This window comes from Talpa europaea (assembly GCF_964194135.1).
Source record: "Talpa europaea genome assembly, chromosome: 7".
NCBI lineage: Eukaryota > Metazoa > Chordata > Mammalia > Eulipotyphla > Talpidae > Talpa > Talpa europaea.
In genome coordinates this window covers 110,097,866-110,169,954 of record NC_140074.1, presented here as the reverse complement: position 1 = coordinate 110,169,954, position 72,089 = coordinate 110,097,866, and the positions used below count along the sequence as shown (strand labels likewise).

Below are 72,089 nucleotides of genomic sequence, written 5' to 3'. Positions count from 1 at the left end.
AGGCCAGAGATGTGGGGGAGGGGAGTGAGAGGATCCACCAGAGACAGAGTGGGAAACAGAACAGGCAGATTGACTGAAGTACACTGCTGAGGGGAGCAGCGGGCGAGACAGGAGAGGTCTGCTGTGCCATGTGGGTTGCTCCCTGGCCAGCCGGGGGTTAAAACTCATGCTGCAGAGGCTGCAGATTACTTCATAGTGAGGTGCTTAACCCCTTGCGCCACCAGGGAGGCCCGGGCCCATTTATTTTTTATTTCTGTATAAGCATTGGGAAAAAATATGCCAACATGTTAACAATTGTTGGGCAGGATTTTATAGATAACTTTTATTTTGTTGTCAATACTCTTTCAAACTTTCCAAATGTCCTACATTGAACATACATTGCTTTATAAACATTCATTCATAGAGGGATAGATAAATAGATTCCTGTATGTAGCCTTCAAAATCATGACTGGAAGAAGCAAAGTTAAGCTTAATTAACGTTCTGCCTTGATTGTTTAACTTAGGCTATTTTAACCCACTTCCATGACCATTTTGTTCACCTCCCTTGTATGCATCCTGAGACCCCAAAGATGAAAATATGTAGCCCTTTTTTTTCTTCCCCCACCCCAAGTCTATGGGAAAGTAGATATGGAACAAATAATAGAAGACAGAGTGTGACAATTATAAAATTAAGATGTAGGCAGATGGCTCAGGAGCTACAGAGGAGGAAGTGGTCCATTCTGTCAGGGACAGGACAGAGAAGTTCCTTTACATGCGTCAGCTTTTGAGCTGTGCCTTGAGACATGAAAATGATTTGAACGGGGGTCTGGACATGCACTTCTTGGGGCACAGCCTAAGCAGAGACATGGTGGTAGGAACGCCAAGGTAGACTTGAATGCAGGCAAATGCCTACTATGGTCAGAGCACAGGGGGATGACAACGGCTTAGTGAGGGGTAGGAAATACAGAAAGAGGAGGCTGAAAAGGTGAGGAGGGTGTAACAGTCAATGGCCTGGAACACCAAAGTAAGGTATTTGCAGTGGATGGCAAGGGGGCTTTTGGAGAAGGAATGTGTTACAGGCTCAGGCCTGTATTTCAAAACGGAATATTAACAATGTTCATTTTTATTTTCCCAACAACACCAAGAGTTGTGCTCGCTTCGGCAGCACATATACCAACAACACCAAGAGTTGAGGGAGTGAGGTCCCCTAGGCTTGTGCAGACCAGTTCCCTAAAAAAGTCAGCCTGGAGTTAAGCATTTTTCAATCCCAGCTTGGAAAAGCATATTCCTTCTTCCTACTAAAGTCCCTCTTAGCCCCCTAAATCTAATGATGTGACAAGGCTCCCAGACCTTTGTGTCAGTCAGTCCAGGGTAACAACTAAATTTCTGCTGTACTAGCTGGGTAACCTTGGGCTAGTTACTCTCTGAGAATTAGTTTCCTTATCTTTAAAATGAGGATAAGAATATTACCTTCCTCCTCCTTGGATTGAAAATAATAATAATAAATGATAAAGTTCTTTGAATATTTACAATATCTGGTTATGTTAAGTACTTTTGCACATCTCGTCTCATTTAATCTTCAAGAAAAAACTTAAGTGGGAGTTATTATCACTTCTATTTTATAGATGTGAAAACTGTGACATAGGAAGCCCCCAAAAATTGCCCAAAGTCCAACAAGCAGCAGAACCAAGATACAAACCCAGACCATGACTCCAGAGTCCACACACTTCACTATCCCACTAGAAGTGACAGCTACAATAATCATAAATGCAAATACATTATCTGACTATGTATGGGTTAACATTTACAATTAATTTAATATTAGCCCAGTAACTCCTCAATGACCCTGTGGTAGGTACTACCATTAGGCCCATTTTATAGATGATGAAACCAAACCTCAAAAAGATAAAGTAGGGGGCCTCCCTGGTGGTGCAAGGGGTTAAGCACCTCACTATGAAGCAATCCGCAGCCTCTGCAGCATGAGTTTGATCCTGGCAGGCCAGGGAGCAACCCACATGGAGAAGGAGACCTCTCCTGTCTTGCCCACTGCTTCCCTCAGCAGTGTACTTCGTTCATTCTGCCTGTTCTGTTCCCCACTCTGTTTCTGGTGAATTCTCTCACCCCCCACACCTCTGGCCTGTACCCCAGTTCTTATATGCATAAATAAATAAATCTTAAAAAAAAGATAAAGCAGGGCCTCCCTGGTGTCCCAAGGGGTTAAGCACAGCACTGTGAAGCTATTCACAGACTCTACAGCAGGGAGCTAGCCACATGGTGCAGCAGACCTCTCCTATCTCGCCCACTGTTCCCCTCAGCAGTGTATTTCAGTCAGTCTGCCTGTTCTGTTCCCCACTCTGTCTCTCTGGTAAATTCTCTTACCCCACTCCCATACCTCTGGCCTGTACCCCAGTTCTTATATACATACATATAAAAACAAATAAATAAATAAATAAATAAACAAATCTTTAAAAAATAAAAAAAATAATGTAACTTGGTCAACTTACTTCAAAGATCCAAGATAGGAACTCAGGTGGTCTGGCTGTGAGTCTGCTTCTCATCACTCGAATATACTCAATGGATGAAGCCTGTTTTACTTATTATTGTTCTTATAATACCAAGGAGGCCTATCTCAGATCAACTTAGTTCGGTTGTGCAAAACCGGTTCTTCCCAGTGATGAAGATTCATGGAGGAGGTTGGGGGTGGGGCAGGATGAATATTCCTGAGTGGGACTTGGTGAGCAGACACCACAAGTGGAGGAGCCTATGGGCCATGGTGTCCTGGGGAGGGTTCCTTCCTGCTTGGAGGAAGGGACCCTCTGTTGGGCCAGGAAATGGCCAGGGAGGAAAGGAAGTTGGCACACTACCTCACTGACCTCTGAGAGGGGTACAAGCGGGACTAGAAGAAAATACCTTATTCTTTGGCAGAAGAGCCTCCTGGGCTTATGTCATAGTCAGGACCAAGTTGGTGAGTGGAAGATCCTATGTTGGATTGAGTCATGTCTTTGAGGAAGATTTCACTTATCTGGATCTCCTTGAAAGGGAAATTGGAAATCATTACCCAAGGGGGACTGAGCCCCTCAGGCAAAAGGACCTGAGTTAAGACAGGACTGGGGGGGGCCTTCCTGGTGGCGCAAGGTGTTAAGACGCAGCCTATGAAGCTGCCCGCAGCCACTGCAGCATGAGTTCGATCCCCAGCCAGGCCAGGGAGATTCCCACATGGAGCAGCAGACCTCTCCTGACTCACCCACTGCTTCTCTCAGCAGTGTATTTCAGTCAATCTGCCTGTTCTGTTCCCCACTCTGTCTCTGGTGAATCTGAATCCTCATCCCCCCACACCTCTGGTCTGTACCCCAGTTCTTGTATACATGAATAAATAAATCTTTAAAAAAAAAAAAAAAAAAGACAGGACTGGGTTCCCAAAGTCCAGAGTTCAGCCCCAGTCCAACACTTGAACCTGATGGGCCCGCTCCCATTGGGGCAGGGGAGGCAGCCTTCCGACTTGATTCAGCTCCATTCACTAGTCAAGGAAGTGTCACATGACGGTGGCTGGTTGGAGGAGAAACACAGCTGCTATAATAGCAGAGAGGAACACCCCTTACTGCAGGGCTGGCTTACAGTACGGTTGAACTGAAATTTAAAGGAGCAGGAGGATATAGTAATTCATTTGTTTTGGACTTGTGAATTAGTCCTTCAGTAGCTTATACTTTATTATTTATCATTACTTATTTTTTATGCTTAGATTGCTCCTGATTTGGCCATTTGCAGGCACCTGTGTTATTTCAATATATTCCCATCTTCTTTGTTAGGTTCTATTCTCACTTTCTTATACAAAGAACTGTCTCCACTATCATAATAAAGATTGAATCAGACCATTGATGGATACTAAATCTATGAGAAATTTTGATGAGGAGGAGAATATTTGAAGGGTCTTAAAGTGTTTCCCCACAGACTGCACACTAGTTACAAGAAGAAGGGTAAGAGTGGTTACGCAATGGAGAAACTGGGCCTCGATCACCCTTGACTGGGTGATCTAAATGAACATCATCTATGAGATGGAGGACACTGTGTGTCTCTAGATATGACATCCTGAGGACACACTGCGTCAGCAGTATTTCAGCTGAGAATGCACAATCTCAGTTTAATCATGGGGAAACACCAGGCAAACATGATGTGAGGAAAGTTCTATGTTTTAAAATAAGGCAAGGGTCTGTAATTAAAAAAAAAAAAAGAAAACCCTCAGCTATGTAAATGTTCCAGATTTAAGGAGATTAAAGCACAAATGCAATACCTTACTCCAGTGTAGGTCTGGTGCTGGCGAAAATGTTACCCAGGACATAATTCGCTCCACTGACAAAACTGGAATATGGATGATAGGCTAGATAAAATTATTATATAAATGTAAATGTATACAAGTAACAACTGGACTGGAGTGTAAGAGCGTATCTCTATTTTTAGGAAACACATGGAGAAGTATTTAGGGGTAAGGGCCATAAGGTTGGAAAACTGAAATGACTCAGAAAAAAATAAGGGTGCCTATATGTGATTCAGCAACGGGTAAAATGTCAATGGGTGAGTCTGGGTAAAAGGTATACAGGTGTTTCTTATACCATTTTCACTTTTGCAAGGTTGACATTATTTTCATATAAAAAGTCTTTAACAAGTACTCTAGACTTACATTGTGTTTTCCCTGCCCTCGTCCTGCAATCAGCTCTTTCTTCAGTGGATCCTAGTAAGCAGGACTATCTCAACATATTAAAAGAATAGGTGGCTAAGAATGAAAAGAATTTTTAATGTATGGAACAGCATGACCCAAGGCCAAGAAGTGTGAAATATAAATGTAGACAGCCCTGCAAAACTGGATCTTCTGAAGAGTCAACTCAGCAGTGGTATCCAGGTGGAAAGACGTGCCCTCACATGGGGTCAAGACGCAGTCCCTCACAACTTCCCACAAGCCTCTCCCCACTTACCAGTGCACGTGTGATTTGGAGGCAGGATTCAAGAATTTGGCAGATTCACCGCATCCTTAGAAGGCCCCACCGCATTTGGAGGCACGTGATCTGGGAAACCATTGAACCGACGCTTACCTATTAACATAGAACGTGCAGAACTATTGGGCGTGTAGAAGTGGAGCAGCATTGGAGATGGAAACTTCAGCAGGAGTAGCAATGGTCTGGACGAACGAGCACCCTCACCAGACCAATCAGAATACTGGAGATATCAACCAATCCCGGCTCGGCAGTGCTCCAGCCGGGGCGGGGCCAGCACACCCAGAGGCGTTTGTTTGCCTGGCTTCCCAGCACCCCAGCTTTAAGTCCTGTCTACCCGGCGGGAAATTCGCGGAGAGGTGGCTGGCAAAGTAGACTAGGGCAAATGGTGGACGGAAACAAATACAGGTTAGGTTCCATAGTAGGCTGACTGACCCACGTTTGGCCCGCCCTCCGCTGGCTTCCTCTCTGAGTCCAGGACACCTTGGGGAGCAGGGGGAGTTGATGAGGGCTGACTCAGGTTCAGGAGCCAGCAGGTCTGAGAAGGAAGACAGGTTTCTCCCACATCCTGCTTGGGTAGGTGGTGGTGCTTCCTTTTCTCTGGGGAAGGAAGGAAGAGGTCAGGCCCGTGCTAGCCTTACAGCAAACTAGGAGAACTGGCAGGAGGTGAGATTCCAGAAGGAAGTTGTACAGGCGCCTTCTCTGGATATGGTACTGGTGGAGGAATGAAGCCAGATGGAAGGACTTCTCTGGAGCGGCATGCACCAAGCCCAAATAGACACATTTCAGATCCCTTTGCCAGATCTCCCAGCCTGGTGATTCTTCCCCATCAGGTCTAACCTGACCCTCCCCGCTGCAACTCTAGCCAGCTTCCATTAATTTAGCTGCTTTTCAGATGTGTCTTCTAATTTTCTCATTCCAGAATGAGGACCTGGTTCCCATGCTGTCATTCCTCAAAATCTGTTTGAGGTGAGGAAGCCAGGCATTTGGCTCTTTTGCAGGCTTTCAGAGAATGCAGTCAGGGCCTGAGTAAATATGATATTGCCATCACTGAGACAGGAATTAGTACGATGTAGTACATTTGAATTTGAGATTCCTTTCTTGGGCTCTGTGTCTAAGCACTTTACATGAGTTAGATCTTCAAAAACTTGACTAGGTTGGAAGTATTATCATCCTTAATTTACAGCTTAGGAAACTAAGGCCAGAGAGGTTACATACCTTGCCAAAGCCACACAATTCCAAGTGGCAGTCTGGATTGACACCCGGGCTTGTCAGCTACCAACCTTCTGCTTTTGATTGTTACCCTGTGTCATAGCACCTCCTCACCATCCCTTACACTGGGTCTCCCCTCCTCTGGATCCTCCGATGGTGTCCCTTATTGCTGCTGTTTTTGGCTTTTGGTTCCTTGTTGTATTTTAGGCTTCCTGAACATTGAGGCTCTCAGGGAAAGTCAGCAAAAACCACAAGCTGCCATGTCCCCCCTAATTTGGAACCAGAGATTTAGGAAAAATGGTGAAATATTTGGCAACTACAGTCAGACTGAGGCACCGGTCTCCATTCTGGCGGGGTGCTGGCTGCCTCTATGTGGGTATCTCCCAATTCCTTCTGTTATGCCAACTCCCTAAAGTTACAGGGAAAGGAGTTTCAGAGGGAGTAACATTTAAATTGGGCTTTGTGGGCTATCTAGGGGCACACAATGGAGAAAATATGTTGGCGAGCCTAGGGACCAGCATACAGAAAGGTCTATCTCCTTTCTCTTTCCCCAACTCCACCCTCACCCCCCATTCTTCCCTCTCAGAGACCCATGAGCGCCACAGAGCTTCTGGTATCGACAAAGTGACTGTGTTCCCCTTGTGCTGGACAGGGCTGTGTGCAGTCAGGGACTTGGGGTGAAACTCTGGAATTGCAGAAAGGGAACCTCAACTGGAAGTGGTCCATGGGTCGCCATCACAGAGCAGATTCCCCATCAAGCACTTGAATCGTGCCTGCTTCTTCAGCTACTAATTTTGTCCTCTTTCTGCCTAAGAAGATGATGTCTTCTTTTCTGCCCATTGACTGACACTGAAATTAGCACAGCTGGCTCAGGCTAGTCCTCTGAGTAATCATGTCCAGCCAAAGGGCAGATGCATGGTGAGAAGGAGTCAGGGTAGAAGTTATACCACAGGAACACCTTCTCCAAAATCTCTCTTCCCTACCTTGGCCTTTTCCTAACCTCAAAGACTCCATTCACTCCACACCCCCAAAGGCAAGGCTGGCTGATTTCTTTATCTCTGGCTAGTTTCCTATTAACAAAGCTAGTCTTTTTTTTTTTTTTTTTTTTTTGGACTCAATGGCAAAGGCCTTGGGGATCCAGGCTGACGCTGTAGGGACTTTAATGGCTCCCAATTGCCCCCAAGATTGACAAGGACAGCTTTCTGTCTGTCTCCAAAGCTGGCTCCCCTTTCTATGACAGCCTCTAGCATTGGAATATCTGCTCTCAGCCTTGGACCTGGGCACTGCCAGACAGAGCTGCTAGACCAGGCACTGGAAGGACATGTCCTTTCCGTTCCCTTTGGTCTCCTCGTCCTCTCCAGCTGCCTTGCCAAAGGAATAACTCACTGGCAGAACAGAATGTTGTCCTCAAATGTCCATCTTTAGCCTAGTAGTTCTTGCTCCAGGCTTTTTATAGATGTGTTGAGGGGAAAAGTGGCATTCAGGTAACAGGGCTGATGCAGCCAAATGCAGGTGGACCTCACTTTCAGAAAACTCCATGATCAATGTGAATTCTTCCTGCATAGCTGTTAGCACACATCAGAAAGGATTCACACCAATAAGAGTAGTGATTTTAAGTTCTCATTTAGGGATTAGGAGTTATATGTTAAAGAAATCAAGGATTTAGAAAATTTTTTTTAAATTCAGTCATTAGCAATAGGACAATTCATTCAAAGTAGGAAAATTCATTCCCTTCCATGACAGGAGTTTTTTAAAGGTGGAGATCTGGGTTAAATGCCTATCTTGGGAAGGGGAAAGGCAGACCTGATGGAGAGATCCCATGGAGAGGGCTAGATCACACATAGATCTGTGGAAACTCAATCAGCCTTAAATTGCCCAAAGGTGGGCAGCCAAGAGAAGCTGCAGTCCAGATCAATGCTCAAATTCTGTATTCGCCCTGAATGCTTATACGCTGACCTGCCTGCTCTCCTATTTTTATAAGACAAGGAGGGATTATCCAGTAATCTGCCAGGGTCAGACCAGCTGTGGGGATCTGTAGGCCCAAATAGGGACAACTGACTCTTTAAGGAGGAAATGGGAAGAATGCAGGACAGAGAGCCAGATTCATCAGGTGAGGAAGGGGGGGAAGTGATTAGATCCCATGAGCACACTGGACTGTCTTTTAGTACAAAGATACTTGAGAATACTGTAGGGAAAGACTCTATCATACCCTCCACATTTCAAAGCCAAATCTCTGCAGAGAGGTACAAATTGCAGGACCCCTTGAGAATAGAGACCTGGACAAGAGGATTGGAAAGATTATGTAGCAATTTAATGAATTAACACTTCCTGCTCCCAGACAAAAGCAACACAAGAACATTTTTCCTCCCTTTGCACTGAATCAATGAGAATCAGAGTACGTTTGGAAATCCTCAGTTCTATAGAACACAGGTCTCCAAAAGTCTTTTCATTATAGGAAGTGTCAGATTCATCTTGATTTGCTACCTGGTGACACTGTCACTTGGTTACTTGTCAAATCTCTCTTAACCACCTCCCTAGAGACAACCATGTCTAAATTGGCTTTACATGTTCTGTAGTGCCCAACAGTGCCTGGCATGTTGTTGGCTCTGCAGGTATCTGGTGAAACTAATTGAACACAAATGGGAAGGGGATCCGGCTTAAAACCATTTTTAAGAAACTGAATCCCAGAGCATGAGAAGAAATGTTTTAAACCTATCTTCTTTTTGGGGTAGGACAGGGGCCCCAAGGTTTGGCTTCCTGGGTTTACTCAGCTGCCAGGGGTGCTTTACCTTCTACAGCCCGGTGCATTTCCACTTTTACTCCTCCCTCAATACCATCCTGACGTGGGTCCCTCCCTCTTTCTAGCCCAATACTAAGATGTGAAATCTATCATCATAGTGAACTGGTGAAGCTACTGAGGTAGTAAGCAATCCATCATAACATTTGTGACTGGTTAACTTTAATTTGTCAAAATAAATCTGCAGTATTTTGCATGTTAGTAATACAGTGCTGGTATTGACAGGAAAAATCATCATCTGCTTACATAGAAACCTTCATTTAGGAGCACACCTTAGGAGGGAAATGGATACACAATAAAAGGCAAGTGCAGGCCAAGCAATGAGCCCTAGAGCATAACAGGCTGGATGTCAGATTTGAGGATTATCTAATACAACTGTTTAGCTGCCAATCTGATAAAGGGGAATCTCTCAAACAGGTTACAACCAGAAGGGAAAAACATACTCTGCTTTTTCGTAGAGCTGTGGCCGTTGTGCCTTCAACACTTGGTTGAATCAGTTCATTGGCATCAAAACTCAATTCCAGTTCCACAACACAGGAGAATTTCACCAGATCCTATCTGCCCACTCCTTGCCCCTTTCAGCGGCCTGCTGCCACCCCCATCCTGCCATCGACTCTCTCCCTCCCGAAAGAAGACACGACGTGGCTTTATTATTGCAGACAAGCTTCTTATGTGAATAAAGAATGCATACAAAATAGCATTTTAACTGAAGTCATACAATGAAGTCTCACTCCTGTTTATTATACAATGAATTGATAAAAGAATCATTTCTAGTATATATCTGTTTCCTTTTAAAGAACTAATACTCTTGGGGTTCTGACGCTCATACTCTAGCCTGGGGGTAGGATCTACACCTGCCCCCACTGAAGATTGCTCCTTGGGCCACTGTGGAGGAATTCAGGCTGGCTGAATCATGGAGGATCATGACTGCCAGCCCAGCCAAGAGATGACAGGTCCCAGCAGGCAGCACCCGGACCAGGTCCTGGTGCTGCCTGCCAGGAAATGTGGACTTCCTCTAAATGTGGCCACTACCCACTCAATCCATGCCTCAGCAGGGCCACGCATAGATGGGTCTTCCCTACACAAGTCTTTCTAGTAGTCCACACATAATGCTCTACATATTAAAAACAAATTATCTTTGTACTGTGGATAAGAACAGTTGTAACAAAGTCATAGCTACATATTTTTCTCTACATTTTGTTTATTGAGACAAACTAATTAAAAGGCACAAACATAGGGCATGTTTACATGGACATTATAACAAACATATACATTAAAAGTGTAGGAATGTGTTGCCTTCCTGCTAAACAGAAAGATCCTAAGCTTTTATATATACAAAAGTTGTACAATTTAATGTCCTAAAGTACAAAAGATCATTTATAAAATTATTTTACACTAAGTACTATTTATTTCATTTTTTACTATGTAGTTTAACCCCCTAGAACTGTTTGTATAATGACACACAGATACCTGTCCCTGATGTAGGAAGTCTGCTCAGATGCAAGGTATTTCGATGTTTGAACTGACACAGTGGGGTATAAACGGAAGTCATCCAGTTTGATAGTCAGTCCTGCAAACATTCTGCAAGATCAACACAACTTATTTCTATTTCACTTAACTGCAAGATTAAAAAAGGAAAAATAAATCCAAAACATATTGCAACTTAAAAAAAAAAAATCACAGCGTCTTGGTTTTAGTAAGTTTTTTTTTTAAAACACAATGCTTAAAAACATTAATGTGTGGCATGATGTAGAGTATCTGTTTCCCTAGGTTTTGGTTTCTACTTTATGTACAGAGATAAAACATCCCACTAAGAAATAAAAAGCACATGTCTTAACGTGCACAATCATTGCTGGGTTTCTACAGGGAATGCAGACAGCTGTCTCCCTGAAAACACCACAAAGCTGATATAAGTGTTTCCTCAAAGAAAAAGAAAAGTGATGTCCGTATTTACAAAGTTGAACAAATCTGCACAATACTTGATTAAGAAACGGAAGGAGAAATTAAAAAAAGTACTCTGCTTGTTCTGAAGGGGTATACTACCTAGTTAGTGGTTAGAATAAAAACTGTATACAATTTAATATAAGACATAAACTCTAGTGAGCAACTAACACATCTGTCCCTGTTGTAATATCAACAGGCTTTGATTGGGAGAGAGAGGGGCATAGTACATCCCAGTGCCTCCAGCGTCTTCCAATTTAAAGTAATGTATTTTAACTCTTCCAAAGGATTCCTTGGATCCTGAATAGGAGTCCTAGCAGCCTCCATTTGTTAGGAGTCTGCTTGTCCGCACTCTTGACTTCTCCTCTGTCAATTGCGGCCTTTTCTTATCAAAACACAATTTATATTTTGGTTGTTTTTTTTTTTTAATTTTTTAAAAAAGTCAACTACAATGCTATATTCCATCAGGATTAATATGCTGAGCAATATTTACATCTCCAAATATCAGGTCACAATCCCTCTTATATGTTGAAGTTAGAATGATAAATTATCATATGCTTTGCATATCAGAGCTGGTATCACCTTTCCCATAGGGAATGCTGCCTGAAATTAACATATTCCCAAAGGTAAAATGCATATTCTCTGAAATGCATTTTATTATGACAATGCATGTATTTACTCATAAAAACAATAAACACAGACAATTCTACACTAGCTCTCAATCCATGGATTTAGAACTTCAGGTAAAATCAGTCATCCACCTTGTATAGGGAGAAGAGTTCTGCTAGTGTTTAGAATAAAATGATTTAATGGAATTAGAAATAGTAATGCTGTTTTTTAATTTTAAATAAATGGGTTTTGCTTTTTGTATGATTGGTTTTAATTCTGGCATTTCATATCTTGCCAACAACTATCCTGTTTAAGCAATGCTGTCAGCTAAAAGGAATTTCTGATTAAACTAAAGTGGTCCAGTGATAAGTTACTTACACCCCCTACTTTGAACAATCCCAGCCAAATTGGAGAAAATGCTACTACACTATTATTAACTAATGTAATAAAATCTCCCAATGTCATGGTTTACTTTTTGCTTTAATAAACTAAAAGTAAGTTGCTGGTAAATATTTACTTTAACCCATATTTTGATTTTATAACACTGTTTACCAAGGTGGTGATGTAGGCAGAGCTTGGGGTAAGAAAGGCATGCTCTCTACAGGCCTCATTGCTATATTGAGAGGGGCAGCTAACGTCATAGGTGTGGGCAAGTTCATTGGAGACGTGATGGTGACAGGGTGAGCTATATTCACTGGAGCGGTGACCGGAGTGGGGAGGTTGACCGGGGTCGTGAGTGTTAAAGGGGAGGTCATGGATAACGGACTGGTTATAGTTACTGGATGCCCTATGTTCATTGGGCTGGTTATGTTAACTGCACTTGAAACATTTACTGGGCTTCTCATGCTCATTGCAGCTGCCACTGTGACTGGGTTTGACATAGTCCCAGATGACACAGAGGATGTTATATTGAATGGAGTAGTGAGAGTCACAGGTGTCGTAGCAGCCGTGGAAGTTTGGCACAGGTTAGCAGCTTCTAAAATAAGAAGACAAAAGGACCTTTAGACTCTCAAAACAGTGAACAAAATTCATAATTTCTGAACCGATTTCTTTTAATTAAAAAAGACAAACATTTAAGAATTAAACTAGTTTCCTACTAAGTGATCAAAAGGAAAGGAGGATCCTTCTGAATATAAGGCTGGGGATACACATCTCTTTTCTGATGCTAAACCTCCTTGCAAGGACTTAGACAACTCGGTTAGCCTTGGTATTTTTGGTTTCAGGTTTAGATTTACTTACCTGCCTCACAGTGATGCTGGGAAGATCAATTAATTTCTGCAAGGCACTCTGGGGGGCAGAGATATCAAGCAGGGCTAAGTATTCTATCATTTCATGCAGTTCCTTCTGGGTTCTAAAGACTTTCCTGGGAAGAGCCAACCATGGGTAGGCCAGGTGAAAAGAACTTGTTTACAAAGAGCTAGACTGATGGTTATACAATAACAGATATCAGAAAAATCTTCTCTTAAGTCACAGTGTAACTAGCAGAGAGGGAGGGAGAAGGAGAAGTGGGGAGTGAGAAAGGGAAAGAAAGAGGGAGGAAGGGGGAAGCCAGGAGAGAGGGAAGGAGAGGGAGGAAGATCTTGAATCCTATATACTCTAAAGTCTCGGAAGTGAAGCCACATTCTGTTAAGGTTTTAAAAATTCGTAAGTAAGGATAGCTAAACAAGAACTTTTAACTTTTACTTCAGTGTTAGAACAACTGTTCTAGCTAAATAATCCTGTAGGTTCTGGTTATGTTTCTTTTTGCTACGTTAAGAAAGAAAAACTAGGCCTCAGTAGGTTTTTATTTTCCTTCCCATTCCCATTCCCCTTCTATTTCTAATGCTAACAGTCACATACTTCATGACTAGTACTATACTTTATGACAGACCACATCAAGGATGACATACCCAGGCAAGGAGACCTGGCAACAACCTGCGACCTGGGGAAGTGTGGTCCCTAGGCCTGCCCCTCAACAAAATTCAGCACTACTTATGGGTGTGTCAGAAAATAGCAATAAGATGGATGTGTGGACTGACTGTGACTTGGCTGTCAAAATGGAGAAATGAATTTGAGACTAAAGACAGAGGGCTGCAGGCCTTCCATACATGGGTCATATCAGCTTAGGTGGACCCCTGAGTCAATAAGCAGTTCTTCCTTAATCAATATAATGTAAGTTGGGCTTACTCCATACTCCCTATCAGGGATTCCCAAACCTGGCTGAGGATCAAAATCATCTGTCTAGGGAGCATTTAGGAAAAAAATGGTTTCCTAGGAAATTCAATAGTGAGATTTAGATGGAACCTGGGAAACCTGAGCTCATAAAAAGTTCCCTCAATAATGATCTCCCTGTCATCCAGGTGTGGGAACTTATACAACCTTACTTAGGCCCAATATTTAAATGAGACAATGCTAATTCAAGTTTAGTTTTCCAGGTCAGCAGGGTCCTCTCCCCCAAAATGTGACATTTACTAAGATGAACACAGAAGTTTCAAACATCAGTGTTCATATCCAGAGAGATTCATGATACAAATGGTAATACAATAGCATTTTGTTTTATGGAGATCAGAAGATGAGTTAAACAATTGAGTCTTACTGTGCAAGCAAACTGAAATACAATACCAAATAGAACAGTGCAGAAAGAAAGAGAATGGAAGAGAAAACCAATTCACTTTTGAGGTTAGCAACTTCACTTAACATTGCTCAGGATATGCTCATCCTGTTTTCACTTTCCATGCACCATCTCCCTACCTCCCCCTCCTACATTTTCTTTTTAAATCTAACAGTCCTTTTATTGTAATTTAAAAACTTCTCCTTTAAAGTAAAACTCTCTTCATAATCTATATGCTTACAACCCACTATGCAGTTATCACAGCAAACAGACATAAACAGACATATGTACAATTTTCCACCCCTATCCCCTTTCTCCACCCTTTCTCATACCAAAAAACATTTTATCAAGATAACGGCAAACCTTCATTTGAAGTTAGGAACAAGCATAAGCACCTGAGGAAGAGTGGAAAGTCTATCTGGACTGCCGACTTCTTTTCCTCCACTGATAGATGATGTATGAAAAAGGATGCTATTTCTTTTATCTTTATAAAGTTTACAGGAGGTTGAGAAGGGAATAGGTATCTACACTGTATAACAGGTCTCTTCCAAAGGATGGAAGAAACTACAGAGAAAAGGAATTACAGAGGTGCCTATTCACAGAAAATTCCTAATGAATTAAAAAAAAAAAAAAAAAAAAAGGAGTGGCACGGGCAGGAGAGAAAAGAAGAAATTTAGGAATCTACCCTATGGCTGATTGTATACTGACAAAATGATTTATTTTAAATGGCTGTACAATAAACAGTTCAGAAGTCAAAGCTATAACTAGTAAGCTGAAAAGTTGTGTTGAAAACTGATGCTCTAATTGGTTCTTTGTAAAATTTACAGGAGAGAAAACAAAAGCATTCTTAATTTTACTGAAAATTATAGTAATGTCTCTAGCAACTGAAGTACATACTTGTTAAGCTAATTCCATCTCCAGTGACAGACTATATGAGATTTGGGGTGAGATCAAGAGAAATGACATCAGTACAATTCAGCAGATCCTCAGAAACTTTTTCATAATTTTGATGAAGGAAAAAAAAACAATCCAGTTCAACACTGAATAAGACATTCCAGGACCTGCTTTCAGTAAATGCTTATTTCTAAGAAGCTACTGACAATGTTAAATGAGGAATTATGCAGTCTGAAGCATGTAATAAATAATACAATGCAGAAAGAACACTACAGGGCAGAAAACAGCACAGTTGTAAGAAAATGAACTAACGTACACATAAGGATATTTCATCCATTTTTAGAAATGGGAGTATTTTTGGGGGAAAAAAGAAAGGACTCTTAATGCATGGAGGACAAAATAAAAATGGAAATCTGAGCAAAAATAGTAGAGGACCAAACCTGGCTACAAATTTGTTTAAGGAGGGGAAAAAAAAAAAAAAAAAAAAGGAAAGAAACCCAAAGAACATGATAAGCAGTACTGAGAATTTCATTTCCTCATTTAAAAAACTTACCTGAAAGCTTGGAAGGTTTGAGTCGCCAATAACTTTACTAGCCATTTCCCAGCACACAGTGTTTCCATAAAGCAAGACACCCTTCTTGATTTGGTCACTTGGTACATGAAACGAAAACATTTCTCTAACTGTACTTTGAGTACTGGAAGCCTCATCTTACCTTTCTTTCTTGCTTTGACAGCTTCTTCCCACAGTCTCAATGTCTCTACCTGCTTCCCTGGCCAGCTTGTCACATGCTGCTGCTGTTGCGGCTGCTGCTGTTGCTGCTGCTGCTGCTGCTTCTGGTTGCTGGTCTCTTCACTCATGCATGCTACTCCAAAGGCAAACCATAAAAACTGTATTTACCTTGGAAAAATGTGGCCATTTTTTCAAAATCCAAACCTCAGATACTCTGACTCCTCTTGCCTCAATGATCTTTTATCATCAACCTGATTGCTTTTACTATAGTATACCGTTTTTACTGCTTGTGTCTATGTTGGTTAAAATAGAGAAATTAATTTAAAAACTCTAGAAAGGGCCTCCCCAGTGGCGCAGCGGTTGAACGCTGGGTTGCGAAGCTGCCCGCGGCCTCTGCGGCGCCGGTTCGATCCCCGGCTGCTCCCCGGCCACCGGAGGAGGGTCCCACATGGTGCGCAGACCTCTCCTGCCGCCCACTGCTCCCCTCAGCAGTGTACTTCGGTCCTTCTGCCTGCTCTGCTCCCTGCTCTGGCTCTGGTGAGTTCTCTCACCCTCCTGCGTTTCTGACTGTACCCAGTGCATGTATAAACAAAAACAAAACAAACAAACAAATAAAAATAAAACATGCCTCTATAAAAAATAAATAAATAAAACTCTAGAAAGTAGAGAAAGCCAATAAAAAAGAAAATAATTCTCCATTAATAACATTATAGAAACAAGAACAGATTAAAACCACATTAAGCGTTCTTTCTCAGTCTCTTCTGGCCACCTATTTTTTGAGAATTTTATATTCCCTGTGCATAAAACACATATTTAATTAAATACAGAACTAGGAAAACACTTTCTTCTAGTGGATAGGGCAACCTTAAAGAAAAAAGTCTGAGTAAATGCAAGTATTTAATTTTATTCACAAGTCCCTAGAAAATACTAATTGAACTCTAAATTTAAGGATTTGTGTTTGAAAAGTAAACATTAACACTGCTTTCGCCTTTAAGGCTATTAAGGACATGTTATTCATACTATCAGGAATTAGAAAACACTGATACTTGAGAATCTTCCTAACATTAAGTTAAAAAATTAAATTTGCTTGGCATAAAATAGGAATTCCTAGTGTGGTTTCTGTTACTAGAAATTTTTTATCAAAACTAACAAAGAAGGGACATATTTAAAAATAGCTGCAGGGAAATTCTGCTCTTCTTACAGAATTTAAAGCAAAATCAGTAAAGAGCTTATCAATGTTGCGTACGTGTATCTCAAGTTTATTTTAAACGCTAATATATGCTCTCCATAGATGCATGTCTGCACACTTCAGTAACAGGAGACATGTAAGATGAACATTAACATAGTCCTGAGAGCAGAGAAAAATACCTTCAATGCATGACAACAACATCTAGGTTTCATCAACCTGAAATGCAAAAGAAATAGTTTGAAGCATCACCTACTTTTACTGATGCCTTGTTTACATGTATTACAGTTGATACTTTGGCTCTGCCCATGTGTCTTTAAGTGGCTGGTGATGTATGCTGCACTCAGGAGCTTCCCACAGATGTTACATGATACCTTGCCTTCGTGGCGCACCATGTGTGTCCGCAGTCTGTCTTTGGTGGCAAAGGCAGCAGTGCACGTCTGCATGAGGGAGGAAAACTTTTTTTAAATATAGACTATCCTGTTCTACTCATTTTAAAGTACGTTATATTCTAGCCATTACCCTACCCGTGTCATCAAGAAGACAGAGTACACAGAATTTTAATTGCATGTGTTATTTAGAATCATAATATAAAAAAACACTAGGTGAACTGTAGACCCTTGCATTTTGGGGGAAGAAAAAAAAATCAAAATAGAGTTCTGAAAAGATAGTTTAGAGACAGTTAAACCTGGATTTAAATTCAGCCCCCAACTCATTAAATCATTTAACCATAAGCAAGTTAATCTCTGAATGTTTCTTCATCTGTAAAATGAGAATAATACCTACCTCACAAAATTACTGATGGATACAAGTCTGGCTCAAGGCCTTGCACTCAAATAACACTAGTTTCCTCCCTTCAACTTGATTTTTCTTAGAATTCAAATCATTTACTTAATAAAATTAGTCATTAACAAATTTAACTGAAAGGAGAACAAAAAGAGTTCCAGCAACAAACTAGAATTACTGATGCCTAAAGTAGCTGTTTAAGTTAGCAAGATTTTTAACCTTTTCATTATCACAACTTATGTCCAAAAAAATCAGTAACATGAATAGATTTCCAATTAGTAAATACTCTAATTTGGCAATATAGCAGATAAAAATCCAGTAAGTGACAACACTTGGAAGAAAATTCTTATTTTGTTCTAGAATAATTTAAACCACCTCAACTATGAACCCCCAAATTAACTTAGAGCACTTTATTTATTCATTTCAAATACACTACAACTTTGTAAGACTGTAATTTTTTTTCTTATAACAATGCTACTGTCCAAGGAAAAGGAAAAGCAGCTTCACAAAAGTAAGACATTTACACTTTTAAATAATCTTGCCTCACAGAAAGATGCAATTTATATTTTATAAAACTAGAATTCAATGGACCACATTTATTCAAGTTAGTGATTTTAAAACTATTCAAAAATGGTGCGATATGACTGGCTAAGACCTGAATAATGTGCATTAAGTCATTTTAACTCTTACTTGGCATTTGAAGGGTCTTTCTGTTGAATGGACATGTTTTACGTGACAGCTTAAGTGGTCAGGCCTGTGAAAAGAGTTTTAACAGAAGATGTAATGGAACAGACATAGAGAAATGCTATTTACTGTGATGTTTACATGCATGGCAGACTTGGGGGTGCATTTTAAAGTTAGCAAAATCACATACTCCCATCCTCCCAGTGCAAGCCTCCTTACCTTTCTTACCATAAATAAAAGTATTAGTCCTTGACCTGTTAATTTTCTCTCCTAGTCAACATCAAATCACATTAGGTCTTGATTCTTTACAATTACAAAATACCCAGACTTTTAGTCCTAACACTTGCCAGAAACAGCTACTACTGTATGAACTTTAAAAGCCTTTAAAAATGAAAATTAGTAAAATGTTAGTAACCACAGAAATATGGAAAAATACTCTTAAAGGTTAAGAATATACAAAATCATTTCAACTTCCTGAAAATAAATTTCTTTGATTTGCACAGACAGTGAACCTCAGAGCAGGTCACCTAACTGAACTGGAAGCCCGTGGTTTTGCAGCGTTAAGTATGGATGTGCCAAATGAAGGCCTGAGATCACCAAGGTACTTCTTAAGTGAAATAAGTTAATCGCTATGTCACCATTTGTCAACACCACCAAACTGGAATTAGATTTGGATGTGTGCTACTTTATCTAGCACTAATCTCCTCTAATAACAGGCCTGTCCACATCTATTTCACAAACCTTCTAGATCACACAGAGACAAAACTGTAAGTTCACTGATACCATAATGAAAATAAAAAAGCCAAAGCAAAATGCAGTACCTCGAGAAGCCTTTCCCACAAACACTGCAAGTATAAGGTTTGGTGATGCCTCCTTCATGAGACCTCACATGGTAAGTCATCCGGTCCTTCCTCTTGAAGCGCTGATTACAAATAGGACACTCAAAGGGCTTTTCGTCCGAATGGGAGAGCTTGTGCCGGTTGAGATGATACACATCTCGGAAGGCCTTCCCACACATCTCACAAGCATGGTTCTTCTTGACAGGCTTACTGGGTTTCTTGACAGACTGGGTCACGGGCATAGCTGTGGTACTGGCACTGCTGCTGGGGTTGGTGCCCGAGGAAGATGTAGTGACTGTTGACAAGATGCCTGCAATGGTTGAGACCAACGAAGTTCGGCTGCTGTCCCCAGCGATGGTGGAGATAAGGGGAACCACCGTGGTGGGGGTTTTCTTTGGCCGGGACACCAACTTGATCCCTGTGTGGCAGGACTCGTGGCGCCTCAGGTGATAGCTGTCCCTGAAAGCTTTACTGCAGTAAGTGCACACAAATGAAGTTTTGGGTTTTTCTTTTTTAATCCCAATGGCATCCTTTAATGTTTCTGGCGCAGCCTGAGGTTTCTGAGTTATTGGTATTGGAAGCAATGGTTTCTGATCAGGGGGCTCCACAGCAGAGCTCAGGAGGGGCAGCAAGCTGTTCTGTGCTGCCTGCTGTTGGTGATGGGAGGCTTCATGGGCCTAAAACCAAACATTTACACTTCAGAAACTCAGCCTCTCACAATGACCTTCAAAATTCAACATGCTCCAGACAACGAAGACCAGAAAAATAAGTCGAAGAGCCTGTAAACTACTCTCAACAGCAGAGATCCAGAAACTACCTAGTTAATCTGAGTTCCCAATATAAAGCATTTAAAATCACTGTGCAGACAGAAAACTTCTGCAACTAAGTTGCTCATGATGTTCTTGCTTTCAAACAGCTGACTAAACTACACCTAGTTCATAAAGATTAGTGTAAGGACATACCAAGTGAAGAAATCACTTTGCATTAGTCTGTCAGTGCTGAAACCAAGTTTAAATAACTTGTCAAAAAAAATTACACTCCAGACTTAAGTATTTAACAGCACCTTACTGTAGTAATGTACAAGCCACACGTTTACACACCTATATACATGGAACTATCTACTTGACTACTATCTAGGAAAAGGCATTATGTCTTCCTTTCCATCAGAAAACTCTTAGTGACTGAGGAAGGAGAGGGTTGCTAAGTGATAAAAGGAATCGAGTTCTCTAGAATACATATGCTAATTGTTAAGTTTACTTTTAAAGTTTTCATTTAGCTTCACTGAAAGATTTGGTTGAAATGAAACCTGCTATTAATCAACCTGGAAGGCATCTGTGAAGGTAGCCCAAGGCAAAACACCTGTCAGTTGTTTCTCAGTTCATTAAATCTTACACTAGACATCTGCATTCTTTAGCAACACTAGTAGTTCAAACTCCAAGCGCTAAGAGACAGACTACTAAGAAAAAACAAACTATAAATAATTAAAATTCCTTTCATTTTCATCTTCTTCCAGCAGTCGTAGGTTTCGTTAAAATATTAGACATGCTGTTATAATGTGCTTCTCCAGTCCAAAATGGGGGCTGGACCCTGGAATTTTCTTTAGCTGCACTGTAACTAAAACTTCATCCCAGATCAGTTTCTTGGTATTTATGTGTAGTTACTCTCTTCGTTTTGAATCTTTCAAAATTCTCCATACCTCCATAGTGATAAATATTTAGGAAATGATGGGAAAAATTCCTGAAATAGTTCTTCCTAATATGTTTTATTATGGAAACTCTTGATAGCACCCAAGCCCCTAGGCTTGAGTTTCGTAATCCTAAAAGGATACACATGCATCCAAAGGTAAGAGCTCCAAATATGTTAAGCATACAATGTCTTAGAAGGTGTCCATTCCATTACCTAAGACACTATAATCACAAGTCCTATAGTTAATTGAGGAAAACAAAAAAACTAAGGAAACACACAGTCACACAGAGCTCCTCCCCTGACAAATAAAAATATTTATAATACATTGTTCTGTGTTTACTTGATAGCAGCACAAGAGCTGAGCCTGGATCCAGTCTCCCCCAATCATTAAAAGGTGAGATGTCCAGAATTCAATTTAATTATTTTCACTGACTCTCCCTTTTGAGTCCTCCAAGTACTCAGAAGTTATGCGCTTACTTATGAGCATCCTGTGGACTTAGAGTTCATACTGAATTACAGCCCACCTCTGAATCAATTTATGGAGCTCCCGTCCATGTGCCTACCCATGTAATATTAATAGAAACTTCACAGATTCAAATTAATCTCCTCCCTTTTTCAACATGGCTGTAGGTAAGTTTCCATACAGTATACAAATGGTTAATAGCTGAAGATAGCTCAAGATAATACAATTTCAAAGGCTAACAGATCAGGTAATAGGGAATGCAAATCTTCTGGACAAAGTTCAGACTTATATCATTTAGAGGCATTTTTCAATTCTAAACAACCATTAGTTCGATGGAGTACTAAAAGCACTTACTGCCATTTTACCAATTGAGATGTCTGTGGCAACATAAAGTATTTTTACAGCACTGCTGAAGCTCACTCTCACACGAGGGTCACACCAGGTCCCTGCTTCTTGGGTGCAAATGCTGTAGAATGCCTGGACCACTACAGGAATCTCTAAGAATTCTTAGGATCCCCACACTTCTACATGAAGCCTTCTAAGAGGGGAACTGGGTTTCCTCAACTTGTTCTCTGGGGGAGAGACAGAATAAAATAACAACCACAGCCAGCCTGTGATTAAGTGATTAAAAAACAACAACTTCTGGGAAGACTTTCATTTGACTAGCGTCATCAAACCAAAGTTTTATCTCCCACCTCTTTCAACTACAAGGCTTTATAATCCCTACCGAGCTGTTCCTTTTTCTGGGCCGGCAAAAAACAAAACAGAATTGTAATTTCATCACCCAGGGTGGCAGGAATGGCACCATGAAATCTCCAGTGCCAGAGGGTAGAAGATTTTGTACTGAAACAAATTAGCATCAGTGAGTCATATCTTGAACGTCCTGTTAGGAGAATCATTCATCAAACATTTTAATAGCTATGGCTTTCACTTTCCACCAGGTTATCTGAAAGCAAGCAAGTATTAAGTTGTTTTAAAATACAAATTCAATATAAATTCAGTGGGTTGGTCCAGAAAAGAAACAGAGAGATTTGACTCTCCATTTCCCTAGTGAAAAATTACTTAGAATTGGAACTCAATGAGTCTATTCATACCTTTCCATAGAAAAGACTGAAATATTCTCTTTACCCATTCAACTGTCCTCGGCTCTACATTATAAGTTTTCCAACAATTTTCACAGCACACATTGCCAAGCCCAGGATCAAATATTAGCTTTCACACTTCTCCATCAGGTGGAAAAAAAGATTTTAATAGCTGAAAAAAATTAAATAATATAAATCTAATTAAAAAGTTGACCAATAAAAGCTTGGTATTTGCTTTATCCAGGGAAGGAATAAAAGTACCCCCAAAAGGCTTTTCAACTTCCAAGAACAAGTTATGGGTTCTTCCTTCACATAAAGCATTCTCATTTTTTTTTTTCGATCTCTATTACATTCATAGAGAGCAGATTTAGTATGGTAAATGTAAATCACTCATCATGTGAAAAGCCCATTAATCCCACATTCTAAAATGACTATTTGAAAGCTTTTTCGAGAGAAGACATTTGCCACCTTTGGCATCAACCTGGATGCCAGTTAGTTATCTTTCATTCCTTTTCCAAAGCACTTTTAAATTGGCTTATCACATTATTATCAAAACAGATAAAACGATACTCAAGTAGAATGCGTAAAAGGGGGGTAAGTCTAACTTATCTTCAATTTTAAGATGCTGGAAATGTACTTCAACAATTACTTAAAATCAAATTACTCACATTTGAAAAGATATAGCCTTAAAAACAATAAACCAGCTCTACACAATAGGGAATGTTTGAATTATCCAATTCCCTGTATTAATTCCACTGGGATGGGTCCTGTGGTAGGAAGGATTTTTTGAAAATTCTGCATCCGTTCCTTGTTAGTTCCAAAAGGTCTCAAGCGCCCAAGCTACGCGTTTGGGATTTCACTAAGTTATTCAAAGAAGGAAAAATAACTCACAGAGGCGGGAAGAAAGCACTTTAAGTGACGAGCTTCCTAACCTCCTCCAGTTCCGAAGTTTCCCGGTGAGCTCATCACTACTGCCCACTAAGTGCTTCGTTTGCAAATAGAAACGAAGCCGGAAAAAAAGTTCCAGCAGACGACTTTCAATTAGGGGTCACCCACCTAAAGTGGGTGGTCAAAAGGGTTGCCAACGTCCTGGCTAGAGTCCCTTCCAAGTTTCTTGCAGAAAGTGAAGATCAACACCCCAACGAATGACTCATCTGGGGGCTTTGTAAGCAGACTTTGTTTGCTCTCCACGCGCCCTCTCCCCCCTCGGAGGAAGCGCTCGCGGCGGGACGAGGGAAAAGCGCCCGGGGAGAAGGCTGGGCCTCGGAGTCCCGGCCCCCGCCGCTCCCCCGCCCGGCGGGCCGGGGGATTCCCCGCCTGGAAGGGAGCGCGGAGAGCTGGACAGAGGGCGAGGGTGTCAGCTGCCAGGGCTCGGCAGAAGCTTGGGAGAGAAAAAATGTAAACGCAGTGAAAAAGTTTGGGGAGGGGACCCACGCTCGCGGCAACCGCCCCCCCCCAGCGTGTAAACACGGGGGGCCGGCGGGAAGGGGGAGTGGCGGGGAACCCAGGAACACCCGCTATTCGCGGGGCCGGGGGTGCCAGAAAGTCAACACACACACACACAAAAAGAGGGATGAAAAGGCAGGAGCGCGAGCGCGAGGTGGATTGCGGGGGGATGACTCCAAGTGGGGCCAGGGAACCCCCTCACCCCCGATGCGGGTCCGGGCCCGGAGCGCCGCGGCCAGGCGGCCCGCGCACCCCGCGGCCGGCGCCCTCCTTTCTCCGGGCGCGGGTGGTGACAGCGACCGGCCTCCTCCCTTCCCCTTCGGGGCGGGCGCGAAGGGTGTGTGCGTGTGCGTGTGTGTGCCAGGGGGGGCCCGGGGTTCACCCCGAGGCCTGCTCTCTCCCCCGCACCCCGTGAGGCCGCCTCCTTTCACCTCAGCAGCCCTGCTCCGCCGGGGCGGGCGGGCGGAAAAACAAAGGGGGATTAAGGCCGGGCCGGAGAGCGGAGCCGGGAGGGAGGGAGGAGGAGCGCCCGCCCGCCCGCCCGCCAGCCCGGGGCCCGGCCCCCCTGTCCCCCCCGTGCCCCCCCGGGGGGGCCCCCAGTACCTGGAACAGGAACGCGGTCCAGTTGGCCTCCATGGCTGCGGCGGCCGACCCCCCTCCTCCCCACTCCCCCCGCTCGGGGAGCCTCCTCAGCCGGAGGAGGCGACAACAAAGCGGCGGCGGCGGCGGCGGCAGCGGCAGCGGCGGCTCCTCAACATGGCAGCGCCGAGCGCGGCCACTTCCGGTAACCTCCGGGACGCACCACCGCGGCGGCGAGCGCGGGCGGGGGGGGAGCCCCGACCCGGCCGCCGCCGCCCCCAGTAGCCCGGACCCCTTCTGGGCGTCCCCGCGGCCGGCTCGCCGCCTCCGAGCTCAGCCAGTGCCCGCCGGCGGTGGGGTCAGGGCCCCCGCGGGGGGGCTGGGGTGGGGCCGGGGGCGGGGATGGGGCGCGGCGTCCCCCCCCGCGGGGGTGTGTGGTGCTGCGGTCCGTGGCTCAGGCAGCTGGAGCAGGGGGAGCTCAGGAGAGAAGATGGAGGACGCCAGGGTCTAGCGCTGGCTCGCAGGGCACGGCTGGCCCGTCTCCCGTGACTCAGACGCGGTGCCCTGCGGCGTCGCGTCCCTGTCAGACCCTCAGTGCAAGGCACAGGCCACTGTGGTCACCTGGCTCTCCAGTCCTTTATGTGCGGCATAGTCCCACCTCAAAATTGGGGAAAGCCCCTTTGACTTCGAGTATCTCTTCCCTCTGGTATTGCATCCCCAGCAAGCTAAACCCTTTTCACTCTCAGTGATATGCATTTGACTGGCCTTCCAACTCAGGCAGGGAATCCCACTGGGGTGCTGCTTCAGATCCTTCCAGTGCCTAGGGAAACACACTTCCCACGCGTAGAGATGTCATTACTGGGTTATTCTTGGGTGAAGGGCTGAGCTTCCCCATCCTTTCCTTAACTGCAGCTATGATGTGACATTCTACCCCCTCTCGTGTCAAAAAAATAAAAACTGAGAAAATATAGACAAGAAATTATTTTAGTCCTTTAGTACAGTCACCCCCCAAAACAAAAATTAAACTTCTGGTTGGACAGCGTCAGATGTCAAAGAGGTGACCCCAGTCTCTGTTTGCAGTTCCAAGTCTTCCATGTAGGCGTCACTGCTGCTGGAACTGTATGATGATGTCCTGAACGTTTTCTATCCTTTCCTCACATAGAGGTAGCTACTGGGAATACCAGAGACAAGCTATTATTAAACAAGTGTCTCCAGTCCAAGAAGTCTCCTGTGGCGGGAAGTGAGGGGGCAGGCTGTATCAGTGATATTTTTATAAACTCTGGTTAAAAAAAAAAATTGCTCAGATGGTCACATTATTTCAAGACTTCAACATCTTTTATAACCAACTGTCTCTTATCTTATGTCCTCCATTTATTCCTCTCCAGATACATTCTAAACACGGTAACCACCTCCAACATCCCCAATACATACACAATAAAAACAATATGGTTGTAGAGTTCTATTGATGAAAGAAACTGAAGAGGTATAGTAGCTTGACAGTCTGTGTTTCCTTTCCCTCCACTACATATGTACAACCCCTCCCACTCTTTCCTTCCCCTAGTCACCAAAATGAAGGGGCTAGAAAAAGATGGTCGGGTTCCTTTTAGAGGTGATTCCCCATTGGATACTGCCCGGAGGAATTAGGGATGAGAAGTTATGCAGTTTGGATCAGTAGCAGAAGCTGGTAACACATCAGGGAACTGGTCAGCCTAAGACAGGAGGGGATAGAAAATGATGAGCAATTTCCGATACATTCCTCAGCTAAGTAGCTACAATGGCCCATGTCTCCTATAGATGGCCATTAGTCTTTTTTGGAAAGAAATACAATGGTTCAGGAAGCCTAAGTTTATATATACATACAAGATAAAGAGGGAACTAAGATGTGAAACTAAGGAATTAAGTAAACTAAAAAGCCTTTTTGCTCTGACCTTGGACACTGCATGATCTTTTATCTTCATTCAGTGAATTCAAGTCTCTGCCTCTTTCCTGCCTTAAATACATTCACTTTAAGGTCTCTAATTAGTTTCCTCTGTTTTCCTCCTCTGATTATCCTCTTCTACTTTGATGCCTTTCAAAGGAAACTTCCCGGATTGTGAAAACTATTACTTAACAAAGACCCTATTCTAATGATAATATTGTCAGATTTTCTTGAACTTATCCCCAAGACCTAGAAACCCTTCTCCAACAATCTTTGTCACAGCACTTCTGGAAAGGAGTTTCCCCATTAATAGGAAATAGATGTCAAGGGAAAACAGTCCAATTATCATAGCTGAAGAGCTGGGATTCAGAAGTATCACTCTTATTGAAGAAAATGACTAATTTTCTCTCTAGCAATAAGACAAAGCCAGAATTCCTGATTGACCCCAAACCCTCTCTTAAGAAGAAAAATTAACAACTTTTTAAAATTCAGATGAAAATTTAAACCTTAGGATATTTGTTGGGTGGAATATATCCACAAGTTAGGAACAAGTATTCAAAAATAGCTCCAACTGTTTTGAATAATATAATTAAACCAATAAAGTCAGACTCCATTCTGAGACCTGGAATTTCTACCCTTAGGACAGACAATACCCTTCACCACAAACAAGTCTTTCTCCCACCCCTCAATCCAGCTGAACAGACCATACTGGGGTGGGGTGGGGGAAGCAAAAGATTGTGAATGTTTTTAAAGACAATAAATTTGTCTTTTTTGAACAACTTTCAGTGAGCATATCAATGATTTTACCTTCAGAGATAATGACTTTAAAGTGTTTGATATCTTTAGCAAAAACAAATACCCACCCAAATAAAATTCAGATCCCCTTCCCACCCTGTTCAGGGTCCTCTTTCTCACCTCCAGTCTGTCACTTAATCTTTCAGGGCCTCAGTTTCCTCACCTGGGAAATGAGGACAAAAAAACCTATATCTCACAGGGGTGACTTGTGGATTAAATGAGAAATGTTTCTAAATGCCCAGAACATTTCCTGGGATAACCAGGATGCTAAGTAAATATTTTTATTGGTGTTACTGAGTGGGTTGTTGGTTAACTATGGCAAACTCTAACTATTCTGACCAGTTCATTAGTCCTTTCACTTTCTCTACAAGGTTTTCCTCCCGTGTCCCTTCCTTTTTTTCGAAGAGTTCAAGTTAAAGGGCTAAAAGGCTAATGACATATGAGAAAGGAAGATACCTATTAAGATCAGCTTTAAGATCAGCTTTTCTAAAGACAACTTTTGGCAAACATTAGAAAGCAACAGAATATTTCTTTTATATATTGGAGAGGACTTAAAAATCCTGTGAGTACATTAAGGATTAGGATAGACTTAAGATTCCTAGGAATAGAAAAATCTCTGATGTCAATTACCTGCTCCCAAGTAGACTGTTCAACGAACCAAAATGAGATCAAATCCAAAAGCTTCATTAAAGTTAAGAGATTTCAAATTGGCAAGTTAATGGATTAACTCTTCCTATAAAACAGCTAGAATTGACAATAAACCTAGTAAAAACCAAAGTATTTAGATATACCAAAAAACAAGTATTTAGATATACCAAAAAACACTGGCAGAGAGAAATGTTACCCTTCATTACCAGCCTTAATGCAACTGAGAAAAGGAAACACACTTTTTACCAGACCAAAGGGAAGAACATCTTACACCTGCCCCGACAAAAACAAAACAAAACCAACAACCAAGCAAACCCAGCCAAACTTCTCTGGAAGGAAAGCAGAAGTTATCTCCCTGCTCCCCCTCCACCCAACTTCATAACCACACTGAGAGTTTAAGCCAATTGCCTGTGGCCCATGTGGTCAGAAGCTGGGTTTGTGTTTCAATTCTACCACGTAAAGTGTCATCACTAGTTATTTCTGTTGTAACTGGCAAGGTGAAGAAGGGGAAACAATGAAAGAAATTTTTTTTCTGAATACTTATTTAAGTTCCTTGACAGCTGGAACAAAGTCACAGGAAACAAAGGACAGGAAACATAACTACCATTTTCCTAGTAGGCATTTAATTCAACTGGTAGTTGAAGGTTGTTAGACATGCTATTGTTTCTAAGGGTTACACACCTAAGATGCCAAACACAAATCCAAACCCACAGAAACACAGTCATCATCTTAACTTTTCTTAAAATCAGTGCTGCCAGAAATCAATGCTAAACCTAGCTCTATCCACAAACCATTTGATTAGAAGTACTAACTTCTACTTTATAACTCCTGAATAGATGACAGAGGATAGCCAACAAATAAATGGCAGGCAAAATAGCATAGATCACGAAAAGGAAAGAAACCAAGACAGGTCAAAAATACACCAAGTAAGAAATTCAATACAACTGGAAAACATACTCTCATGCACCAACATTTCTCCTTTAGACACCTGTTCCTCCCTGTCCTTAGATGCCCCAAGTCCAGGGTAATGGCTGTACTTGAAAAAAGTTGATACTTAACAAGTCATGGAAACTTGGTGGGCTTAACACAAACTACAAAGCTAAGTCACATCATACTAGTAGTCAAACATAAACATAAATTAAACCCTTACATAAATAGTTTTTCTGGTACAAAGGTAAAGCTCATTTCAGTGGCTAAAGCCTCACCCCAAATACAGAGGGATATAGTGATACTAAGCAGCAATGTGCTATCCATCTGCATTATCAGAGAAATTACTGGTATTTATTTGCATAAAAACCTACTGATTAATGCCTGTCCAAATATTCTTGTGAAGAGCAGGGGCAGAGCTAAAACAGATAAAGGCAGTGAATACTCTTTACCCAAACTTCAATAGAAACATCTCTTCAATCCTTCTTCATACCATATTTAGGGATATTCCAGGGTTCAGGAAGAATTCTGTTTCTCAGAAGTCTCCAAAGAGTTAGCATATTAATACAAGCAGATTTTATGGCTCCCTCTTTCTGAGTTAGTACTCCTTCTTCCTTTCATTGGCCTAGATAGAAAAAAAAAAAAAAAAAAAGGCCTCTTTGGGTCAGTCTGATCTTCAACTGGGGGTCCCTTCATCCCTAGTAGTGAAAGGAATAATAAAGCAGGTGTTGAGGAGCCTGTACAGTATGTTCTATGGGCGAGGGGAGTGAGCAGTGGTGACCTAAGACACTGGTCCAACATCACAAGGCCAGACTAAGCCCTAGAAAGGCCACTCCATTTTAGACAACACCAAAGATGGCAATACAGGCCAGAACATAAGATCTGGTTAAAGTTCTGGAAGATGGAATTAGTTCCCTTAAGGATGTTTCTTGCCCCTGCAAAGTCTCTGAATTAGAAGTTGCCTAAAGTTCTAGTCAGTCAGCAGGTCCAGGCATAAAGGCAGGTGCAGAGATCTGGAAAGCTAGTTGTTGAAAGCTCTACATAGGGACAGCAGTTGTACTCAACATTTACTCCTTAAGCGATGAATAATAATGCATCGAGCTTACCAGCTAGCCACAAATACCACTTGAAGCATTTCACCCTTGGTTCCCTGAGCAGTGGCAGCAAACTCTTTGCTAAACCTGAAGGAAGAGGAACAGAATCCCTAGAGGACAGGATAGATTTTGACTTGATGAATAATTTATTACTATACAAAGTCAGAGTCAAGAGAATCTAGATTTACCTTTGATGTAATTTTAGTCTTTTTAACAGAGCAAGCAAGATTCTACTCAACTAGTTCACAGAAGTTAATTAGTCCTCTGCCCCCAGGTCTGACCCTGTCCTTTGCTTTGTTTCGCTGACCTATGTAAGTCCCTCTCACTCCTCAGTTCCCAGCTGTTTCCTCTTATTTTTCTAACTTCCCAGCCAGCCCCCCTTTCACTTTCTCTCCCCTTTCATTCAGTAGTGAATGCTCAGAGAGCAGATGGCAAGTAGTCAATCCAAGTCAGTGAAATGTTTCCTGAGCATCAGGTACAAGGCAACACCAGAAAACAGGCATTCTGGAGGTTGATACACATTATTTATGCCTTTTAGTAGCTTGCATTTTATATGGGAGAGGAATACACATACTCCTCATATATGGCAGAGTATCTTCAGACCAATTTATTCAAACAATTTATATGATGGGACCAAAATAACCTCTTTGATGTTTCTCAAAGAGGGCTTTTTTGTTTGCATCAGAACAATTATTCCTACAGTAATTCATCCAGTCTCTTAGTGAACTCATGTGAAGTCTGAGGAAATCCCCATGTTTTATACACATTTACTTGGCTGAGACAGTTACTCTGATCACTTAAGAGGGGGTCAAAGTTTGTACTTCAATCTCTATTAACTCTTACTAAAGAATTGAGATTATTCAAAGAGAAAGCTTGCTATTAGAGGTACATTTGTAATTTATTCCAGTGATCTCCTTAACACCATGGGAATTGGAGATGGAAACTCACTTGGGAAGAGAAGGAAGAAAGGGGCCTCACAAGTCCAACATCATCAACCAGGAATGCTTATTCTAGTTAAGTCTCTCCTGGCAACACTAAGAGTCCTGGAAACACCTAAAACTACAAATATCACATGGATGGTATCTAAGAGAATCAACTCAGATACAATCCCAAATTCATGCTGTTAATTCCACTGTATAAAGTACTTAAAGAGCACTGGAAAGGAAGCAAGAGCTTAGAATAGGCCACTTGCTCTCTTTAATACTAAATATGAGACTTCCCCTATCATTTAAATGATTGTTTGATATGGTAGATTGTCATCTAGGGTTATCAAAATCAAAGCCTAAGAAGTTGTATTCAGGGCTCAGTGTATTGCAGATTTTTACTGCAAACTAGAAAGTAGGAAGCCAACACCTTTTAAAACACATCTACCAGGAGTAGCAAAACAATTACTGTGTATTTTGTGTTGTGAATACAAAAATAAATGTATACTCAGCTACTGAAACAAATGCATATGTTTGCAAACTTACCCATTCACAGGGTCTTTTCTATGACTGTTATTTGTAGGGCTGTTGCTTGGTTACTGAGAGGCTTAGTCAAGTCCTGACTACACTGTATGACTGGCTATACCTCTGTGGGGCCAACCTGACAGGTATGAGTCAGAGGGCTAGAACTTCTCTGACACTGGCTGTGGATTGCACCCTGCTTGCTTGCTGCTGGGACATGGCCACAGTAACTAGATAATGAGATTTAACTCCAGCTTTCTAACCGACCTCAGCAACCAGGGCAAGAACATGGATCAAACATAGCACGATGAGACACCCTGGTGGCATCAGGCGAATATTACAGGTAATTTCACTTGGGCCTCCCTTTTAAAAACCTCTACTGGGAATCAGCAGGAGTAAAACACAGAGGAACTTATCAAAGGCCTAGATTCAAGTTGTAGGGCTGTCTCTTTAATATCTGAGCTTATTTCCTCAAATTAATGACACTAGTACCACTTTAGGGTTAAAGTGAGTCAAAGCACTTCATGAAAGTTAGCTAATTTTTTAAATAATAGTATTTTACAGACTTGCATTTTTAAAAATGCAAAAATTTCCATTAACCAAAAAGGGGGGGGGGCATGGAAAATTAAGGGCATGAGCCCTTGTCACCATTTTGGGAATAAACCTAATCTGATTGAAGGAACACAGTGTGTATCAGATTAAATTGATGCAGTATTCCTGCTGAGAATTTTATGAACCTATTTATTCTTAAACGTTTGTTAAGGTGTGTTCATTAGCACAGTGGGCACCTTGGAATAAGTGTCAATTACTAACAGGCCTTGCCCTCAGTGTTTCTCATGTAGCTGGGAGAAAGAAAATGTACATGAAACAACTAGACAAGAACTTAAAGGCATGTAAATGCATGCATTATATGTGACACATAAACATGCTAAAGAGTGAAACAAATAGAGTACAATTAGTTCAAGAATCTTTTAGCTGATCATGAAGGGGTGGAAAAATGAGGACGCTTGTAGGATTTGGGTACTTGTATTAAATATTTGTTTGCTAAGTTTCTTGGTCTTGAGAGGTGCTTAAGCTAGTAGATCATTTGTCAGCTTAAAAACCAGGGTCAGAGTACTAATGTGATGTTAACACTCTTCCCAAGTCAAGGAAATACACTCTCCGGTTTCTTCATTCTATGTACGTCCTTACACATGAATTCCTTTATGGATAAGTACTAAGAACCAAAATGATTCCGTCCTAATGAGAAATTTGCAGTAATAGTCACCAAGAAAGGACCAGTACATTCAGAAGTGATTGAATGTTTCTTTAGAAAGAACCAAGCTTTCATTAAGAATAGAAAAATAAGGACCTCCCTCATGGCACAAGTGGTTAAGACACAACTTATGAGGCTATCCACAGCCACGCCTGGCCAGGTTGCTGCCCACATGGCACAGCAGACCTCTCCTGACTTACCCGCTGTGCCCCATAGCAGTGTATTTCAGTCAATCTGCCTGTTCTGTTCCCCACTCTGTCTCTGGTGGATCCTCTCACCCCCCACACCAGTTCTTGTATGTATAAATAAAAATAAATAAATAAAAACAAGACACAGGAGTTAAATAGGAAGAAGGAATTGCTTTGTCTTTTCAGAAACAAAGCTATCAATTTTTGATGACCTATACTCAAAGTTTACAATAAAACTTGGGGCTTTGCAAGGCTGATTTTGGGGACATTTACTTTCCCAATTTAAACGCTGGCTTAAGCTAGCACTTAAATTTCCTAGCTTCAATTTGAGGAATATGATGCGATGTTAGGATTAAAACTGCTTTCTCCATTAAGCTACCCACAGAATATTGAGTTCTTTCCTTATCTTGCCAATCAACATTTACTGTGTCAGCACTGCATTTGGCTAATTAGAAAGTGCAAATACTACAAAAATTCCTTGAGGTAGAATAAACACAAAACACTAAGCAGCACTAAGATAAATTGAGACTAAGTGCATCACAGAGAAGAGAGCTATTACATAGATTTAGCAGCTTGCTTTTTATAGTTCCAGGAATGAAGTTCAACCTGAGGATGACCAGGATTTGGAGCAAAAAGGTAACTGTTAAAACTGGGGTAAGGGTGGGAGAAAAATGAAAATACACAGAAACAAAAAACAAAGTTCAAGAAACCATGGTACTTACAGATCAATCAGAGCAGGGGAAGATGTGCTTGAGAATAGTGGTTAAGTTGGAAAGGTAAACTATAACCTACTCTTGATTCCTATTAGGGGACTTATATGTTAGGAAGATCAGACTTGATGTTAAGGATGGAAACTGGAGTCAGTGAAAGCAGCAAAAAATTCAGTAATGAGTTTGGGAGCACAAAGATGTAGACACAGCAAATGGAGATAGAAGACAAAACAGTATCTTGAATTTTATCTAGCAAGTAAACAATTCTAACTCAAGCCATAGATCCATAGATGCAATGGCACTGTGGTTAAGAGCTGCTTATATTGCCAGGTAAACCTGACACTTTGCAAAGGAGCCATTTTAGCTGTTTTAGTTTCTGCTGTCCTGCTAGTCATTTTACATTTCTCGTCTTAGAATGTGGATGTGACTACTGATTTCATCACTCAAAAATTTTTAAATGTCTCCGAATAATAACATTTAAGTCACAGAACAGAAAATGTTTTAATAGCCTCTTCTAGATAACTATCAATTCACAACCAACTAATAGAAAAATTTGAGACCTATACTTACTGGTTATTTATTCAAAATTCATAAAGGAATACATAATTCAAATGTTTGGGTTTCTTTAACAAAGCAACTCATGAATAATTACCTGTGTCCACTCAGTGCACAGCATTGTTGTTAATACCTATTAGACGAGACATAAGGACAACCCAATGTTTTCAGGTACAGTAGAAATAACCTGTAGGAACACTGAGGAAGAACCAAGAATGTTTTAGTGACTGTGTCAGACAAGTTTTGGTTCCTTAGGAAGTAAAATTTCATGAACCAAGTTGAGGGAGATAGATGTTGAATGAGCTTGGTGATGAACCAGAAGTACACACAACACAGTCCGTACACACAAGAGTGATTATGTCTGTATGGCAGTAATACATGTATTTGAGGTACTATCAAAGTAAATTACACTTCTCTAAATGAAGTTGAAGGACAATATATGAGGAAGAACTGTAGGACCCAAACCAAGAAATGATGGGGAATGCAACTTTGTTGAATATGGAGGAGAGCTAGATTAGACTAGAAAAGGAAGCTGAGGGCTAAGTCACCAAGTACCTCACCTTAAGGAAACAATATTTCAAATTTTAGTGGAAAATTACAATATAATTTTACTTCAGAAAAGTCACTTCAGCAACAGTAGCTAGTAGAGAATTGGACTTGGGGTGAACATACCAATGAATTCCTATCAGCTTCATAGTGACCATATTTACCTGTTGTAACTCAAATTTCTAGGAATTTTCAAAAGAAATTAAAGTCCTAGTTAAAGGCTGTAGACTCTTTTGATCGATGGGGCAAGTTCATTCCTATGTATTAAACTTAACTAATGCAACTTGAAAGCTTATCCCAAACGTATACACAAAGGCTCCTACAATTTTCAGCAACTGGGGGTAGTATTCGCCATGCCTTCCGGCACGTTAACATTTATCTCCAAATTTAGCCTTTCTCTTCTGCAAAAGGAATTCTTGATCTTCATTTCTGTAATTCTGGTTTCACAGTGCCTCTTCAAGAGACACCAGAGCTTAGGTTTTTAAGATCAAGTATAGACATAATCTACAATAGCACATTTTTAATACTCAACCCAATTTGCAGCAAGGCCACTATTAACAATTACCACCTGTAGCGTAGCTTTCTACCTGTCTGGCAGGCCGGGTAATGTGTCAACTTTCTCTCCTGCAAAATTATCTTTATTTGTCCACACTAATATATTAATCCTTCAAAACACAGGTTCCTAATGTTTTAAAACAAGTGAAACTGTACCCATTTTCTTGACTAAGAAAGCCATTACACCAAGTTGGCCTAAAACTTTTCTATTCTTAGTGACAATTTAAATGAGACAAGTTTGCATTCTTTGAGTTTTCATGAAGTTGGGGGGAAAGGTGTGAGGGAATGGCAAAAGCTTAGCTGAGCATTAAATCCCACAAATTTCAGCTTATAATGACATTAAACATGTCAAGTGAACGTGTACTAACTTTGACTACAAGACACTGTGCCTACTTAAGGACTAGAAAACAAAAAAATATAGTCCACCTGATAAATATGATTGTAAGACAAACTATCATTAAAAGTCCTAGTAAAGCTGAAAAGTGTCACCCCAGAAACTGCTTCACACTATAAAAACTACAAAAAGGACTCTGGAAGCATAATCAGCTATTCTAGAACATGACCAATTCCATGCCAAGGTTTATTTATTTTTTTTTTTGGCGGCACACCTACTCTTGTACATAGTTCTTACACTCCTTGCCTTACTATCCCATACCTGGAAATTGACAATGTATGCAAAAAGAAAAAGCAGATTCATATCTACAGCATTTTCTACCAAGCTTCAGAACCAATACATTTATCTGATTTAAGAAAGTGTAGGGCCCATGTTCTATTCAAAATCAAGAATGGATCCACAAGATGAAAATGTATTTTGCTCAACATGAGAAAAGGGTAAACATACAGGAATACTTAGCAAAATTATGTTGGCATAGATTAAGATAATTTCCACCTTGCTATTAAGGATACTATTTACAGTAGGGGTAATTTCCTGATTGCTTATCTTCTTAGCTCCCTCTAGTGACTAAATGATTTCCTGTAGCATTTACTCAAATAGGGGAGTGTAATAGAATGCTGCAAAACAAAACACCTAACTTTAGATGTGAGGTATTCCTACAAATTATTTTGTTCAAAGTCTATTGGTGAGGATGATCATAGCTTTCTAGAGAAGCTCTCAATTTCTATGTTCACACTGACAGTTCTATTAAAAACTAGTTAAGTATCAGGTCTCCCTGGTGGCACAAGGGGTTAAGACACAACCTAGGAAGCTATCCACAGCCACTGCAGCCATGAGTTCGATCCCCGGCCAGGGAGTTACCCACATGGTGGGGCAGACCTCTCCTGACTTACCCACTGCTCCCGTCAGCAGTGTATTTCAGTCATTCTGCTTGTTCCGTTCCCCACTGTCTCTGTGATGAATCCTCTCACTCCCCACACCTCTGGCCTGTACCCCAGTTCTTGCAATGTATAAATAACTTAAAAAAAGAACAAACTAGTATCATTCATGTTGTATGGTAACATGAGTGAAGATACTTCTGAACCTGGTGGTTGTGGAACTCCTATGTACTTATGTGACAAAACACCCACCCTTAAATAAAAACCTTCCAATGCAAAGGCATGCATGACTCTTCTATCCCCAGTAACCCAGCAAGGCACCTATTAAAATGTTTATGACGTTACTTCTGCCTAAATTAACTTCTCTATGACAAAGAGTAATTTATGTGCTGTGTAGTACCAAAAAACCAAGTAATTTTTCTAACAGAAAAGGCCTTCCCATGACCCCTACACACAACCACCTTCAGGAATATCAGGTATAGCTTTGAGAGTTAGCAAGCACCTCCAAAATTTTCAATCACAGGAGTAAGAGCTGTTGCAGTACTCTAATTTCTTGAGCCTATATTTAAAGCAAAAGATTTTGCCAGTATTACTGTTTATTCAAGACAATCGCAACAAACACAACAAACAAGTTATTTCCTTATCATCTCTTTACTTGATGCCAATCTCAGCTCATCCTAAATTAGATTGGTCAATGATCCTATAAAGTACTGAAAAGAAAATTAGCCCAAAAGTATAGAGTATTTGGCTATATACATTACAGATGTCTGAATATTTCCATCAGGGAGTACAATTATTGTGAATCCACTACAGCAATAGAATTAGAAAGAAATGTGGGTCATACCTTTTTTTCCTTGTGGCTATTTCAGCCTAAAAAAAAACGAGTAACTTACATACATCTCTATAAAGGATCCACAGTTAACACAGGTCCAAAATTATACAAAAGCTTTAGCCCTGTGTATTCTAGTTCTACAATCCCTTATCCAAACTCTTGGGGTGAGATTTATTTAGGATTCAGAAATGTTTGCACTTTAAAGGTATGGCACATAGAACCTATATCATGTAACACTTGCAGCCAAACCTGACTGTATAAGACCTACCAATATTTCTGCATGACAGCTTTTGTTACATTAAGTGCAAAATGGAGACATCAAATCTGGTCAGGTTTTACACTTAATTAGTTCAACAAAAAATCTGGTTTTGGAGTTTTTTGGATAAGAGATTGTAAACCTTTTTCTACCTTTGTATTTTCTTCATACTGAATATAAATCAAAGGATGGTTGTTACAACTTGTCTATAAAAGGTTCTTTCCTTTTAATACTAGTTATGGTACATACATACATGTAACTTATTACAACTTCACATACAAAGCAAAAGGTACATAAGTTCATATCCACAGTAACTTGAAAAAATACACCAGGCCTAATGAGCAAGATATGTTTCAAAAACAAAGCTGAGGAACTTGATTCTAGAAATCATATTGAACTTTAAGCACTGCAATGGGGGGAATGAGTATTCAAAATTAATCCAAGTTTAACTTAAGTAACATCTCAAGGAAATCTGTTCATATTCTAACAGTATACAAAAAAAAAAAAATCACTTTAAGATAAAACCCAGATCCCAAGCAATTAGGAATCAGAAAATGGGTTTCTTACCTTTTGTTTCCAGAAGGATGTGGGTTGAACAGCAAGGTGGATTATTCAATCTGATGTTATAAAAAATAATTGCTTCTCAGAGACTTAAGTTTTTCCTTGGTTAGAAAATAACAAACTAATTATAGGCTCCCTACAATACTCTAAGGGGACATAAGGAAGGAGAAAAGGGGTAAAAATTGAAGTCATCTTAGTTCAAGGGTGTCACCTTCTTATAATAGCTGCCAATCTGGGTATGCTTATAGTCCATCTCCTAAGACTAGAATCTGCATCTTATATCACAGATTTAAGCTATATGGTCTTTAACTGCAAAAACCTGTGCCCTTTTATCATGAGTGGAACTTCAGTTTTTCAAAAACAGCTGTATATATGAGGGTATTATTTCCTAACTCAATTCCGTCTGAGGTTTGTACTAACTTTTTGCACAGAGCCCATCTTTCACCTTAGCTTTAAACACTCAACCTTACAGCCAACTTTAATTTGGGCCCGTTTCCACAAGGCACAAAAATGAATTCTGCAAAATTAGTCAAATTACTAGTGCATTAAAAAAAAAAAAAATTTACACACAAAGTAGAACTTAGTTTTAAATGTCATTCTGCTTCTACATTTTAAATTCTTACATAAAAACTAGACTTGTTTTCTTAGTGAATATATGCCAAGTACTTAGTGGAACCCTAGATTCTCAACCTAATACACCTATTTCTCATTGACAAACTATAGTTCATCTAAATATAGTAGGCGACCTTAGGCAAATCTCTCTAGAGTCCACCCCCAAATCATTATTGCATTTTACTAAAGTTTGAAATGTTGTCACCTGAAAGGCTGTCTTAACCTTCCAGCCATGATAAGCACCCAACGGAATTATTTATTTACCGCTTTTGGGTGCTAGAAGTGGTTTTGTTTGCTCCACAGTTAACACAGGAAGTCAGAAGAAAAAGATAAAGGATTTTAAGTAAAAAAAAAAAAAACCCAAACCAAAAAAACCCCTCCCCTCCCCAACAGCAAATTTAGCACCAAGGATCAAGGTAAAAAGATACAAAAATGAGTAGACAAGATATCACCACTTTGGTATATTTTGGCTACCAAATAACTTTATGGTTGAGGAGGAGTTTCAAGGGTAAATTCCAAAAAGACTATTCGACTTTTTAGTAGCAATGATTTATTCAAATGAGCAGTTTATCTTCTAATGTTCTGTCAGAACAGAAAATGTAATTTGTATCCAGAGTGCTAATCTGAGAATTTTAACACATACAATTTCTGAAATGAGTTACACTGGGACTCTCAGAGGCTCTCTCTCTCCAAGCTACCATTTACTAGTTATCACTTTTGGCACAAAAGTGTGTTGTCTAGATGATCACAAGAAATAAGCAGCATTCATAAATTTTTTTATCACTTTTAATCAGAGTAGAAGTTTATCAGAAACTAAATCAATTTTCCTGATAACAATATAACTAATAGCAACTAAGATCACCTTTCATGAACCTTTACCTTTAATTTACCAAAACATAAACAAGTCAGAATCTTAAACTGATAAACTAGTCACCCAGTTAAAATATTACATGAAAAGGAAAAAGGACAACCATGCATAGTTTTTTAAAAAACGTTTATTTTTTTCAAAGAAAAAACGGCAATAGCCAATTGGAAACCTACTTATTCTTCAACTCCAATTTTGTTTTCTTTAAATTTAGAAGTGACTTACTGATTTACTATTTTAAACAAACCCCCCCTTTCCCCTTTAAATGTTTACCATCTACTCGTGCTGAATCCTTCCAAGGAGATTGCTCCAGCGTATATCTCCAGGTCCTCGTTTTGCTCCTTTTACCAAAAAATGCAAAACACAATTCCATCGTGCATCTTAAGGGCTCCAATCGTCAAAAATAGGAAAAAAAAAATCTTTGGAATAGCCAATTAAGTTGAATAAAAAAAAAAAAAATCCACACGAATGCGGTTTGGTTGGGGCAGGAATCCACTCCTACGTTCCTGGTAATCTGATCCCGCTCCATGAATCCTTGTAATTCATCCTCCCTATCCTATCCACATTATGATTTGAATCCAATGATCCAGCTCCAAGGATTGGGATCCAGTGAGCCCTCTCCAATCCAAACCTTTATAACCAGCAAAACCAAAAAAGAGGAGGCAAAATGTTAGATACTGTAATCAAAAAAGGTTTCTGGGGAATGATGAGTTATGTCTGTCATCAATTTAACAGATGTACATCAATAACTATCAAATTCCCCAAAACAAGTTTCTGAATGGTGTTCAGATAAATTTTAGAAACTTAATCATCATAGAGACTAATTGGAAGAAGCATTTTATATTTACAGTTCAACTGATAATGCCAACACTTGTTACTGTACAGCGTATTACAGGTTTTGTGGTTGCAAAAAGTTATGTAATTGAAAAGTTTACTGGTATTGCTACCCACCTAAGTCTAAACTAGGTCTAATGCTCCCATCTGCAATTTATTTGTAAATTAAAGTGTTTTAAACATAAGTCAATTATATTAGTTTAAAGGGGAAAGCGAGACTTAAAATATCCCCACTAGATTATCTACACCAATATGTTGGAATTCTCTATTTTGCTTTCATTTTGTCTTAAAAAAATGAAATAGCAACGCTCTATCAGTCACACAGAGGACATGCAGATTTAGCAGTATTGATATTATACTCTATCTGGTTGGAATTAAAGACACCCTGTACCCACATGTACACCAACAGCAGGTCACACATTAACAGTTGTAACTAAGCACTGTGACAAATTAGCCAGTTCTTCCCACATTAGTCCCTATTAAAACAAAAAAAGGGGGAAGGGAGCAAGATAAATTGTTACAAATGGACAATGTAATTTTGCCACAATTGCCAAGGGTTAAAGAGTGAAGCAATTGTAGCTAACAATAACTGCTTAAGATGTTTGCAAGTGTTTTAAGGTAGATGTATATAATCATTTTTAACCCTGGCCTTTTAGTATAAGGTCAATACTGCCAATTTCATCTGTGACAATAGCACTTGGAGTCATACCATTGCCTCCATTATTGATCTGATCCTCCTCAATCCTCCTTTTGACAATCCTAAAATGATTGAAATGTGCTCCACAATCCTTAATCCAAAGCATTCTTAATCCATCTCTTCAGATATGTCTACAGAAAGACACATGAAAAGCAAGATAAACATAAGAACTTCCCCAAGATAACCACAAACACCCCCAACATCCCAGTTCACACAAACCATAGCAGAATAGACATTTACACAGTATCACAGTCTGAAGAGCATGGAGAGTTAACTAAATTTAAACAATCCTGTCTATGACATCACTTAAAATACAATTTATCAGACATGAGGGGAATGTAGATGTTAGGAGCAAGGGGGATATTACACAAGAATGCAATTCAACACTTTAGCCCATTCTGAACAAAACAGTTTGAATTAAAAAATGAAAAGATTGTACTGAGTAAAGGAAAACTGTATACAACATGGGTTCTACAAAAAAGTGTCACCAATCATCTTATGTACGAGAGCGAGATCTGCTATGACGGGGAGAATAGCGTGGTGATCCTCTGCTTCTCCTTGGGGAGTAACTGCGACTCCTGCTGTTGCTTCTGCTACGGCTTCTGCTACGACTACGGCTTCGAGATCGAGATCTTCCATAACTTGGACTTCTGGGCCCATCAACTTTAACCCGGATGTAGGCAGTTTCTCCCTATTGAATAGACAGAACTTTCGATTGAAAGATCTAAGCTTTCACCTGTCTTCAGGCATGCTGAATGAATACAATTAACTAAAACCAGAATCTGGCATTTTACTTGCTTTACTTGGACAACCCTTGCCTGAATCTTACCTTCAAATTCCACTGTTAAGACCACTGTATCCAATTCTGGTCAAAGAAAAAAATAAGTGTATAACCTACCTCATGAGATCTAAACTTAGTGTTATCCAGTTTTCGAACTGCATAGGTCATATCTTCTTTCCGTACAAACTCCACGACACCAGTGCCATCTCGGTAAACATCAGCATAACATACATCACCTGCTTCACGCATGTGATCCTTCAAATCCTGCCAGCTTCCACTTGGAGGCAGTCCTGAAAAAATAATTTTCCAACACCATTTAACCTCAATTTCACGAAAACAAAGTTTGATTGGGTTTAAGGTCCTAAGTCAACGGCAGGTTAAGATTCTGGCATCCAGAGTCCAAAACTAATTGTAAAGGAAGGATCTCCGTATTCTAGGCACCACGAGCTAATCTGCTCAATCTCCTGCACGGTAATCCCTCTTCACTAAATTCATTCACGAGCCTAAAGTAATTTAAGACCTGCAGTGAAAATCTGCATTTGTCAAACTGGTCACGCAAGGACAATTTTAAAGTAGTTTCTGTCCCTTCTTCTCAACCAACATGAGCGGTACACTCACCAGAGACAACCACTCTGTTTTCAGATCGCCTGGATGGGGGGCCGTAGCGGCCTCGGGGAGCTCCACCACCTCCACCCCCGCCGCCTCCTCGGCCTGTACCACGGCCGCTTCGAGGAAACTCCACCCGCAGACGGTATCCATCGTAATCATAGCCATCGCGACCATACACCGCGTCTTCCGCGTCTCTGCGTGATCACAGAAAGCAAACGGGTTAAGGAGAACGATCCCGAGCAGCAGCCAACTCAGTAGGGAACTAGCGGCCCCCTGCACATGCGCGCCCAGGGCGCCGGAGCCCACATGCGCCGCATAATAGGAACGGCCCCTCCCCCACCTAGCAGCGCGCCAGGCTCCCGGCCACCACACCAGCCCTCCGCGCCTCAGTTTCCCGCCCCGAGCCTGCGAGCCGGCTCTGGGGACCCCCCGCCCCCCCGTGTCCAAGCCAGAGAAGCCACGCCGACTCGGCCCCTTACTCGCCTCCAGTCTGGGCGCTATCGTCTTGCCCCCAACCTGAGCCCGCCCTCCCCGCTCTCGTGTTAAGGCCTTGGCGCCTGCCCCTGCTGCTCCAACCTATTTCCTTAAGGCCGCAAGCCCCCCAGGCCGCCTCACCGCGGGTCCTCGAACTCAACGAAGGCGAAGGGCGGTCCTCCGCGGCGATTCTTGAGGTCGATGTCGCGGATAGCACCGTATTTGTAAAACACGTCCTCAATGTCCTTGGTTCGGATGTCTGGAGGTAAGTTACCCACGTAGATGCGGCAATCGTTGTTCCCCGCCGGGCCACGAATAACACCACCTCCCGACATGGCGGACACGAAAAGCGCGGACTCGAGAACAAGCCTTCCCACCAAGCCTAGCGCACGGCAGAGCGAGCCCGCAGCGACACCACGTCTCCCGCGGCCCCTCCAAAATGGCGCCTTTATCAGCTCGGCGCACGGATACAGGGGGGAGGGAGGAAGAAAAGCGGATGAAAGCAGCTATTCGATCCCAGGGCGCACGCGCAACAGCGTAACGGGTGCTGCGCCAGGGTACGCTCGCGCACGCACGACGTCACCCTCCGCGCGAAGGGGAAAAAAGTCCCTTGTGTTTCCAATTTGCGGAGTGGTTTGCTAAAGGAGTGACCAGTTGTTTGGGGGAAATTAAATACAGAGCCTTTGCTGAAGAAGTTTTTCATCCCCGTCGTATCTTAAAGGATGGGCAGTGTCCCCAGGACTGAGCTGCTTTTAAAGCAGTTCGGCGCCTTTGAAAGGATTCGGTGAAACCTAGCCTACAGCTTTGTCCCACCATGCTCCGCGGCGCTAACGGCCTTTGGCGGGAAAGACTCTTAGGGGCGGGGTCACGGGGGGCGGGACCGGGCGGTTGCTGCGGAAACGAGGACATCCTTTAAGAATGAGCCTAGTTCTGAGGTTCTTCGCGGGTGATTCAATCCCGAGTCGCGGCGTGGTTTTTGTCTTTCCGCCCCTTCGGCGAACAGTCCGTGGGCTGCTTAGACAAGTATCTAATTGAGGGGAAGCCCCAGGTTGGATTCCTTAGTAAATATTCTACCCTGAGTCCCGTTCCACCTTCCGTTCAGAACTTAACTTTTTATAGTTCGGTTCAAGACCTTCGCCACTGGCGGTGATTCGTGCCCTGATCAGCCCTAGTGAAACCTGCAACCAGGAACCAGGCCTCTGCTTCTCTCGCTAATGAGCCCCTATTCCTGGGAGAGGGCAGAGGGAGAAGTCCACTAAAGGGTTTGAAGAATGAGGAGTGCCTCTTATTCACTCCCTTTCAAAGAATGAGAAAGTGTGTGTTCGCGGAATTCTGAAACTCATTTACGTGGCCTCTCAGGTAATATAAATGAGCAGAATGCGTGTCACTGTGACCTGGAGACCACAGTTGCTGCCCAGGATTGACGCTGCTTGCATTCCTGACCAGAGAGAGAAGAGCTTTTTGTATTTTGCCCCGGACATCCTGAAATACGGATTTTTATATGTGACAGTTGGATTTAAATATTAGTAATTTTTCAAAAATCATAAATCATATGCTAAAACGTATCTATTAATATTTATGTTCAACAACTCCCCCCTCCCAGGATGTGAGGCAACCTAAAGAGATGCCTTAAAAAATTCTTTAAAATGGACGAAGAAAAAAACAACTAGATGAAGAAATTAGGGAAATGGGAAAATAAGAGGAGGATTAAGATGAAGTCATGAATAAGGTGAGTACTCAAAATACTTGCAGTAATAGCCTGTTGAATGCCTAGAGTCAGATGCAAATTTGGTGCTGGTCTTCCCTGCAGGTCACAGTAAAGAAGGGGACACAAGTATACTGAAATTTAAAATGTCTTTGAGGCTGAAAATAATTGTTTAGGGGAAGTGCATTTATCTTAGTTCTAAAAGTTGGTTGAATGTATTTTACAAATGTCTTTCCATGATTCCAAAATACAAACTCTGATGCTCAACCATTCTTCAATGATACATTGTTAAACTGAACTTTGAATAAAAAATAGAGTAATCTGGACCTCCCTGGTGGCACTGAGATTAAAGTCTCAGTACTATCAAGCTATCTCCAGCCACTGTGGCCTGAATTCGATCCCGGTCAGGGAGCTAACGCACATGGTGCAGGAGATCACTCCTGTCTTACCCACTGCTCCCCAAGCAGTGTATCTCAGTAGATCCACCTGTTCTCTTCCCCACCCTGTCTCTGCTGAATGCTCTTACCTCCTGCACCTCTGGCCTACAACTCAGTCCTTGATGCATAAATAAATAAAATCTTTTTTTAAAATGGAATAAGCTGATAATTTTTTAAATAAGCTGATCAAAAAGGATATTATTTCAACAAATTTATTCAGTTTTTAGTACTGTCTTATTCAATTTGTAGAAGAGATGAGTTTTTAAAAAATTGCATACATATCATGTACTGATTTCACTCAAATCAATTAACTGAGCATGTATTTTTCCATCCTAAGTTTATTCATCGGCTTAGAATTATTCAGGCTCACTTAGTGTTAAGTCTATGATAATTGAAGTATTTTAAGCATAGATGCTTTTAATTTCAAGACATTTTCATTCCAGAAAAATAAGAAAACTGAATTTGCTTTGATTTATTCCTTTCTCTCCAATGTAATGCAATTGTTTCTAATTTTTTTCAGTTCAGAGGAATTCAATGTTGAATTTAATGTGGAATAAAGAGAACATTCTTATTTCTCTGTTGGCCTGTTTTATTGTATTTGAATGTAACTAAATTATATGTTCTGGGGTTCACGATATAGTCAGGCTATAGCAGGAAAAGTCTGGACGACTGTTTATCAGGGTCTCCGAAGGTGACTTTAGCTTGGTGATTATTACAGTTAAGGGTATGATCTTAATCATATCTGTATCCCTGAGTTGATTAATGTATTTTAGTCCACAAGAGTGAAAAATAAGGAAGCAAATAAACCAAACCATTTATTCATGGTGGGGGGATTGGTTAGATTCATTTTTGATAACAATGATACTCTATACATACCAAGATACCCATTTTGGGAGGTCTGGAAAGCAAATCAGACAGTTGCTTAGTAAATGAGGCGTCAGAATAGAATGAGTTGAATCATTTTGAGATATTTTATTCAGATAAATATTTTATTCTGATAAAACCTGATAAATGATCCTTGTCCTACAACAAAGTATACTTTTTCAAATACAGAAAAATTCATACAGAAATTCATTGAATTTTCTCTTTCCATTCCCTGAACACTACTAAGGATTATACTTCTCTTTCTGTAGGCTAATCTTCACTCAAACTTTCCCTAAACAGTATACTAGACAATTGATTAGGTTTCTAGGATCTGATTTACAACCACTTCCAGTTTTGCCTCCCGAGATTACAGCCTCATTTTAATTAGGGGTTTAGAGTGTTTCTAAACTCCTTATTTACAGTCACAGGCAGTTTTATGGATTACTCCCACAACCAACCAATTTAAGTATGGATTTTACTAGCCTAATTCTCAGAACCTGATTTGTTTTTAACACTTGCTATTTATGAAACATTACTTCCTCAAAAAGAAAGTTTTAAATTCTTTTGATTCAATCCAGTAAGTATATACTAGTATCAGCACTATATGTTACCCTGAAAATACTTACTTTGGGGGAAAAAAGAAAAGAAATAAATTCAATCTTAATTACTGTAAAGGTTGAAAGGACAAAAGTCAGTTTTCCAATGATTTGCTTCCACTTAAAACTCTATACCTGTGGTCATAGTTACACCAGTGCATTCTGTAATGTATCAATACTTTAAAAATCATTGAATTCTGCACTTAAATTGTATAGTGTGTAAGTAATAACTTAACAAAAAAATTTTTTAAATGATTGGGCATAAATACCTGTATAATCAGCAAAATTGCTCTCTAGTATTGGGGGGGAGGGTGTCCTAGAGTAATTGCCCTAAAATATGCAATATCTGGAAATCCTGTTTTCAGTACTCTTCTGTCAATCCTACTGTTTTCCCTGGAGGTATCTGTTATTTTTCATGTGGTAAAGGGACACTTAGAAAGGTTATGAAGTGACCTCTAGGATTAATTTGCATTCATAATTCTCTATTCCCTGCTCCATTTGTTTTAGTGATAATTATTCTTTGAAAAAGAAGGAAATAGTGTAGATCTTCTAGTTTCATTTATGCTTGTCTCCTCATTCTTTGTAAAGTGTATTGAAGTCAGATTTCTGCTGTAGCTACTTTTATTGCCAGTAAATTCTCTGTTAAAGTGAATATTACTGATCGCTCTTTGAAAAAGGTGGGACATTGGATGACCAGAATATGTTTCTGTAGAAATGTCATCATGTTGCTGTCAGTGAATGGACATGAGTATTGTTTCTCATTTCACAGTATAATAATGATGATGGATACTTTTTAAGCCCAAACAAGTCAGCTACTAATATAATCTTGATCTCATTTTAGGATTGACCTCATTCTTTGATTCTTTTTGTTTTGTTTTTGGCTAATTCTTCCCATCTCTGTTGTCCCATTGTTGATAACAATAGGATATGATTTTGCAGAAGACAGCACTTTAAATTATCTATCACAATGAGATATTTTCACCGTGTCTTCCTCTTCCTATTAATATTTTAATTTCCTTTCTCCCTCTTCTGCTTAGTTCTTCCTCTTCAGAATTAAAGCTCCTATATTACAAATAGAGTAAGTGGCTCTTTAAGGAATTATACAAAAATATGTCATATGCTTTGTATGCTAGAAATGCTACTTTTTTTGGCAATTTAATCTTATAGTGGAGTCATATATAAGTCATATGTTACTACTACTACTAGGAGTAGTAGTAGGAGGGTTAGAAGTTAGTATTGCTGCCAAATATGTTAGAAATAGTATCAACAAAATTTTTGTATTTGAAGTTTTGGGAGTGTGATTATTATTTTCTTCTTTATTGTTTTAAAATGTATCCCAGATTAGCTAGAAAGACTTAGAATTACTTTTCTAAATTTACTTGCAGAGTGGGATTATTTGCAACATAGATTGTCCGTCCCATAAGCCTAAACTATTTATTATCTGGCTCTTTACAGAAAAAGTTTGCCCATCTCTGACTAAGAGGAAAAGAATAACCTACTTTTGTAATTTTTATTTAAACCTAATTTAAAAATTCCACTGTGTCATTTCTCTCCTTCTTGTAAATGTTTTTGGCATGGTTAACATATTGTTAATAATGGTAAACATAAGCAGTCCACACTTTCAAGGGTTTGTTGCTTACAGAGGCGTTAGCAGCCACTGCTACACCAGTTTGGTGATGGTGTTCTCAAGGTGGAAACAGCTTCCCTGTCCAACCTGGAAAACGACATGTTGCTCTATTAAAACTGGTTGTATTTTGCATTTTTTTTTGGTAGTCCAGATGGCTCAAGATTGCTCAGTGATTGCAAGAGTGTAGGTTTCTGTAGCTGTTCTTATATTGAAGTAATATATTGAATGCCAGTAGTCTGTACTGTACAGTACTGTATCCTAATTAAACAGTTGTTAACATCCACTCACTGAAATTTGAAGATAAAATTTCCAAAATTTGCAGATTGTATTTTATGATTCTGGAATCCCACATTTTCAGGCTGGTGCTGGGATCACCACTCTGGCCCTGGGGGGTTACTAAACATGAGTACCTGTATAGTCTACAATCCATACCATACCCATGGGAGTCCTTCCTTGTCTGGCTGCAAGCCAGGAACCCACTTTGACTCATAAGCTGCCATTCCTTCCAGGTTAATTTTTGCTCTTTGTAGAATGCAGACTGCGGGGTTGGGGGGAGGGGTGGTGTCAGAATTCTTCCCCTTAACTTGGAGTCTTCATTTCCTGTCTTGGGATCTATCTTTATATAAATTGATTAAGAGTGAGAATGTTTGTCTTCGTAGGAGTTTCCTTTCTGTTCTGCAGGAATATAGCCTGTCCCTCTGCCTCCAAGAGAACACTTTCATCGGGTCATAGTGGGTAAACATCTATTTTCACCCACTTCAAAAAATACTCATGTATTTTCTGAAGTGTGGATTGTTCACAATTAAGACCATATGTAGGGCATTCTTAGTACACAGTCAGAGTTGAATCTTGCCAGTACATTTTTCTTTGTCTAGCTCCAGTTCCTCTAGGAAGTGATGAAAAAACAAGTCTGAATCTCCTTTATGTGGTCTTCAGGGTCACTTTCTGAAACTGCAAGCCACAGCTTAAACAAGAACATATATATTCCCACAAAAGATATTATCTACATACATATAGAAATAAGGAATATTTCTATATATTCCCAGTCTTCTGTAATAATTTGCAACAGCATAACATGTCTTCACCAAAAACAGTAATTTGTATATCCAAGTAATATATCCATCTCATTTTAAAATATCTACATTCAGAAAAAAAAAACCTTTATCATTTTTCACAAGATGAGTAAGTGGGTGTTACTTCACATTTGTGTTCTTAAGATGCCCTACTAGGCAGGCCTCCTAACATGAGAGAAACAGTGTTAAGGCATATTCAGATCTTCCATTTCTGTAGATACAATAGCTGTTTATCAACTAAATCGAGGTTTAAAAAAAATTAGTATTTCTTTAGTAATGTAAATAAGTACTTGCTTGGAGGTGGTATAAAGGAAAAGCTTTCACTAAGCATGGTTTGCACTAGACTAAGATATTAAAGTGGCTTACAAAGTTTATACCACTATAAACAGTACATGAAAATGCCTATATTGACCGCTTCTGTAATGCTGTAATAACAACATCAAAATCTCAGTGACTTAAATAATCAAGGTTGGGCCTCCCTGGTGGCTCAGGGGGTTAAGACACAACCTATGAAGCTGTCCACAGCCACTGCATCACGAGTTCGATCCCCGACCAGGGAGACACCCACGTGGCACAGCAAACCTCTCCTGGCTCACCCGCTGCTCCCCTCAGCAGTGTATTTCAGTCAATCCACCTGTTCTGTAGCCCACTCTGTCTCTGGTGAATCTTCTCACACACACCCCCCCCACGCTTCTGGCCTGTACCCCAGTTCTTGTATGCATAAATAAATAAATCTTTAAAAAATAAAAAAATAAATAAATAAAATAACCAAGGTTTCCTTATTTATGTTACATACTGGCAGCCATAGGTTAGCAGAGGTACTACTTACATATATATCCTTTTGGGATTGGGAAATCTGGTGCATTGGAAAGATGGGCTTTGAACAGATGGGTTTTGGTTTAAATTCCCTATATCATGTATGAGCTAAGGATCATGTCTTCTGTAAAAGGAACATTACGATAGTACTCCTAAGGTTGTGAAAATTAAAAACGTGAAACTCAACTAGTAGAGTGCCCTGCACCCAGAGGTTGTCAATAATTAACAGTAGTTCTTATCAGGCTCTGAACACCTCTACCCTTGGGTTTTCTACATTTGTCGTTCAGGTGCTGGTCCACTTTCCTATTCTTTGAAGAAAGGAATAGAAGTGAAACTCAAGTTAGTCTGTCTTGTGACTAACTTGATATTGTGGATAGATAGCTTAGTGGAAAGAAGGTTGAATTTCTTGCCTAAATTAAGGGGGGTTTTGTTTTGTTTTTGAGGGAGGTGAGAAGGCCTGTGCTGGAAAAACATTGAGAAATTCTCTCCCTGTATCACATATAGAAACAAGTGTCTCTGGCCACACAGGACATTGCCTCTGGTGCTACCTAGGTATATAATTGGAGGAAACATGATGTTGCTCTTTTGTCTTTCTACGTTTCTGAAGAATATCTTCCTGTGGAAAAGCTACATTAACCTCCTGATTAATGTAATGCTTTTCTCTGTTGCTCAAAGCTTATCTCTGTGGTTTTTAAACAACCAACTAGTTGAAAAAACATCTCCGGTTCCCCATTGCTAATCTGTTTGGTGTGCTGAGCAGCAGGCAGCCTTTTCTTGGAAAAGTACAGACATTGGAGTTAAGCAGATCTGAATTTGATTGTGATACCTCCACTTATAGTTACATTCCCCTGGACATCTAAATTAATGTCCTTTTAGTCATCAATTCATCTGCTTGTGTATTTGTTCTCATTCATAACATTTTTTGAACACTTTTGCTATGCCAGGTCCTAGGTTGGACTTCAGGGGTACAAAGTTAAAAAAACAGGGCACTTCCCAGAACAATTTGTCTTTGGTCTACCACAGTAGTTTACAAACTTTATTATACAATCAATAAAACATTTTAAACACAAAGCCCTCATGTATATTTTTATATATATATATATTTTATATATTATATATATGACTTCTTATATTTTTTATATATATGACTTCTACATAGTATGTTGTGCACAATTAGACATTTGATTAAAAAATATATTGTATCGGGGCCTCCCTGGTGGCACAAGGGTTAAGATGCAAACTATGAAGCTATCCACAGCCATTGCAGCACAAGTTTGATTCCCAGCCAGCCAGGGAGCAACCTACATGGTGCAGCAGACCTCTCCTGACTCCCCCGCTGCTCCCCTCAGCAATATATTTTGGTCAATCTGCCTGTTCTGTTCCCCACTCTGTCTCTGGTGAATCTGCCTGTTCTGTTTCCTGCTCTGTCTCTGGTGAATCCTCTCACCCCCACACCTCTGGCCCCAGCTCTTGTATGCATAAATAAATAAATCTTTAAAAAATATATTGTATCACATACTACCTGGGTATATACAGTGGCTTTTAGAGACCGCTGATCTAGTGGTAAGCTTATCTTCACTTTCCCTATCACTAAAATTGTGGTGATAAAATCTTTCTCATAGCATTGTTGCTCATTCATTCACTTAAATTTAATTGAACACTCTCTGGTATTTGATTCTGTCTCAGGGACTTGAGATAGGTGCTATTGATTGTATCTTTTTTTTTTTTTTAAGATTTATTTGTTTTTTTATACAAGCACTGGGTACAGTCAGAAGCGCGGGAGGGTGAGAGAATTCACCAGAGCCAGAGCAGGGAGCAGAACAGGCAGATGGACGAAGTACACTGCTGAGGGGAGCAGCGGACAGCAGGAGAGCTCTGCGCGCCATGTGGGACCCTCCTCCGGTGGCCAGGGATCAAACCGGCGCTGCAGAGGCTGCGGGCAGCTTTGCAACCCAGCGCTCAACCGCTGCGCCACCGGGGAGGCCCTATTGATTGTATCTTAATGTCTAAGGGGAGACTTCTGTTTGAAGAAGGGTATTGTTTACATTTATGGTTTTTTTTTGGTTTTTTTTTTCTTATTGTCACCTCTTATGTTTTATTGATAGTCTTAAGTTGTTTTTTTTTTTAAAGATTTATTTATTTATTCAAGAACTGGGGTACAGGCCAGATGCACGGGAGGGTGAGAGGATTCACCAGAGACAGAGCAGGAAAAGAACAGGCAGACTGACGAAATACACTGCTGAGGGGAGCAGCGGGCACAACAGGAGAGGTCTGCTACGCCATGTGGGACCCTCGCCAGCCGGCCAGGATCGAACCAGCACTGCAGAGGCTGTGGACAACTTCATAGCGCTGTGCTCAACCACCTGCGCCACCAGAGAGGCCCGATAGTCTTAAGTTTTAATATCTAGGTTTTCTTAGGTCTACACTCAACTTCAAAATCTTGATAATTATTAATGTAATCATATATAAAGATAAGAGCTATTGTCTTTACTTGTCCTGTGACTATGTTCAATCAATATTATGTTTAAGATATTAAGTCCCCAAACATTTGCTGTATGAATAGTTCTTCAAATTTTGTTAGATATTTACAGTAATTACACACTTCCTACATCTGATTCTCTCAAACACTTCAAAATCCAAACAAATACATTAGTAAGGGTTCAGTGCAGCAAACAGAACCATTCTAGGTGTTTTTTAAGCAGAGAGGGGTTATATACAGAAGGTTAGGTACTTGCAAAAGTGTTAAAAGAAACAGAAGCATGGGCTCAAGGCATACTCCAGATATGACTTCCAGGATGTAGCAGAACCAGTCTATCAAGAACATTACTTCTGCCACAGTCAGGAAAGTAGAGGACTGGAGGTAAAAAAAAAAAAAAAAAAAAAAAAAAAAAGCCCATACAGAGCCTAAGATGCCTTGCAGGAGTCACAGAGCTGGAATTTGGAAGCCAGTAGCCACCACCAGAATGGTCATCCGATTGCCCCAGCTGCCAGCCGCTGCTACAAAATTGCTTTTCAACACCCAGGGAGGTGAGACTAGACACTGGCAAACCCAGATTTCACTATCACTATACACAGAAAGATGGACCTTGCCACACTTCTTTCTCCTGTTTTATTTAATCGTTGCTTGTGTTTTTAATGTGATTCTTCTAAGGTATTTGATACATTGATATTTGATTGTTATCTTGATGCCTTGGTTTTCATAAATTATCTTAATCTTCCATCTCCTTCAGTTTAATATCAAGTTTGCCAACCACAGGAAGTACTATTGAAATGAGAAATAAGAATGAGAAGTAAGAAATGAGAAGTAATGGCTCCTTCTCACACTTCGATTGGCAATTGGAATCAGAGGCATCCCTGGTAAATACTACAGTAATTATTTTGCTGCTGATAGTAGATGTTTAGTTGTCTACAACTGACAGTTGTATGGTTTGTGGTATTAGGCACTAGTCCATCTACTTGGTGTAACTTCATTTGCATCCAGAGCCTGAGCTGCATAAGTGTGTTGGGACGGTACCCGTGAAGTACTCGTAGCCACAGTGCAAATCTAATACAAAGAAAAATGCCTAATGTGACACTACCAATCCAATAACCATAAACTTCTATTGAGAAAACCAAATTCTCTTCAACTTCTCAGATTAAAATTACAAATATTAATCAAAAACCTTTCTAAACAAAAGCATGATTCCAGAAGACTTCTGGTTTTAGGATGGCAGCGTGCAGACCTTTCTGTTCCAATCTCATCTCAAACAACAACAGAAATGCAAACTCAATTTTTAGTATATGTGCTGCCGAAGCAAGCACAATGCAAACTCAATTTTTAATGAAACTAGAAGATACCTGAGACCTTAAACCAATAAAAAAGTAAAAAGTGGAGAGAGGAATGATGGGTGCGTTGGCAGAGTCATAGACGGGCAAACTGGGCACCGTAAACAACAAATAGAACTCCCTTACAAACTGATGAAAGATTCAGAAATAGGGGTTCCAGGTACCTTATGGGGGAGGCTGCTAGCACAGGAAAATAAAACTTGTGGAGAAGCACAATTTGACCAAAAGCAAATGGACTGTAGCTAAATCTCCCTACAGTGAATTCCTGCCCATATAGGAGGAGCATTTTAAAAAAAGATTCATTTATTTATGCATACAAGAGCTGGAGTACAGGCCAGAGGTGCAGGAGGTGAGAGGACTCACCAGAGACAAGGTGGGGAACAGAAAAGGCAGATTGACAGAAATAACTGCTGAGGGGAGCTGCGGGCCAGTCAGGAGAGGTCTGCTGTGCCATGTGGGCCTACCTCCGGCCAGGGATTGAACTCACGCTGCAGAGGCTGTGGATTGCCCCACAGGTTGCGTCCTAACCCCTTGCGCCATCAGGGAGGCCCTAGAAGGAGCTTTTAATGAACTTTTTAGTGCCTTATAAATATGAATAACAAGTAAAGGACTGCTAGATGTTTAAGGGAAATGCCCAAAAAGAGAGACTAAAGCAAACAAATAAGGAAAAAAGGAGATTGGGAACGTGTACATGTGTGCGTAAAACAATTAGGCTATAAGAAATGTGTAAATACCCCTTAAGCCAGATGATCAAGGTTAATACCAACAATATTAATAACATGCATTCTTGGTATGATGTAATGAGAATGGTCTTCCTCCCCAAAATAAATTACCCCAGTCTAATGTTGAGAAACATATCAGGTAAATCCTAGCTCAAGTCATTCTACAAAGAGATTTTATATATATATATATATATATATAATCTAGATTATAACAATATAATTAATAATTTTGCTTAAATAAAAGTAAGAAAAATAATTTTATGGAATAAAAATATCAATCAATTAAATATCTTTGTTTTATAATTCAAAATTGCTGCACAGGAAAGCAAATGTCCAGGAAAGCAAATAACTATCTTCATGATCTTGGATTAGGCATTGGTTTCTCAAAAGCACAAGTGACAAAAGAAAAAGATCATTGGGATTTCATCAAAAGTATACTAATGTGCTTTAGGGCCTCCCCGGTGGCGCAGCGCGCAGCGGTTGAGCGCTGGCTTGCGAAGCTGCCCGCGGCCTCTGCAGCGCCGGTTTGATCCCCGGCTGCTCCCCGGCCACCGGAGGAGGGTCCCACATGGCGCGCAGACCTCTCCTGCCGCCCGCTGCTCCCCTCAGCAGTGTACTTCGGTCCTTCTGCCTGCTCTGCTCCCCGCTCTGGCTCTGGTAAATTCTCTCACCCTCCCGTGCTTCTGACTGTACCCAGAGCATGTATAAACAAACAAGCAAAACAAACAAATAAAGCATGCCTCTATAAAAAAAAAAAAAAGTATACTAATGTGCTTTCAAGGATAACACTAAGAAAGTGAAAATACAGGGTCTCCCTGGTGGCGCAGGGGGTTGAACACCACACTATGAAGCAATTGTAGCCTCTGCAGCACGAGTTCGATCCCTGGCCAGCCAGGGAGAGGCCCACATGACGAGGCAGACCTCTCCTGCTTCTCCCACTGATCCCCTCAGCAGTGTGCTTCAGTTGGTCGGCCTGTTCTGTTCCCCACTCTGTCTCTGGTGTGTCCTCACATCCCCCGCATATCTGGCCTGTGCCCCAGCTCTTGTATACATAAATAAATAAATCTAAAAAAAAAAAAAAAAAAAGAAAGTGAAAATACACAGAAAGGAGAAAATATTTTCAAATCATCTTTCTGATAAAGGAATTTGTATCTAGAATATATAAAGAACTTTTCCAACTCAATAATACAAAACCAAGTAACCTAATTTAAAAAAAAGGGCAACAGATCTGAGTAGACATTTCTCCAAAGATACAAAAATACCCAATAAACACATGAAAAGACCTTTCAACATTGTTAGTATTAGGGTCATGCAAATGAAAACCACAGGGAGATTCCACTTTACACCTATTAGGAAGACTATAATCAAATAAGCCAGATAATAATAACAAGTGTAGTCATGGATGTGGAGATATTAGAACCCTCATACTGAAACCGTGTGGCAGTTCACACTGTGGCCCAGCCCTCCTCCTCCTAAGTATACTCTCTAGGACATAGAAAAACATTTCTACACAAAAACTTGTTCACGGATGTTTATAGCAGCATTATTCATAATAGCCAAAAGATGAAACAACCCTAGTGTCCATCAAGTGATGAATAGATAAAGTATATATTCATACAGTGGAATTTTATCTGGCAATAAAAAATGAAGTACTGATGCATGCTACAATGTGGATTAGCCGTGTATGAGGTTGGATGGAAACAATATGCTTAATAAAGAAAATCAGTCACAAAAAAACCACACATTATATCATTCTATTTATATTAAGTGTCCACAATAGACAGTAAATTAGTGGTTACCAAGGATGGGTGCTGGGAGAAAAAGGTCTAGGGGAGTCAGTGTGGGGAGTGATGTGATGAAAATGATCTCCAATCAGTGGTGATGGTTGCAAAATCCTGTTAATATACTGAGAACCATTGAGGTGCACATTTTTAATTTTTTTAAAGATTTATTTTTATTTATGCATACAAGAACTGGAGTACAGGCCAGAGGTGTGAGGGGTGGGCCGTGAGAGGATTCACCAGAGACAGACTAGGGAGCAAAACAGGCGGATTTACTGAAATACACTGCTGAGGGGAGCAGCGGGTGAGTCAGGAGAGGTCTGCTGTACCTTGTGGGTCATCTCCATGGCTGGGGATCGAACTCATGCTGCAGTGGCTGCAGATGGCTTCACAGTGCTGTGTCTTAAGCCCTTGCGCCACCTGAAGTGCACATTTTAAATGGGTGCATTGTATGGTATGTGAGGTATATCTCATTAAAATTGCTATTTTAGGGCCTCCCCAGTGGCACAGCGGTTGAGCGCTGGGTTACGAAGCTGCCCACAGCCTCTGCAGCACCGGTTCGATCCCCGGCTGCTCCCCGGCCACCAGAGGAGGGTCCCACATGGCGTGCAGACCTCTCCTGCCGCCCGCTGCTCCCCTCAGCCTGTATTTCATCAGTCTGCCTGCTCTGCTTCCCGCTCTGGCTCTGGTAAATTCTCTCACCCTCTCGCGCTTCTGACTGTACCCAGTGCTTGTATAAATAAATAAATAAATAAATCTTTAAAAAAAAAAAAAACTGCTATTTTAAAAAATGCTATCAAGCACTGCGTTTGACCCATCAAAAAAATTGAAATATAAGTGGTATTCCTTTTGCCCAAACTTCCCTACCCAGGACACTTTTGAAAGACTCCCTAGATGTGTTCACCTCTGCAGAATATTTACCCAGCATAGTTTTAGTCATCAGGGTCTTCTCACTCCACACAAAATAACACACATGCTGGATCTTCCCTTTCATTGCCTGTTGGACACTATCAAAGTAACTTCCTACAACAGGATGGACTTAGCTAACTGTTCTCTGTTGCCTCCTGAGGAGGCGTGGGTATGGACGAGCTTGAGACAATTGGACCGCGCAGGCTCTACCGGGGCTTCCCCTTCTGCCACTTGGCAGCTTTAACTGGAGCCTTCCATGACTCAGGCCTGCCTCACCTACCCCTCTCTTTTCTTCTTTCTCTGGTCCAAGTCAGTTCATTTCTTACCCCACCCCCACCCCAACTTCCTTAATTAGCGACACTATACTCTTTCTGTCTGGACATCAGGCTTATCCTATAATAAAAACTTAATTCAAAATTAAAACAAAACCAATCCAACAGCAAATATTTATTCACAACTTAATTGAGCAGTTTTTCCCTGAGTCTCCAATATACCGAGATCTCCCTAAATCCTACTGGTGGCTTAATGTTATCCTCTGAGCTTTCATTTGCTTATCTGTAAAGAGACAACTCTCTCTGAGGCTCCTCCAGTTCATGCATCTTGCCTTCTCAGACTCATCAGTCTTTTCTAATGGCCACTCAGTAACCAATCATGCTGCTGTCTGTATGTTACCTCCAATTTTTATAGCATTGATGCTGAAAGGGGGTACTTTGAAACTCCTGCTCAAGTCAAGTTGATGACAGCAAGGTTAGAAGCTGAGCCTCTGTATTCTCTCTCTCTGTACTCTCATTACCCCTTCCCACTCTCCAGAGCACAAAGTCAGGGGACCCTGAGCCCTTGGTAGAATTATTCATTTTGTAATATTAACCACAAGGGCCAAGCAGAGAGGCAGGAGCTTCTTTTGCATTCTTTTTATTTAGCCTTTGTGATAAACCTATTGTTACTTCCCATTTTATAGACAATAAACTAAGGCACAAGAAAGGGTAAGATTAACTGAAGGTCAACCAAATAATAAGACAGCTTTCCAGGATTGGTACCCAAGGATGTCAGTTCTTTTTTTTTTTTTTAAAGATTTATTTATTTATTTATACAAGCACTGGGTACAGTCAGAAGCGCGGGAGGGTGAGAGAATTCACCAGAGCCAGAGCGGGAAGCAGAGCAGGCAGAAGGACCGAAGTACACTGCTGAGGGGAGCAGCGGGCGGCAGGAGAGGTCTGCGCACCATGTGGGACCCTCCTCCGGTGGCAGGGAGCAGCTGGGGATCGAACTGGTGCTGCAGAGTCTGCAGGCAGCTTCACAACCCAGCGCTCAACTGCCGCGCCACCAGAGAGGCCCGGATGTCAGTTCTTAATGCAAAAGTTTGTATTTCTGAGGATTATGTCCATTCTAATAATCCTGTGTCCATCTGAGTGCGGTTCTCAAATGGACTTCTGCCTGGGAAGAGGAATGTAGACTCTGGGTAGAGAGACATCCAGTGTGGGACCAAGACGATTGCAAAGTAGCAGGTAAGTCGGCAATCCTAATATCTTTTGGTGGGGTTCTTAGAATGTGGGATCTCCAGCTTTTCCTGAGTGAAATTTCAGTCTGATTTGGGTTTTGAAAACATTATTGCAAGTAACCCTTTGTAACTTCTCTCCTTTAGAAGAATTGCTCCTGTGGCCACAAATGAACACAGGCTCTCCTGTGTCTAAAGCTTGGACAGCAGAAATGTTAAAATACTTAAATTATTGAAGCAGGGCCCAAAGTAAGTTGTTGCCATAAAAACACAAATACTGGCACCCAGCAGATACTCAGAAGAAAAAGACAGTTTCCTTTGGTGGAAGAGATGCTCATAAAAGCAAAGCAAGCCCATTGTGGGGGCAGGGCTGGGTGACAATGAAGTCTCAGTTTCAGTTCACTGCTAGCAGCTCTGCTCCACCTGCCTGTGGGCTGGGAACAGGTAAGAAGGAAAGCGCATAACAGAAGGTTAAGAAGGTGAGCAATTTGAAGCCTGCATGGGGCCTGGCTAATGGAATCTCAGGGAATCATACTTGAGGCAGAGGCAAGGTGAAAAGCAGGATCAAGGAACAGTAATCTGGTGGTGGGACGTAGGCTGCATTTGAAAGGGGATATTTTAAAACATGGAAGCCAGTGGGACATGATGGTCATGGGAAGATGTCTGCTAGAAGTCCTGGGTTTTAATATTTTACTTCCTAATGCTGAAGGGAGGGGGAGAGCAAGAGGAGATGTCTCTGAGGCTCAGCTAGATTTCAGACTAGTCATAACATTTCTGATGAACAGGATGAACTGCCTTCCTGAAGCATCTCAATCTAAACTACCTTAAGGAACTCCCAGATGCTCCATTTCTAGCCTCCCGTGCCCACTTTGAGCCTCAGCTGTGAGTTCGCTTTACCCTGGCACTTCTGTATATGAAGAGGCCTCTTGATGGGACACTGTGGATGAAACGAGTAGCACCAACTGCTCAACACCCCCTCCTACCCAGCCCAGTCCAGGATGTAGTTTCTCTCATCTGGACAAAGGGATTCTGATCTGTGCTCATGGCCCTAATATACCAAGGTCCAGCTGCCTGGTTCTCCATCTCCTGTCCAAGGAGAACTGGTGGGGTACAGCACTCAGGGGGACCTCAGAATAGACTAGTGTGTATCACTAGCTGCCGGTGTGAGCTGGCCAGAGCTTGGGTGCCTCCCCCAGCTGAGTGTCCCCCTCAAGTGCATCATGTGGCAGCAGGGGCCTTGTCTCTCACTGGCTTACCTCACCCCATAGTCTTAACCAGTTTGAGGAGGGCATCTGCATCTGTTTATGCATGTCCAAACTGTTTCTGGCTTTCTTAAAAAAAAAAAAATTTTTTTTAACAAATCAGTACCTTCTTTGGACAACTTTTATATTAAGTAAGTATAATTCATGGGACCAAATCATAAAATAATTTAAGTCTTCTCTCACATTAATGCTTTAAATCTAGTGGGGCTGTTTCAGCTCTTGCACCTGGATAGAAATCCAAGCAGTCCCCATGATTTTCATGTTTTTTTTCAGTCTGCAGTCACCTTACATCTGAATACAGTTGCAACTCAGTGATTAAAAATGTTTTCATAATCATTCAAATTCCAAATATGACATAAAATCAAGACTTCTCCCTTCTCCTTCAGCTCAGGCTGAGTACTTACACTACTGTCCCTCCGTGCCCATCTTTTATTTTTTTCTTTTTAAAGATAAATTTATTTATGTATTTATACAAGCACTGGGTACAGTCAGAAGCGTGGGAGGGTGAGAGAATTCACCAGAGCCAGAGCGGGGAACAGAACAGGCAGAATGACAAAATACACTGCTGAGGGGAGCAGCGGGCACAGCAGGAGAGGTCTGTTGTGCCATGTGGGATCCTCCCCGGAGGGCGGGGATGGAACCGGTGCTGCAGAGGTTGCGGGCAGCTTCGCAGCCCAGCGCTCAACCGCTGCGCCACCAGGGGAGGCCCCGCGCCCATATTTTCAATTGTCGTGTCTGTTGCCTACAGCGCTGGAGTGGAAAGAAACAGGAAATATCCCACTTGATTGATCCTGGTGGCGATCAATGGGGGATCCAGCACTGGTGTTCTCAGGACTTGACAGGTATTTAAAGCTGACATTTTTGTATGTACTTCATATTCCCCTGTCTTAGTTCAGACTCCAATAACAAAATGCCATAGATTGGAGGGTAATCAACAGAAATTTGTTTTCCACAGTTTGGGAGACTGGGAATCTGAGATCAGGGTGCCCACATGGGCTTGTTCTGGTGAGGACCCTCTGCTGGGCTGCAGGCTACCGACCAGTTTCATTATATCCTCACAAGGCAGAAAGAGAAGCAGCTAGCTCTTTTGTCTCTTTTCATAAGGATATTATCCCACTCTTCAGGGCTCTGCTCTGATGACCTATTTACCTTATAACACCCACCTCCCTAATGTCACTTTGGTGGGTAGATTTTCTTTTTTTTTTTTAAAGATTTATTTATTTTTATACAAGAGCTGAGGTATAGGCCAGAGGCATGGGAGGGTGAGAGGATTCACCAGAGAGAGAGCAGGGAGCAGAACAGGCAGACTGATTGAAATACACTGCTGAGGGGAGCAGCGGGTACAGCAGGAGAGGTCTGCCACGCCATGTGGGAATCTCCCTGGCCGGCCGGGAATCGAACTCGTGCTGCAGAGGCTGTGGACAGCTTCATAGCGCTGTGCTCAACCCACTGCGCCACCGGGGAGGCCCAGTGGGTAGATTTTCAACATAAGAATTTTGAGACCACAAATGCATTCAACACATAGAAGCAGCCCATGGCTGGCGGCCTCCATCCTGCACTTCCTTCAGCTGGGGTGAGCATGTTCCTCTGGCTCATCCCTAGGAATCTGGCCAGACCTCTGTCTCTCTCGCCTGAGCTCTCTTTGCCCCTCTAGCAGTGCTTTTGGATAAGTGTTTGACTGCCCCAGGCCAGCCCTATCACTCTCAGCTCTGCCTTTGCCCCCAACAAATTTGTGAGTATAGTTACTTCCCATGTGGTAGCCACCCACCTACCCTCACCGCCCCCTCCACTCTGTGGTATCTCTTGCCATTTCATTTCTCAGGCTTGACACCTCCCAGGGGTAGAATGGGACTCAGCACAGCATTTTCCAAAGAAATTCTCTTCTAAAATCTTGTTATTCTTTTTTAAAAAAATTTATGTATGCATACAAGAGCTGGGGTGTAGGCCAAAGGTGCAGGGGTACGGGAGGGGGAGAGGATCCACCAGAGACAAAGTGGGGAGCAGAACAGGTGGAATGACTGAAATACACTGCCAAGGGGAGCAGTGGGTAAGACAGAAAGGTTCACCGGACCATGTGGGTCAGCTCCCTGGCTGGGAATAGAGCTTGTGCTGCAGTGGCTGCGGACAGCCCCATAGTACTGAGACTCAACCCCCTGTACCACCAGGGAGGCCCCCCTCAATTCTTTTGTACCTTAAATATTCTTTGCCACTTACTTTGTTAATCCTGATTTAGCACTTCACTGTGGAAATTGGTAATTGGGATTTGGCTGAAACTTCTATTTTAACATCAGATTACTTTTGATTTAGGACACCTCTTAAACCAAATTGCTCTTTTTATCTGAATCCTGAGACTTCCATCCATTTTCAAGTATAATATACTGTCTACCATTTGGATTGTTCCCCAGCTTTAGCCCTTATGGATCCAAACCTGGATTCCAGTGAGAGAAGGGGCTTTAATTAAAAAGAAAGAGCGCATGTGAGCTTTAAGGCCTTGGGGCATTCCTGGATGGTACTCTAGCCCCAGCAAGGGCATAGCTGTCTCTGCCAACATTCTGGCATCTCCAGGGTATGGTGTGAGTTGGTGGAGCAGTGACAAGGGACCTCTTGGTGTAGTTAAGCTGGGCAGAGCGTTTTTTGTTGTACTAGCAAAAACCAACTCAGAGCATATTGAGACATTGCTGAGAACTCCCTGCAGAAAAAGGCAAGAGCCAAAGGAACTCAGAGACTTGGGCTATACATGACCTTGAGCAAATAACTTCTCTAAGTCTCACTTTCCACATGTATAGAATGAGAATTAGAATCCTTATGTTCCTCAGAGCTAAGATCCTAGGAAGTGTTTTCTAAATTGAGAAGTAGGTCCCAAGTGTCAGGAATAGTTATGTACATAGTTAGACTCTTTATTCTTGGGCAGTGAGGACCATGAAGTCAGCTCCAAGAACGTTGTTTTTCTTCTATCCCAACGTGAGCACAATTTATTAGACGGAACTGCAGTGCTGTTGGCCTGTGTCTCTCTAGAATGTCTTTGTGGATTTGCTCTGGAGAGTCACCTGTTTATTTCCCATGTGCTCTCCAGCGGGCAGAATCTGTAGAAAGTAAATGAAGGACCCAAAGCCATTTTAGTACTTTATGATTCCTTAGTTTCAGTTTTCTGAGATACGGTTTTTGAAATGTTGGATCCAGTTCTCTTGTTCTGAAACTCAAATTCTTATTCTTGAAAAAGTTTTCTTGCTTTCTCCCTTATTGTTTCAAAAATGTCCTTTTCATCTTTACTTGCTTCTATGTGTTCAGTTTGCCCTGTGAACTGTATTCACACACTCAGACGGGTGTGGAGGAAGCATAGGCCAGGAAACCCCAGCAATCTCCAGCTAATGCAAGGGAGACTTTAGCTTGGTGATTACTACAATTGTTGCCTAGTAGAACAGTGAGCCATTAGCTGGGTTCTCACCCCCCTATTAGTATTACCCTATAATTTAATCACAATTAGACTCCCAGAAACATAGACATAGGAAACAAGTGGGCAAAGGAGGCAGATGGCAGAAAGCAGCCACCACCAAGGGTTTTAATCAAAGGCACTGTTTTCAGAGCGTTCAGGGCCTAGAAAGAGTAAGATTAGATCTTGGAACAAAGTGATAGTGCAAATGATTAAAGGCTCTTTGAGTTTTGTTTTTTGGCTTTGAGGTTGGGGTCTGCTGGATTCTAACCTCATGGACATGGCTGAGCTGGGCTTGTTTGATAGCAAAAGGGATTGAAAGAGGTCTTAAGAGGAGACCCCATCACTGCTTCACCTCCTTGCCTTGGAATCTGTGGGAAGAAGCTCTCAGAGAAGCTTCTAAGAGGATGTTTTTGTTTGTCTCACCTGGCCCCTCTCCCCCTTCCACCTCCCGCCCAGGCCCAAAGCAATGCCGAGGAGATGTTAGAACCAACATCCTTTCTGAGGGGCTTGCAGAAAGGTGGCCCTTCCTATTGGCTCTGTGTCCTACCAGGGAGTAGAACTATGGGCAGTGTATGTAATCAGGGCAGGAAGTCGAAAAAATAGAGAGAGGAAGTTGGAAAAAGCTGTCCTTTGACTTTTCACAGAACTGCTCTCTTACTTAAGCTTCGGAAACCTGTGTTCCCGGGTAGAAGGGAAGAACCCTAGCATTTGAACCTCCAAATGGTACATTAATAAACTGTTATATGGTCTATATATACTGTTACAATACTATGACACACTCTCCTATATGAAACTGATCACTGAAGAAAAGAGCCCAGTGTGAAAGTTTAACCCAGCCCAGCCTCCCTTCATTCTTTAATACTGACAGCGACCTTTGGCCACAGTCAAGCTATTAAGGGCAGAGTTGGCTGAGGGCACTATGAGGACGTGGCAGGGGGAGGGGTTAGCAGGGCAGAGCAAGCAAGAAGCTGGGAAGCTGAGCAGCTGTAAGTGAAATCACGAAACACTTCCAAGGCCTCCCACTTCCCTTTACTCCTTCTACTTCTCTTACAATAAGGATCCAGCCATCCTTCAAATTCACTAACATGTTTAACCACGGAACACCCTTAGGGTATTAGAAGTTTCAGGTATCCCAGAATGTTCTGGAAGCTCAAGGCTCCTTTCCCCAGTTGACAAAGCAAGACTTTGGTGCTTGGGAAAGAGGACTTCTTTTCTCCTTCTGATCTTTGGCATCAGATTCTCCACTTCTCATGGTAACCTTGCAGTCCCAAGTTGGGGGCTTTCCAGGGCAGTTCCGGTTTTAAATATTTCATCCTTATTGTCCTCATAAGTACTTGTGAGGCCACATGCCCTGATTTTGTTATGGAAAAAAACTGTAAGTACAATCCCAGCTCAGAGCATTCCCCATCCAGCTGAGTCTACATAAATCTTGCCTTCCCTGGCACCTAGGCATAGTGGCATTTGAAAGATTTGCTGGAGTCCTAGCTAAGGTTGGTGTATGAGCAAAGATAGGTGAATTTCTGTTTTTTAAAACCTGATGCTGCAGCCCCCCCCCAAAAAAAAAAAAACTTAGGCAAAAATTCCACCCCTCATGATGGACAGATTCAGACTTATTTCCACCTTAAGTCACAGACATGACTAGAAAACTCCAGCTTTTCAGAATCTCTTCCACTAGCTCCCAAATAAATACTTTTTACAGGGAACAGAACATTTTACTCCAATATGAGAGATGTGAGTTAACTGGCCTCTTCCTCCTAGGACACTGTTTCTCACACTGGAAGTCTCAACCTACTTGTTGGGTCATGAGATCAATTTAATAGACCCTGACTATTGGCAAAACCATATCTGTCTATCTATCTATCTATCTATCTATCTATCTATCTATCTATCTATCTATCTGTCAATCAAGAGAGAAAGAGAAAATAATAGAAAGTAGCAGAATATATCACACTTGATTTGAATAAGTATTGTTTCATGAAATTTTTGTGTTTTATCTACTTCTGTGTATGTATGTCTTGGGTCGCTATGCCAATGTATTTTTGTTGGGGGTGGGGGTGTAAAAACAGTTCAAGACCACTCTCCTAGAGATCACACAGTTATTGTTCCTATTTAGACCGAAACTGCAAAGGCACTCTCCCTAAGAGCTGGTTCCATAAGAAAGAGGAAAGAGTACCTGTGGGGAGGAGCCAGGCCCAGAGTTTGGGACAAACAGTACAGAAAGGGGAGGGGAGGAGCTGAGTGGAAGCCCCTTCCATGCCTACACCACAGCAGCCACAATGGCCTGGGTGCCAACAGTGCACTAGGCATTCTGTCAGTGGCCTTAAGTGAGTTCTCCCTTTCAAATCTTACCACATCCCTTAGGGAAGATGAGTACTATTATTAATGCTCCCACTTTATAGATGAGGAAACTGAGGCTCAAGTCATGTAACTGAGGTCACACAGCTTGTACATTGCACATGAAACATGTCTCATGCTTAAGTGTGCCCGATTTCAGCCAAGTTCTCAGGCAGTCACTGTAAGCAGTTCTTCTTTCACCTGAGAGTGGGCCAAAGTGGGGTTTGGTGTTGGTCCAGTATCAGTGATGAAGGTCTGCCAGCCACAGTCCGTGTCTGTGGGTGCAGGGCAGGCCGAGCCAGGAAGAGGGTGAGTCCAGGGTGGTGAAGGGGGGGCTGGTGGCTTTGAGAGTGGCAGCCCTCCCCCAGCCCTGCTCCTGCTCACTGCAGCTTTGCCGGTGCAGAAAACGCTGCTAATTATAACCAAACAATGAGCAATCACAGCCTGCTTGGCAGTTTAGCTCTAGTTAGAGGTCTGGCAGGCTTTTCATTAGAACTTCCCGGCCGCCTGAGGGTGGTGGCAGGAGCTTGGGCTCAGTTCCTCCTCCCCTTCCAGCCCCCACTCCCCTAAGCCTGGTCCCTCCATTCAGTCAGTGCTATCTTAGCTCCTGTGAGCACATGGCCTGGGCTCCAGGTTCCTTTTGGGGATGTGGGGGGAGGCAGGACTGTGTTCTTGCCTTCAGTGAGCTCACTGTCTTCCCAGAAGCCTCTTCATTAGAATAAAAAAAACCAGGACCAAGTGAGCCTGGTGGAGAGGAGAGAGGTTTTGAATAGCTTGTGTCCTTGGCTGCTTCTCTCTGAGGCCCTTTCTTAGGCACTGAAAATTTATTTTCTGCCGTTCAATAATGTGGGGCACAAAAGTGCTTGCTCTGTATAAATCATCTCTAGTGGTGCTCATTTCCACTGATGTCCCAGGGAGAGGAGCTCTTTTAAAATCTCGGCAAATGTAAACCTGGGCCAATAAAAGAGATGCATGAAGTCATTATGGCCTCGGAACCCAGAGAAGGAGTTTGTCAAATGCCTATTTTGAGGGCCTGGGACTTTGAGAAGGGAATGAGGGAATAACGTCAGATGGTGGAGACTGTGCCTCCGGTTCTGGGGAAATGTACAGTGTTAACTGTTCTGGACTGAACCTTGGCCACCAGGTCTATCCTTCTACCCTCTCTTACCCTTCCTACCTTCTTGGGTGTGCCCTGGGACCACTCCTCCTGCTCCCATACCAGGGCTTCCTTACTGGCTGTCAACCTATCACATTAAGGTCTTAGTTGAAAATTCCTCAAGCTGTTATCCCTCCGAATTGTCATGGGCTTTAGGGATGCTAGGCCTAGTGGAGGAATCCCTAATGCCTGCCCCTAGGTACATATCTGTGAGATGATGGAAGAACTGGACTTGGAGGCGGCATAAAAGGGCATCTGGTCCTCATTTTCCAAGTGAAGATCTGAGACAGAAATAGGGTGACACCGTCTCGGTTTTCCAGGACTAAGGGGGTTTCTAGGACATGGGACTTGCATTTTAAAACTGGGCAAATTTGTCACCCTCTGAGGGGCTGCAATGAGCAATCCTATGCAGGCAGAGGAGGTGGGCAAGAGAAGTCGGGTAGATTTTGTTCATTGGTAAAATGAGAAGCACCAGACAGAGGAGGGAGCAGAGGCTAGTGGTAAAACAAGTTTCTTTTTAAAAGATTAATTTAAGCATTCAAGAGCCTGGGGTGTAGGCCAGGTATGTGTGAGGGAGGTATGTGTGAGAGGATTCACTAGAGACAGAGTGGGGAGCAGAACAGGTGGATCTACTGAAATACACTGCTAAAGGGAGCAATGGGTAAGACAGGAAAGGTCTGTTGTGCCAATGTGGGTTAGCTCCCTGGCCCGGGATCGTGCTGCAGTGGCTGCTAATAGTTGTTAGTGCTGAGACTTAACCCCTTGTGCCACGAGGGAGGCCCCAGGTTAAAACAAGTCTTAAAAGAAGAAAGATATGGACAGTAAACACATGAAAAAATTCAAATTCACAGGCGATATCAAAAGGCAAACTAAAGCAATTTTTACCTGTCTTTTTTAAAGACTTATAGATACATAAACATCCTGGGAGACCAGTACTGCCATTCACTGCTAGTGAAAATATAAACTATTTCAATCTTTCTGAGGGCAATTGTGGACAAATGTCTTTAAGTATTCATACCCTTTGACCAAATAATTCCAATTCTTTTTTTTTTTTTAAAGATTTATTTATTTATACGAGCACTGGGTACAGTGAGAAGCGCGGGAGGGTGAGAGAATTCACCAGAGCCAGAGCAGGGAGCAGAGCAGGCAGAAGGACCGAAGTACACTGCTGAGGGGAGCAGCGGGCGGCAGGAGAGGTCTGTGCGCCATGTGGGATCCTCCTCCTCCGGTGGCCGGGGAGCAGCCGGGGATTGAACTGGCACTGCAGAAGCTGCGGGCAGCTTCGCAACCCAGCGCTCAACTGCTGCGCCACTGGGGAGGCCCCAAATAATTCCATTTCTTAGATCTTAAGGACATAATTAGAGATACAATCAAAGTTTGGGGTATTGGGATGCTTATTTATTCATGACAGCTTCCTACTAAAGCCAAATTGGAGACAACCTAAAATTTCCTGTTGTGGGGCCAAATGAAAAACCAAGTCCATGTTGATGTTTAAACAAAGCAATTCAGCAATCCTGAGATGCTCTGCCCTCAACTTCCAGCATATACCCCAAAACCTGTATTTTTTACTCAAACAGTTCTATGTCAGAGGAGCTTTGCTCTTGGTCCTTAAAATAATTTTACTAACCATTCTTAGGCTGCCTCTTGGTGTAGTTAAGCTGGTCAAAGCATTTTTTGTTTTAAATAGCAGAAACCAACTTAAACTATCTCAAGAAGAGGCGGGGCAGGGAGGAGGAAGAGAGAGGAGGAAGAGGAGAATATGGGGGACAGGGTTCACCTAAGATCCTTTGCCTCAGCTGCCCCTTCAGTAAATTGTCTCTTTCACTTAGCACAATTCTGAGTTTGAGTCCCTAACTCCAACTCTTACCCACAGAAGTTACTTAACCTCTCTGAACATCCTGGCTTCATCTGTAACAAGGGATTAATACATCAAATAGCACTTCCAATGTGTCAGGTTCTGGTATAATAAAATTTTTTTGTAATTATTTGTCCCTGGTTCCAGCACAGAGCTCCGAAAACCCATGGAATTTTCTGATTGATAGTAGTGGCCCTGGTTTTGCATAAGGAACACTTTCAGACCACGACTGACTTTATGCTAATGAAATGCTGGGATGGGGCCCTGAGAGAGTTTCAGGAAGCAGCCTGGCCACCAGAAAGACCCACAGGTAAGATTAGAGAATAGGAACTTTCAGCTCCACCTCTAACTTCCTGGGAGGGAAGAAGGCTGGAGATTGTTAAAGATAAGAACAGCAATATTCAAAGAGTTTCCTGAGTGGTGAATGACTCCCTGTGAAGGAAGGGACATTTCATCTCCACACAGATAGAGGCTCCTGCGTGGGGCCATTCCAGACCACCCTGTGTACCTCTTAGTCTGGCTATTCATTTGTATTCTTTATAATAAGCCAATAAATGTAAGTAAAATGTCTTCCTGAGTTCTGTGAGTCATTCTAACAAATTATAGATCCTGAGGTGGCAAGTTGTGGGAACCCCCAAATTTATAATAATCTGGGCAGAAATATGGGGTGTCTGGGTACCCCATTTGAGGCTGGCATCTGAATTGGGGGCAGTCTTGTGGGTCTGAACCCTTTAACTTGTGGGATCTGATGTTGATTCCTGGTAGATAATGTCAGAACTTTATTGAATTGTTAGGCACTCAGTTGTTGTCAAACAACTTGTTTGTGTCAGAAAACACCCCACACAGGCACTAAGCACCAAGTATGAGCTTAGTTAGTCCTTTTAACAATCCTATTGCAACTGGGTGGTCCCCAGGAAAGGGGGAGGTTCCCTGCCCCACCCAAGAGAGGGTGGAGCTGAGCAGGAAGAGGAGAAGCTGCAGAAGAGACTGAGGAAGGAAGCAGGATGGAGCCAGGAGACCTGGAGGAGGCGCGTGGAGCCTAGAGACACGTGAAGAAACTGTGCTTGTCTTTTGGTCGTGGACTGGGTGACACAGATGTGGGTGAGACCCATGGGGAGGTGACAATGGCAGCTTTTATTTTGATGTTGATTTTGCTCTTTTCCTTCCGGCCTTGTCTGGTAGTTTCTGACCCTTTTCTGTGGGTCCCCACTGGAAGATGCCTTAGACGTGTGGCAGGCTTTGGGGCCTTGCTCTGGGCCAATCCCATTTGGATGGACTTTTACCCACGAGGGGACGGATAACTTTGGGTGCTTCATTTAGAAACTAGACTCTTTGCCTTACCTGTATTGTTTCCTAGTTTTATTAAAGTTCCTTCCCATTAAATTCTCATATGTTTTGTGTTGATGCGGCGGATGGCAGAACCCACTTAGAATAGACAGGTTTGCGGGGTTTGGGCTGCCCCTCTCCCTGTCCTATAACACTATGAGACATATACTATTATCATCAGACAGTGGGTGTGAGGATGTGTGTGCTTAGATCCTCTGCTTCTCCTTGTCCTCTTCCCTGGTCTCTCTAACAGGCTTCCTCAGAAGCGTTATGCCCTCCTTACTTGGCTGTGCATGTGGCTTCTTAGTGCCCATTCCAGTACCAACACTACTGCCCTCCCTGCAGACTCACAGACTAGAACCTTTAAGATCTCTTTGTGTTCCATCTGCTATCAGGCTCTGACCCCTGCTACTCCCTACTCTGACCATCACCTGTTGGCTCCCCCATCTCTCCCCCATTCATCAAAGACCTTACACCTGGCTCATGTCTTGTTCTCCATCACCACACTCAGCATCATTCCTGGCTTCTTCAGTGTCTTTTAGATCATCTCTCCATCAATCTGCCTGTTTATTAACCTTATTGCCACTGGTGACCTTTTTTTTTAATCCCTGTCAACTTAGTCACCTATTACCATTATCTCATCCTAGATCTTGTCACCAAATCTAAAAAAATCTCCATTGAGGCAGTTGCTCTGACTGCTATCTCATCTGTTCAATTTGCTTTATACTCTTAAATCCCTCCACCCACCTCAGGGACCATTTTTCTATTCAATGAGTCATCAGTCCATTCATTCATCCTGAGGACCATCACCTCCCTTCCATCTCAGCTTGGAGCCTGTGGTCCAGCACAGTAAACACACTTGCATGTATCCCTGACCCTTGTAATGGCATTAAAATATCATTACAAATTCTTAGACTATTAGTCTTCTAGAGCCACCTTAACAAAATATCATAGATTAGGTAGCTCCAACAAACAGAAATTAATTTCCTTACCATTCTGGAGGCTAGAAGTCTAAGTACATGGTCTGACCAAATCCTTTTCCTGTAAGGACTTTCAATTCCTTCTCGTTGTGTTCTTACAAGACCTGTCTCAGATTCTGAGAGGAGAGAGCCGGTGACATCTCCGTCTGTCTCTTCTTTTTTTTTTTTTAAATGAAGACTTTAAATTTTTTTTTTAAGATTTATTTATTTATGCATACAAGAGCTGGAGTATAGGACAGAGGTGTGGGGGGTAGAGAGGATTCACCAGAGACAGAGAGGGGAACAAAACAGGCAGAACTGAGGGGAGCGGCGGGCAAATCAGGAGAGGTCTGCTGCACCATGTGGGTTGCTCCATGGCTGGCTGGGAATCGAACTTGTGCTGCAGTGGCTGTGGATAGCTTCATAGGTTGCATCTTAACCCTTGTGCCACCAGGGAGGCCCTCCGTCTGTCTCTTCTTATAAAAACATTAATCCTGTAGAATCAGGGCCCCACCTCTGTGACCTCATTTAACCTTAATAATGTCCTGGGAGGTCCCATCTCCAAATACTGCCACATGGCACAGGATAAGGTGAAGTTTAGAGACATGAATTGGGGATGCAAATATTTAGAACATAACAACACTCCTCCCTCCAAAAGATGGCGTCTGCTTTCCCTCTGCTTGAATGTGGGCTGCCCTAGTCATTAATGAATAGAATGTGGCAAAAGTAATATAGATAATACGACCTGAGGCTACTGTTGCCAGCTGTGTGAAACCATGTGTTGTGAGGACACTTAGTAAACCATGGGGAGGCTTGCAAGGAGAGGAGCTGAATCTGTTTGCCAACAACTCTCTCTGGCTTGCCAGTTATGTGCTGTGCCTCCTGGAAGCAGATCCTTCAGCCCCAGTCAAGCTTTCAGATAACTATAGCCAGGCTAACTTCCTAACTATATGACAGAGCCCAAGCCAGAACTGCCCCATCAACCTGCTTCTAAGTT

At 41.9% G+C, this 72,089-nt stretch overlaps 2 protein-coding genes across 4 annotated transcripts; both read right to left on the bottom strand.

Annotated features, from left to right (window-relative positions):
- Positions 1-12,071: 12,071 nt before the first annotated feature.
- On the bottom strand, positions 12,072-24,545 carry VEZF1 (vascular endothelial zinc finger 1; the record flags this gene model as incomplete). Of its 3 annotated transcripts, none has more annotated exons than XM_084236464.1 (6): positions 12,072-12,522; positions 15,666-15,870; positions 17,180-17,381; positions 18,400-18,463; positions 19,215-19,909; positions 24,513-24,545. In XM_084236464.1, 6 exons carry the CDS (start codon positions 24,543-24,545, stop codon positions 12,072-12,074), a joined length of 1,650 nt encoding a protein of 549 aa, XP_084092590.1. The 3 variants fall into 3 exon arrangements, with proteins under 3 accessions (XP_084092590.1, XP_084092591.1, XP_084092592.1); XM_084236465.1 differs by having other exon boundaries at positions 12,072-12,499; positions 15,721-15,870; XM_084236466.1 differs by having other exon boundaries at positions 12,072-12,499; positions 15,721-15,870; positions 17,180-17,363.
- Positions 24,546-41,161: 16,616 nt separating this feature from the next.
- On the bottom strand, positions 41,162-43,252 carry SRSF1 (serine and arginine rich splicing factor 1; the record flags this gene model as incomplete). Its single annotated transcript, XM_084238230.1, has 5 exons — positions 41,162-41,184; positions 41,558-41,744; positions 41,952-42,124; positions 42,453-42,637; positions 43,059-43,252. The coding sequence occupies 5 exons, from the start codon at positions 43,250-43,252 to the stop codon at positions 41,162-41,164; spliced, it is 762 nt and encodes a 253-aa protein (XP_084094356.1).
- Positions 43,253-72,089: the final 28,837 nt, after the last annotated feature.